Raw genomic sequence first — 72089 nt, 5'->3', positions numbered from 1 at the left:
GGATCTTAATGATTTAATTCTTCTTAATGAAAAATAATAAAATGGTATTATTATTAATGAAAATTACAGAATAGATAAAATAGCATAGAATAGACTATATACAAGCTTATTTCACCTAATAAGGTATTCATTGTGTGTCTGTATGAACTTTTGTTTATGCATATACATATAATTCATACATATATGCTGCATCATGATGTAAAATATATTTTTTCTTCTTTCTCAGTCAAAAAGATTGAAAGACACCATCGTTTTAAGGAACAATGGAGAATATTTACTCAGAAACAAGAGTCTACAAAAATTAACATTCAAGTACTTTATGTTACCTTATGGAATATTTTGAAAATTAGCACCTTAGAGAGTAACCAGTGATCTGACATGATGAAATTTTCCCTGCTGTAGTCTAAAAAATTTTTATTACATTATTTTTACCTACCTTAATAATCTGGCATCAAAAATAGAAATTAAAAAATCACTTTCTTGTTTTACATTTGTTTTTATAATTAATAATAACAGATATTTGTTATTTCCTATAGAAACAATCCTAATCAACCAATCATTCTTGCTTTTAGCCTCCTTCCAAAAAGCCGAGGACAAGTTATTACAGATGGAATAGCTTAAAGAAATCAATGAAAGAAAAATTTTCTCTATTTCAAAGCTCCCAATTCACACTATTTTTTCATACCCGTGATCTGGCATTTGAGCCATTTCTGATTAAAATTCTTCTACTGATCCAGGTTGGCCTTAAAGCTTGATGGCTTGCATATTTGTTTACAAACTGGCAGCATTTCTCTAATGAGCTGTGAGTCTTGGGACAATAATATATTTATTGGGGCCAGTATTCACATAGTCACATCATGAAAAGTATTTATTACATGTTGTTTATAGCACCATAAACTTTTTTGCTTTTGAAGTAGAAAATAAAAGTCTGCAGCAGGACTTTGAAGTAATATTGCTTTCCTATAGGACACGCTGGCTGTATTATGTACATTAATTCACTACATGCAAAAAAATCCAGCATTTTAAACAAATCTGTCTTATATCACAAACAATAGAATTCATGACATTCAAGGGAAACCTTAGCAAAATAAATTACACTACAACATAGTCATGATATTAAACTCACTGAAAGAGAGAGATGGAACTGCAACAGTCTGATTTTTTGGTCTAAACAGAAATGATTGAAAATGGCATTTCACATAAAAAGACTTAGTTAAACATTTACTAAATTAATTAGTCTGAAGCTTTTTATTTGTTTGTTTGTTTGTTTATTTGTTTTTTTTTGCGGTACGCGGGCCTCTCACTGCTGTGACCTCTCCCGTTGCGGAGCACAGGCTCCGGACGCGCAGGCTCAGCAGCCATGGCTCACGGGCCCAGCCGCTCCGCGGCATGTGGGATCCTCCCGGACCAGGGCACGAACCCGCGTCCCCTGCATCGGCAGGCGGACTCCCAACCACTGCGCCACCAGGGAAGCCCCTATTTGTGTGTTTTTAAGTAAACAATTTCATATATATATATATATATATATATATATATATATATATATATTTATTTATTTATTTATTTATTTATTTATTATATATGTAATATTTAACGTAACTTGTCAAATTAACAATGGCTTTAAAAGTATCATCTTAAAATGGACCTTTAACCTGGACTCCCTCATCTCTGGAGTGATCAGGTGTGGTTTTGCATACTGTACATTGCACAAGACACCCATCTTATGGGGGGGGTAGTGTGGGGTGACAGAGAGTAGGATGAAGCCAAACTTCCCTTTGTTAAAAGGAGTGGTTTCTTTTAAATTTTCAAAAACAACAACAAAAAATTATTACCTATAGGCTGACAGTAGCTTTACATAACTTCTTTTCACTAGTCCATGCTCTCTTCAGCCCCTGATCTTGTGCAACCTACTGCCAGAATCAATAGAGTTGAGTGGAAAAATATTACCCTCAGCATGACACATTTGCAGGAGGGCTACAGAAAATGCCTTAGGATAGATTATAACACAAGTCAAAAAAGGCTTGTTTTTTAAAAAATTATTTACATTATCAATATAGAAAACACTTTAAAATTTTGCTTTAGGTTATATGGCTATGTTTTTAAGAAAAAAACCTCATTTTAATAAACATTTTTAAATACAAGTGTTTTTGGTGTGTCCCAGAATATAATAAAACCAGTTTTCCAATCCAGAAATTGTTTTAAAAAGTATTTCAATTTTTGCTCATTTTAGCCTCTCTTAGTCAAAATTATATGATGAAGACGATTAAAGCCTAGGTAATCACTAATGATTATAATTGTGTTATTGGGTTACAAATGCTAATAAAATTTACATTTTATATCATATTCACTCACAAAATATAGATCTTCCCTATCTGTAGCCTAGCAAACAAATTTTAAATAAAATTAGATTTGTCTTCTAGCTTTTCTGTATTGGTGAAACAACCTGATCTTCACAGTGTAATTTATTTCCACAGGCATCTTCCCAAGTCCATTCTGTCTTTACCAATTAGAGGTGCCGTTCATCCCTTTTCTGTTATGCATTCCACTCTAGATAGTCATTTGATCCATTGATCCGCAGGAAACTCCCTTGCTTTTGTCTCATATGACTCTACAACCAGCAAAACCTGTAAAAACAACCAGTAAAAACAGCCTTCCCTCTTGAGCCTCCCTCCCACCCTCCCTATCCCACCCCTCTAGGTCATCGCAAAGCACCGAGCTGATCTCCCTGTGCTATGCTGCTGCTTCCCACCAGCCAACTATTTTACATTTGGTAGTGTATATAAGTCGATGCTACAGAAACTAACACGGTATTGTGAAGCAATTATACTCCAATAAAGAGGTTTTTTTTTTTTAAAAAGCCTTATACTATACAGTAAGGACAACTACAGAAGGTATTGGAGAGTACATGTGCACCGTTAGTATATAGTGGCCTGTTTTGATACTTTGTTTATTGTTGATGCTTCTTGGAGAGAAAAAACACAGCAGGAATGTAGAAAATACAACTAACAGTCATCTCTCTCCATCCAAAACTACAAATGCTAATTTTTGCCACTTAAACTTTTAAGCTAATTCTTGAAAAAAAGTAAAACAACACAGATATACTGAATTCCATTTTAATCAGCTCTTAACATTTTCAGTTTGTATTTGCTAGTTTTTTAAACATGTATTTCTTAAATTGAGATACATAATACATATATAGAAAAGGGTGTAAAACAAAACTTGCAGTTAAACAAGTTATTACAAAGTGAACACTATGTATCTATCTCCCAGGTCAGAATACATAACATTGTTAAAATCTCAGAAATTGTTCCCAATTGTCTCTTCCTCACAACATCTTATTCCCTATAAAATACAGCTGCTCTGAACCCTGTGGCAATCAGTACATTGTTTTGTTGAGTTTAACTTCCACCTGTGCATTACAAATAGTTTAGTTTTGTCTAATTTTGAAATTTATATCAAAACACACTATATGTTTTATGTGTCTGGCTTTGATGTGACATTATATTTTTCAGATTTAAATATATAGTTTGTCCATTTCCTTCCTATGTTGTATGCCATTTCATGAATATACAATTTAATTCTTTATGTTATTATTGACAGAGATTTAGGTTGTTTCCAGTTTTTCTCAATGTGAGCGAAATCTGTATCCTAGGGTAGTTGAGCATGCATTTGTCTAAAGTTTATGGTTGCAGTGGAATCACATTTAAAAGGATATGTGAATTTCTAACTTGATCAAACTCACTTCCATAGTCCATGTACTAGTTTACACTCTTATGAGCAGTATATAAGAATTCCATTGCTCTATACTTTTGGAATAGAAATTGTTGATGATTTTAATGTATTGCCAAGTCATTACAGCAAGTGTGTGTGATGGCATCTATTATAGTTTTATTTTGTATTTACTTTACTGCTATTGAGATAAATTGCATTTTCATATATTTCCCCTATAAAACACTTTGGGAATATTTCTTTGCAAAGTATCTAAGATATGTACTCATTTTTTTTCTGTTGGATTATTTTTCTTTTATCTTTGCTTTGTACAATTTCTTTTTCTAATTTATTTTATTCAAGCTTAGTTGATTTACAATGTTGTGTTAATTTCTGCTGTAAAGCAAAGTGATTCAGTTATACATATATATAATTTTTCATATTCTTTTCTATTATGGTTTATCATAGGATATTGAATATAGTTCCTTGTGCTATACATTAGGATCTTGTTGTTTATCCATTCTATATATAATAGTTTGCATCTGCTAATCCCAACCTCCCAATTCATCCCTCTCCCACTCCCCACCCTTGGCAACTGCAAGTCTGTTCTTTATGTCTGTGAATCTGTTTTGTTGACCAGTTCATTTGTGTCATATTTTAGATTCCATGTGTAAGTGGTATCATATGGTATGTCTTTCTCTTTCTGACTTACTTCCCTTAGTATGATAATCTCTAGGTTCATCTATGTTGCTGCAAATGGCATTATTTTATTCTTTTCTATGGCTGAGTAGTATTTCATTGTATATATATATATATATATATATATATATATATATATATATATATATATATATATATATATATATATATATATATATATATATGTACATCTTCATCTATTCATCTATCAGTGGACATTTAGGTTGCTTCCATGTCTTGGCTATTGTGAATAGTGCTGCTATGAATATAGGGGTGCATATATCTTTTTGACTTATAGTTTTATCTGGATATATGCCCAGGAGTGAGATGCTGGATCATATGGCAACTCTACTTTTAGCTTTTGTTTTTTAAATCTTTTGACCACACTGCACAGCATGTGTAACCTTATTCCCCCACTGGGGATTGAACCTATGCCCACTGCATTGGAACTGCAGATTCTTAACCCCTGGACTGCCAGGGAAGTTCCTTTATTTTCAGTTTTTTGAGGAACCTCTGTACTGTTTTTCATAGTGGCTGTACCAATTTACACTCGCACCAACTGTGTAGGAGGGTTCCCTTTTCTCCACACCCTCTCCAGCATTTGTTATTTGTAGACTTTTTATGATGGCCATTCTGACTGGTGTGAGGTGGTACCTCACTGTTGTTTTAATTTGTATTTCTCTAATAATTAGTGATGTTGAGCATCTTTTCACATGCCTGTTGGCTATCTGTATGTCTTCTTTGGAGAAATGCCTATTTAGGTCTTCTGCCCATTTTTTGAGTGGTTTGTCTGATTGTTTGTTATTGAGCTGTATAAACTGTTTGTATATTTTGGAAATTAAGCCCTTGTCACTCACATCATCTGCAAATATTTTCTCCCAGTCTGTAGGTTGTCTTTTTTTGTTGTTTATGGTTGTAGAATTTCTGTATATATTCTAGATATTAATCCTATATTTGTGTTATGGATTATAAATATCTTCTGCTACGTAGCACCTTTGCTTTTAAAAGTGTCTGTAGATTTATTTTTCATACATTTGCTTCCCTTGGTTTTTCTATTGATGACAGATACCCCTAATTCCCAAACTGTGTCTTAAGGTACTTCAGGATACCACACTGAATTCACAGAGATGCTGTAGGACATTTTAAATTTTCAAAAGATATTCATCAATACTGAATATCTTTTGAACAATGTGTAAAATACTAGCTTGAAGAAATTAACAGTTTCAGCATTATATTGTACTACATTCTTTTGAATGACAACGTATTTTTGCAAAGCTAGATTTCTAGTGTTTTTTGTGATCCAAAGCAATTACCAATCTAGTTCCAGACCTTACACTGTTCACAGACATTAACTCAAATTTGATCACAGATATAAACATAAAACTCAAAACTATAAAACTCCTAGAAGGTAAATAGGAGAAAACCTAGACGACCTTGGATATGGTGATAACTTTTTCCATATAACACCAAATGCCATATCCATGGAAAAAAGAAAGAGTTGATAAGCTGGACCTCATTAAAATTAAAAACTTATACTCTGTGCAAGACAATATCAAGATAATTAGAAGACAAGACACAGTTTGGGAGAAAGTATGTGCAAAAGACATCTGATGAAGAATTGTTATCCAAAACACACAAAGAACTCTTACAACTTAGCAGTAATAAAACAATCTGATTTTTGAAATTCCAAAGAGCTTAACACACTCCTCACCAAAGAAGATATACAGATGGTGAATAAGCATATAAAAAGATGTTCCATGTCATAGATCATCAGGGAAATGCAAATTAAAACAACAATGAAATACCACTACACACCTATTAGAATACCCCAAATCTAGGCACTGACAACACCAAATTCTGGCCAAGATATGGAGCAACAGGAACTCTCATTCATTGCTGGTAAGAATGAAAAATGCTACTGCCACAGTTTGGCAGTTTCTTACAAATTTAACTTACTCTTACCATGTGATATGGCAGTCATGCTCCTTAGTATTCACCCAAAAGAGTTGAAAACGTCTGTCAACACAAAAACCTGCAAATGGATGTCTACAGGAATTTAATTCATAACTGCCAAAACTTGGAAGCAGCCAAGATGTTCCTGGTTGGTACATCCAGACAATGGAATATTATTCAGCACTAAAAAGAAATGAGCTATCGGGCTTCTCTGGTGGCTCAGTGGTTGAGAGTCCACCTGCTGATGCAGGGAACACGGGTTCGTGTCCCGGTCTGGGAAGATCCCACATGCCGTGGAGCTGCTGGGCCTGTGAGCCATGGCTGCTGAGCCTGCACGTCCGGAGCCTGTGCTCCACAATGGGAGAGGCCACAACAGTGAGAGGCCCATGTACCGCAAAAAAAAAAAAAAAAAAAAAAGAAAGAAAGAAAGGAAACAGAGAGTGGCTTATGAATTAGCATATATATTCACACATTTTCTCTGATGCTAGCTTTGAATAGATGTCTTACCACATAACATACTATGTTTGCATAAAAAGTGCTTTAGAGTATACTTGGAAAGATTCCAAAGAAGGCAGCTCATCATTTAGTTATTTAGTTTATCTAAGCTCACCTACTTCACAAGGAAGCCCTGGCATGAAAAGAGCAGTGCTCTGATTTTTCTTAATTTATGTCTGCATCTAACCTTCGACAACTAAATGTTACTTTCTGATATTCCTATAGTCGGTACTTCTATAATTTAATCATATGCTGTTTATCGTGTTAATTATTTGCCAATAAATTTGTTTAAAAAAATGAACTTCCCTGGTGGTGCAGTGTTTAAGAATCTGCCTGCCTATGCAGGGGATGAGGGTTCGATTCCTGGTGCAGGAAGATCCCACATGCCGTGGAACAACTAAGCCCGTGTGCCCCAACTACTGAGCCTGCACTCTAGAGCCCATGAGCCACAACTACTGAGCCTGCGTGCCACAACTACTGAAGGTCATGCACCTAGAGCCCATGCTCCACAACAAGAGAAGCCACTGCAATGAGAAGCCTGCACACAGCAACGAAGAGTAGACCCCGCTCACTGCAGCTAGAGAAAGCCTGTGCACAGCAACAAAGACCCAATGCAGCCAAAAATAAAATAAAATAAATTAAATTAATTAATTTAAAAAAAACTAACAGGCAAATGAAGGTAGAGATTATCTTTTAGTGTCACTGAATTTTAAGAGATTATTTGTGACATCACTTAGATGAATCACTTATTGTGTATAGCTCTAATTAATGTTATAGCAAAAATCTGTGCATTGCTATTTTCAAACCTATCCTATTGGTCTAGAAGCAAAATATATTACATAAATATATTTAATTTGTCAAAGCAATTTTCAAAGGAAAATGCCATCAGAATGCAGGTGCAGAGATGAGTACTTTTATATTCTTTGGGACTAATATAAAACAAACAAATATGACTTCTCCAATCAATGCCATCTTACCTCTCACCTGAGGTCTTATGATTCTAGAGTTCTTTTTTTAATCAAATTAAGTAATTTTCTCTTTAGTTCTGAACCTAATTCTTTCCATGATTTTTAAATGAGAAGTAATACCTTTCAAAATTAAATGACTCTATAAAATTAAATTCTGTAAAATACTAATGTTTGAAAATTTACATTAATCATAATTTGTTAAAAGTTTTCCTGTAAATGAGTCAACAAATCATCAAATACGCTGAAGGGAAAACTTCCATTTTGAAATGGATGTTATTGGGACAATTATTAGATGGATATCAAATATCAATGATGATAAAATATAAAACATATTTAGGAAATGCTCATAAAGTCTACAACATTTATATAAATTGAATTCCAAAAGAAAAAAATTCATAAAAATTCCAAATTCTGGAAAGAAGTAGACATGTAAATATTTAGTCACTATATTTTAATTTAAAATTTTATTTTATTATAATTAAATTTCACCTCAGTAAAAAGAAATGACAAAAAATGAAAAACAAAATACTATGTAAAACAACACCCAGGACTTGAGAAGTTCAATAAAATAGTCAAATATAAGAAATACCATGCATATATATACCACAACCAAACTATCTAGTGGTTAATGATTAAATAATGGTAAATTTTATATTATGTTTTTTACTATAATTAAATACAATTTTAATGTGAAAAAAGAAATACTACTACAAAAAGATCAAAAATAAAATAAAATGTGAAATAATACATCATTTTGAGTGAAAAAGATCACAGCCTTTCATGTATATAATATATATTTAAATTAAAAGAGACCACTATCTACATTTTATAAGGTTCCATGCTAACAATTTTAATGCCTCTTTTAACTATGATATTCTGGGTAAACATAACATGTTTCAGAAAATGTGGAAAACTTGAAGTAGTGAAACACTAGCCAGTTGACTTCATTATCATGTTAAAAGCACTCAAGAACTGAGATATACTAAGTGCTGATATGACTACCACATTGCTCTAAGATGATTTAAACAACTTTAGAACACTAGAAAATAGATGGTAAACCTCCTGTATTAGTATTCTAGGACTGCCACAACAAAGTACCACAAACTGGGTGGTTTATCACAGAAATTGATTGTCTCACCGTTCTGGAGGCTGGAAGTCCAAACTCAAGCTGTTGGCAGAGACAAGCTCCCTCTGAAGCCTGTAGGAGAGAATCAGTCCTTGCCTCTTCCAGCTTCCAGTAGCACCAGGCATTCCTTGGTTTGAGATAACATACATCCAATCTCTGCCTCCATCTTCACGTGACTCTCTTCCCTTTGTCTCTTCTTTTCTTATAAGGACACCAGTCATATTGAATTATTAAGGTCCACCCTACTCCAGTATGACCTCATCTTAACTACTTAGATCTGAAACGATCCTATTACCAAATTAGGTCATATTCTGAGGTACTTGTGGTTAGGGCTTCATTGTATCCTTTTGGAGGACAAAACTCAACCCAAAACACCTCCCCAAAACCAAAATGTATTCATCAGTGGCCAGAAAAGGAAAAGGCATTGGTTACTGCTATCCCATAAAATAAGCTACTCAAGTTATTTTTGCTTCCCATTTGGTGATCTCGAATTTGGTGAATTGTATGCCTTATGCCCAAGAAAGAATTGTAACCCCCTCCATGAGGTAGACTCTGATATTATTTCTAATTTAAAGTGGGGGAAACAGAGGCAAAGATACCTTAAGTGAATTGGCCAAGCCACAGAGTTAGGAAGTGGTAGGGCCAGGATTCTAACCCAAATCAAAAGTTGCTTCATGGATCAATTTCTGGGACCCAGAGAATAATAATTCTCAGAACACTCTATTAAAAATAGTGCTAGTTAATAAGTATATCAAAACTGGATTTACCTGACACCCTTTTTCAGTTCACTATATTCTTATTGTCACAGAACAAAAATGTCCTATGATCTGGGCTGAAATAGCAATAGATATTGTTATTGCACGTCCCAGGGAGAATTCTCTGTGTTGCATGCACACCTTAAGCTGCCTTTGTAGAACTATTATTACTTATCTGTGAGACCCTTTTTCTCGTCTGCATATACACCATAGAAATTAGCCCAGGGCTCCCATGTACATAGAAATATGCTAAACAAGAGAGGGGTAGAATACAGAACAAGGAATGAGCTTTGTCAGTAAAACTTTAAGTTACTTAAACATTCATCTCTTCTCCAAGCTATTTTTCAGATAGTCTGAGATTTTTTTGCCAGTGTAAATTTTAAGGCCCTGTTCAGCACATATTTGTATACACACATACACATACCCCATACACTTTATAGCTCTGATCTGGTAACCAAGCTGAAGCTCCTTTCAAAACTGCATTCCTTCCTGAATCACCCTGTGACAGGTTAATGCCTCTGTTCCACTGCTGTTGCTGTGCCAGGATGATGGATGATATAATGTGCGGGCATCCAACTGAAAAAAGCCACTGAGCCTTGGTGTGAATTTAGGTGTTGATGAAAGATGAGCTCTTGCTTAAAAGAACATATGTTTTTTATGAAATCTCTGGAGAAATTATTAAAAATGCACTATTCATTTTTAAGAGCAATTTAATTACTGGTTAGACAGCAGATAACAGTATTCCTACAATCTTCTCTTTGCAGTCATTGGCAAGAATGCTCAGACTGTGAAATATTCTGTATATGATTGCAGAAAACTGGAAGTTAAGGGGGATAACAGCCTCATTAATATGTCATCAGAGAAACTATTGGGAGGCCTGGTGTAGTGCGAAGGCTACTCTGCTTCATGCTGCTGTTTGACATTTAAGAAAGTCACTAGTATCATTTTGGGCACCTAACATTCTTTTTTGAAACAAAAGACACTGTAATCATATAGTAAATAAGAAAAATGGAACATTTTAACTTCTTATGAAATAAAGTGTCAGGTGAGCTATTTAAATATGATTTTGCTGGTCAGAGCTATAGAATTAGCATTGTGGTCAATAGAATGCCAGTCAAGCTGAAATAAAATGTAGCTGATCTAGACAAGATAAAACTGGCCAAGAAATAACACTTCTTTGACGCTGCTTCTTACAACACTAGACACCAATAAAATATAGTAAAAGAGTCTGTCTAGTTCAGTGAGTGGAAATTGTGCTGGAGGAATTATTTAACTTTAGGGATACAATCCAAGAATTGGTTGAGAATTACTAGCAAAAAATAACTCCTATATTTCTTTGCCCCTAAACCATCGTCAGTTTTAAGACACACCATTCACTTAATCATTAATTGCAAGAAAAATTAATTTAACATATTTATATATTGCTTTTTAATGAATAATAAAATTCATTTATTCTTACAATATCATGTTTCTACCTTTATAGTGTCAATTTGAATGTTTGAATCTAATTATTCTTTTGGCTCAGATATTAAAGATTATTTTATATTACCCATGGCCACTTGAACTTGTATGCAGTATCACACTGGCATGTTGTTTTGTAACATCTATGCAGGTGATTTTGACCTCTACTATCTTTAGGATTGACACAATAATTTAGAAGATATTGAACACTCAAAGTTTTGTTTGCATTTCATGTTTGAAACTGTCTACTTGACTCACATGATTTTTTTCTATGCTCCTTTATGGAAATCTGGAAGGGTTGTATTATTAATAGAAAGACTATTCTATCAATATATTCCTGACAGATATAGATGCTAAAACTGATTCTTTTGTGGACATAAATATGAAGAAAACCAATTAATATATTCCTGGGATACTCAGTTTAGTTATTATTTTAGTGGTGTTATTTCATATTGATCTTTGAGTCAGTTATATATTTTGGATTTGAAATACTTTCAGACTGGCTGACATACTTCCATCAGAACATTAAGGCACTGAAAAGGAAAACCCAGTTTTAATTGTTGGTTTTAATTTAGGTAAAAATTTGACTGCTGTACTGAATTGTGTCCATTCTGATCTCTCTGAAGGGACTGCTATTAGCCAGCCTGAAATATCGTTTTTATCCAAAGCTTAATGAGTGATTCTGCTACAAATTCATTGTTTGAGGTTTTGAAGCTTTTTAGTGTAAATATTTCTTGCAAAGTTAAGACTGTAAGCTTATATCAACCATTTGTATTGTCTGATATTGATTTTTAGATCTTGAATTGAGAATATGGTTGGGCAAGAAGAAGAGAAGGACAGATTTAAACCACAATGCAAGTTGCTTAGGGATAAAGCAGGTATTACTAATGGATAGGAGAGGGCTATAAATAAGAAGCTAGAGACTTGTAAGAAAACCCTTTTTTTAATGATTATGCTCAGGGCTGTCCCAGTTTAAGACTCTAAAGATGACTCATAGGAACATCTGAAAGAAACAGCCTCACAGATTTTCAAACAGAGAAAACACAGGTATTATTGTTTTTCGTTTTGTTTTAATTTTTGTTTTTTGGCACCATGGAGATCTACTAGCATATCCTTGGCTGCTCATTTATGAAAGATAGAGAGTGGGTTTTGAAATTAGTTCTGAATTCCATTTTTGCCATTTACTATCTTTGTGACCTTGGTTGAATAACTGAAGCCTTGGTTTCCATCTAAGACTGGTAGAATAACACCTGTATAATAGAATTGTATTGTGAGCTTAATGATAGAATGTATGGAAAAGCCTGAATTGCTGCCTGCAGAAAACAAGCCTAGAGGAAAGTGGAAGCAGGTGGCAAAGCACAGATTCATTAAAAAAAATTTTTTTAAATTGAAGCATAGTTGATTTACAATGTTGTGTTATTTTCTAGTGTGCAGCACAGTGATTCAGTTATACATACATATTCTTTTTCATGTTCTTTTCCATTATGGTTTATTACAGGATACTGAATATAATTCCCTGTGTTATACAGTAGGACCTTGTTGTTTATCTATTTTATATATAGTAGTTTGTATTTGCTAGTTCCAAACTCCTAATTTATCCCTCCTCCACCCCATTTTCCCTTTGGTAACCATAAGTTTGTTTTCTACATCTGTGAGTCCTTTTCTGTTTCATAACTAAGTTCATTTATGTCATACTTTAGATTCCATGTATCAGTGATATCGTATGGTATTTGTCTTTCTCTGTCTGACTTCACTTAGTATGATAATCTCTAGGTACATCCATGTTGCTGCAAAAGGCCTTATTTCATTCTTTTTTATGGTTGAGTAGTGTTCCATTGTATATATGTACACCACATCTTCTTTATCTATTCATCTGTCGATGAACATTTAGGTTGCTTCCATGTCTTGACTATGGTAAATAGCCAGACACAGATTCTTTTCCCCATCTTTGAGGTTTGATATTCTAGAATGAAGAGCTGCTTAGTAGAACAGCAGAAGGAGCACATGTTTCCTGTTGCATACGTATATATCATATCCCTACATGGGTCACTAGCCTGACAAAATAGATTCCCCTGCCAAATACTGGTTCTAGGACAAGATATCTGCCTCTTCTCACTTTATTTTCAGAAGAACTCTTTGGAGACACGTCTAGACTTTCTTTTATATCAACAATGGATCTCTTTCTATATAACAATTTCTTCATCATATTTGCCTTTCTAGGAGTGTTTAGAAATCCAAGCGCTACTTTCCAAAACGCCATTAATATATTATGGTATTTCCTACAGACTTATGAAAACCAAGTTTAAAAATATTACATAAAATTCAATTTATATATTTTCAAAAGCTAAGTTGATTCCACTTGCAACTTTTTATTTAAGATTTATCTAGGTATAAACATATAAAGTTTTAATATAAAAAGTATACACCGTAATGATTTTTAAAGTATGAGTGTGGGATTCAATTCACGAACTAAAGTTTAATCTTATGAAATTACCACTTTTTTTAATCTTCTTTCCTATTGTTAAATTTCAAAACTGGTTTTAGCTGCTGTTTTATTATATCATTAGTTTCTATTAGGATAATATTTAAGTCCTCTTTTCATTATTTTTTGTTTGTTTTTATTGGGATATAGTTGCTTTACAATGTTGTGTTAGTTTCTGCCTCTTTTTAATATTTTTGAATTCCAAGTTTAATTCTTTTTAAATATTACTGTCCAGTACAATGTCTGGTATAATATTCATACACACATGTTGAGAATTTAGCTGAACTGCTCCATAATATTGCTGCCTCGTCATCCATTTTGTGTGGACAAGTGGCCTGTAGAGGCCTTGAAATGACACTAGCCCTTTGCTCTAGTAGATAACAGCCATAGAGTCACAAGTAAATGTATGTTCCTGATATGACTCCCCAGTGGCCCTTGTGATAAGTAGTCTCCCCTGCCTCCCAGGGCCTTCCCCTTCTGTGCCCCTTAGATAAGACCCCCATGAAGCTCAAACCAAAACCCCACCCTTTTGGTTTGAATTGATTAATCTGGCCTTTGCCTGGGAACCTCAAAGCAGTCCACCTGCGGACCTCGATAAAGGCAAGTGCCCCAGGTCCTGCCATGCTGTCTGTGCCCACAACCTGCCTTGACCTACCTGCTTTGTCCCTCAAGGTCTGCCAAGGTCTGCTGTAACTCCTCTTGGGTCTCTGAGTCATAAATTTCTCTATTTCAATTGTTTGTGGTCTTTTGTTGAATCAGGTCTCACCATCTAACACCCTAGGGCTCTACTTAACAAATGTTAATTTAACAAATTCACAAAAATACAGATTTAGTAAATAATTTTTTAAAAGTTAGGTGCAATCTAAGGATATGCTACCAAAATCATTAAGTAAACAGATTTAAATATGTTTTTTAAAGTATTTTTAAAAATTAATAGTATTGTTAATACCTACATTTTCTCTTTTCTGATTTTTTTTTTTTTTTTTTTAATATGTTGCTCAAACCAAAAGCCTGAATGCACGGTCTCAGCTCCCATGGTTCTGGAGCAGTGAGGTAACCTACTGCCCTGACCCTAAATTCCCCAGATTAACTCATAACCATTGCTAAGCTGCAAGTGAGCTTGAAAATCCACTTTTAAACATGTAAGAATGAATTGACATCTTGCTCTTATTGAGAGCCAATTTTGTTCAAACATGGCCCTCCACAAACTTGCCACTACTGCCAATTCTTTTTGCTTTGGGAAATCTCCTATGTTTCTCTTCGCAGTAGGACAAGAAGGTAAAGTTTATACCATTATACAAGTAGGTTTGTATTTGTATGGAAGCCTCAGTTTCCTCCCACGTAACATGTGAACTTGATGATTTCTCAAAATTATAGTAAAAAAGTTATAAAAATTGTTTATGAGGAAGCATATTGTAAACAGTTGTCTAATCTTTTGGGGCTGCCATAACAAAATATCATAGACTGGGGTAGCTTAAACACAGAAATTTGTTTTCTCACAGTCACTCCATAACTACATTTAGTCCATAACAACAGTTTACAAATGTCAGTTAATAGTAGTAGCCATGATATTTGCAATGTAATTTTCCATCAATAATATAGTTGGCATATAGGGAGCTTTTTGTAGAAATTGATTTATTGGCACACTGAGAATTAATTTTAAGTAAATAGAAGTTTGCATGACATTCTTGTAAAATATGTATAGATAGAGTCCAGGGTGTTCTACTTATTTCAAAACAAAGTTTATGAATTTGTTACATTTACATACTTCCTCTATTAATATGCCTTATATTTTCTTTATATCAACTTTAATTGAAGTAAGTTTGACTTAGATTCATCCTAAATGATAATGTCAATGATATCAAAAATTGGTTTTGATGTATGTATATATATTTTGTACTTTATAAACTTTACAAATACTAAAATTAAAAAAAAAATAGTCTCTTTATGTATGAATCAGTCAGGGTCCAGGCAGGAGAAAGAAATTGCACCAGTAATCTGAACTGAAAATAATTTATCATAAAGAATTATAAGCTAGTACATGTGGTCAACTACTAAAAGAGGTAAAAGAGAACTCTAAGATATACAGAAATAGTGAATGCAGAAATCAGGCCACGGAGAAGTGGATAAAAACAGAAGTAAGAACTTAGAAGAGGAATTTCTACTAAGGCTGATATTTAGACTCTATTAAAGAGGGTATGGCTGCACAGAAACAGGCAGTGTACTATTATCAAAGAAACTTGACCAAGGCCAGGGCCATATGCAGAAGGCAGGAGTGCCTCACTGGGTAACCAAAAAGCTCAAAAAGAGGTTGCAAGCAGGCCAATTCACTGGCAGCTCTGCCAAAGAAATAAAAGCACAAAAGCATGACAAAACTAGGAAATTAAGTCCTTTCTTCTTGGTATGGCCTTACAGTGTCATTCTATCACCTGTTATGGACAGCACCTAACATTGGATCAACTGACAGAAGAGAGATACAAATATAGTATGAACACAAATATAAATATATGAGGTTTGTGCGCATTAGCACAACTCCTTAATACATCTCTTACATACAACTCTAGGTTACCACAAGGTGACTTTATTATCCTTTTTTCTCCTGTTACAATTCTGGATTCCTATAGTGAGGTTTGTTGCTGATTCCTGTGGATGCCAAAATCCACCATAAAGTTGCTTTTTTTTTTTGCTACAGATAATGGATTAGGCTCTAGCACCAGATCCTCTGCATTTATATCATTTTACTAGCTCAGTTACTAACATTGGTAGTGCTGACAATGAGTTGTTCTACAGACCTCTCTGATCAGGTGGGGACAATCCACGTACTCCATCCTTGTGTTATATCCTAGTGTATATCCTGGTGTATGAAGTGCATATAGACTGTTAAATATGTACTTATAGCTCATTTTTCTTGCCATCATGCAAGAACCTTGGTCCTGGACAGACAGCTGAATTGTTTGGTGCAAATTCAATATATGCTCTAGTGATTGGAGCTTAGTTTTTAGATAAATTTCATTTTCTTCAGCCCTTTCATGTCTCACAGTAAATAAGAAGCCAGGAATCATTTTTTTCTGCACTAGAATAAACTCCAAGCTTGGAAGATATTTACATGAACTTATGCACACCTACTATATGCTAAGCACCAAAGTTGCAAAGATTCATCAGACAATGCCTCATTTCTGAGGTCTTATGGTCCAGTAATGAAGAAGTCATATAAATAAATACATACGAAAAAATGGCATGTGATTTGATTGAGTTACTATAGAGTATACATCAAGGTTTTTAGAAATAGGGATATGCACAAATTAATTTTATTCCAAAAATTTTTATAACTAAAAATTGAAGGTATTGTAACTGAAAAATTACTAGTCTCTATATAGCAAAATATTTGGTAAACAATGTAATTTATATTTTTTAAAAATTATATGGCACTTTTTTACTCTGATAAATATTATTTACAGAAACTAAATATTTATGCTTTATGTATGCCATACTGTTTCTTAGTGTTCTATATGCCTAAGACTGTAAAACATTGATGGGTTTATCTACTAGAATGGAACATTTTTGATGTTAGTCTACAAATATTCATTGAATCTGGTGTTTTCAGTATAACCTTAGGCTTCATAATGACCTCAATAGCAGTGAAATATATGATTCTTACACTTGTACTTAAAGTAAGGAGGCTTACTTCTTCTATTTTCTCAAACTAAATTTTTGGCCAATAATTATTTAAATAAATGTGATGTTTTATTTTAGAAACTATGAGAATGTTCTTCTCTCTATTTTTCTCCTCATAAATATGAGAAAGACATAGAGAAACTACATTGTCTTCCAAGTAGAAGACACTGTGATTTTTGACTTATCTAAAAAGTAGAAATTATAGATTATGTCTATTTATGGTATTCATGTCTGAGCACATCTGGAAAACCAATAGGGTGATCACACAGAAACCTATTGTTATTTATGGGGGAATGGGTGGGGAGGATAATGTGAAGTCCCTTCTATATGACAATATTAAGATAACAAGCTGTATTGAGTTTGAAAACACATAAGAAATCATCAAAAGATATGAATAATTCTGAGTAATATATGACTCCATCCCCTCGACTAGTGTTTTTATCTAGCTTTAATTTTAGAGTTCAGTTGGGAGCTCTATGACTAAAATTTAAACGGAAAAAATTTAAGAAGCTAGTTCAGTGGAGAATTCTGCAATAATTTAGGGCAAAACGACCACTGCTTGGGAAACCCTGTGGTATGAAATTAATATTCTTCTCCAACAGTGTTTTTTCCTTCTGAAACGAATAGAACTGAAACTTTTTTTCCCCTTTATTTCTGTTTTGGGGCTTCTTTCATTTTCTTAAAAAAATTATGCAACAACCAAATATTTTCTCTTTTTTTTTTTTTCTCTAATATTTTTCCATTTTCTATTTTCTGATACTTTTTTAAACAAAGCTTTTCTAACACCTGGGAGCAATATATAAAACAGCATATTATATTACAATTTGTAACATTTTAACTCAATACATAATAAGCCTTTAAATTATAAAAAATGAGTGCATTCACTTACAAAAATCCAACAAAAATTAAACAATTGATGTGGTATAATTAACAGATAGTAACATGAAAATCTCAGTTTCTATTTTTTTAAATTATCCATGGTAAATGACTATCATCTACTGTATTTTTTATGTGTGTGTGCTCTAAACTTCTGGCACATTTAAAATAAGAAGTAAAACATATTATTTTGGTAAACAAACATCAAAACAAAATAAATTACAAATATGATATGACAAAATAATTCAGTACACTAATAGACTCAGTGACGTGCACACTTAGAAAAGTAGCTCCTTGCTTATTTTATTTTAGATTTTGATTAATCAATATAGGAATTGTGACTATTAAATTCATTTTTCCAATGACTCTAAAATAACACCTTTCTGTTTCAGAAAACTATTTTAATATATTAATATTATTAACACAAAACAGTTTATTCCCACCTGCTGAAAAGTTCTTGTTATAAATTTACAAATTGCTCATGTCTAGAGATAATTTTACATTAAGGCATAAGGCTATTTTATCAATACAAATCTATACAATGAGAGCTATGTCCTTTTTGATACAGCACTCCTTGCAGTACACAGGCTGATCATCTGTAGTATCTTTACATATATTATTTAATCATTACAAAACTCCATTTAAATAATTATGAAATAGAGGCACAGAATATTTCCCTCAGCTTAGAATTAATAAGAAACAAGTTTAAAGGTCTTTTTTTTTTCTTTTCTTTTTTTTTTTTTTTTGCGGTACGTGGACCTCTCACCGTCGTGGCCTCTCCCGCTGCGGAGCACAGGCTCCGGACGCGCAGACTCAACGGCCATGGCTCATGGGCCCAGCCGCTCTGTGGCATGTGGGATCTTCCCGGATCGGGGTGCGAACCCGTGTCCCCTGCATCGGCAGGCGGACTCTAAACGACTGCGCCACCAGGGAAGCCCAGATTGAGTGGATTTTATTGCTCAAAGAGAGAATACATCGTTCAGGGAAATGATAAATGAATAATATATAATAGAAATAGGAGAATCCAATTAATAAATTTAAAAGCAACTGTGAAGGAGTAAGAGAGAGCTCCTTTGAATGGAAAGAAACAACACAAAAGTAGTAAACATAGCTGTGGATTTGTTTGAATTATATAAACCTCAAGAGTGATGGTAGTCAAGAGCACAGAATGTCAAAACCATATGCTAAATATTCCACTCCTATTGATTTAGCAATAGTATTTTCTTATGGAGATAAGGACATTAAAATAAAAATTCTATATGTAAATAAAACTTTATATAGTCTAAGTAGGTCTACTTGTGGAAGTGTCTATTGAAGTATTTAAGACAGGCTTATGTCATAGACAGAGAATGAGGTAACAAAGAGGAATATGATATATATAAAAGGATGAATTTGAAGTTTTGGGTATTTCTGGTATGCGTATTCTCCCAAGTATTTGCTTAAATTCAGTAATAAATACTAAAGTGTGTATTAGTATAGGTATACTAAATTGCCTGGTCTTAAACTCTCATTGATCTTTGGAAGGAAACACCATATACTAAGATATACAATTTCGGAGGGAAAAAAAGTTCATTCTCCAAATGTCTTTTGTAAGAATGTATGATTCATGGTCATCGAAGTACCCTGCACTTACTATCACCTCCGAATTTGGGGTTTTCCAGACACAGTTTGGAAGAATAGAAGAGGGAGTTAATATTACATCTTAAAGAGCAATAATTTTATAATGACACAGCATAATAGTTATATGTATTGGACTCATGAAGTTTTCCATTCCAAAGAAGGAGGATAAAATTACTTCTATTATACAGATATTTTAAAAGTAAATAAAAGAATTCTGGAGGGATGGCTGTGGGGATAGCATTGTTTACCAATCTCTCCAGATCTCCACATAAAAGTGGATAGAGAAGATAGAAAACAAAAATAAAATTCCATGGAATATATTTAAAATAAAACTAAGTGACAAGTTATCCCCATAACCCCATAAATATAAGCAGGTAGAAACAGACTTCCAACAACCACAAAATTACATGATATCATTCTCTATATGGGGGGATAAGAGAAGCAATGTGGTAGCATATGTTGGGCCAGAGAAAAGGAAATCTTCAAAATAGTATAGTATGTTAATATGAAAACATTGTTAAGTCCAGCTGACCATTTTCAAGGGACACAAAGGATGTTTCAACATGTTTAATTTCACAGTGAGTATGCTATCAGCCAAACTCAGATTAATTTTCCATAGGTAAAGTGTAAGGAAAAGAAAGGAAGGAGGAATAAACTAGATTCCAGAAGACATAAAAGACATATACTTCTTAATGGCCAAGAATAAGCGATAGTATCTAGTGATGTACATTGGGATAATAAAACCATAAAAATTGCAATTACATTCATATTTGAAAAGACAAGATGATACGTATAGGAAAGGAAAGGGATTTTGATTGGGATGGACTTAAAACTAAACAAAATGACATGAGACAAGTTCATGATAAATAGTAAGAATATAATAAATATTTATTTTTAACCTCTGTACAGGCAAGGGAAATTAGCTAGGAAAAGAACATATATGAGACAAAATACAATGAGTGAGGAGAACAATTTTTTGAAAAGTGTTTTCAGTTTTATATCATTAGTTCTATACTTGAGCCAATAAATGAATAAGAAAAATATGGGACAATTCAAATAAACTAGTTTTTGGACATTCAAATAAACTAGCATTGTACTAAGCACAGTAACATTAGGTGGTAGATATTATTGAAGCCATAAAATACTTGGAGGTTATTATGAAGTTATTTCAATAGATTTCTAGATAAGCCACCAAGAGAAAATATTTCAGACAGTACCATAAAGCTAGAAAACATGATATTGATAGATATTCAACAACTAGGAGCATTGAGAAAGCCAATTTAGAAAACTTCCTTCTCAAGCATCCATTTTTTTATAATTAGGTAATTTTAGATATGGTAGTATAAGCCTGAAACTAAGTAAAAATAGTATTTATGTTTGAAAGTTTAGCTGACATTGTAAGTGTTAATGATCACCATGAAATGGCTTTGTTGTGGCTATTGAATTGATTTTGAAATGAAGCACTCCTGAGATCGGGAAACACCCAGAAAAGACTTTCCCAGGTAAAAAGTAAAAATGAAATATCCATAAAACTATCTACTATGGATTATATGTTTTATTTAGCATACTATATTAAATCACACAACTCAGATATTTTTAAGTCCCCCAGAGCTGGTGACTTTGTCATATTTAATAATGGTTTCAATAATTATAATTCTCAGTGAAGGTGTGGGTAGTTCCTCCTTCAGGATCTGATGGGATTTTTAGAAGGGACGTATATGTCTTCCATTCTACTAGACTACAGCTGAATGAAGTCCACAAAACAACAAAAAAAAGACTATGAAAATTACACCAAAAAAAATCTGAAATGTATTTATTATCTAATCAATTGTGAAACTATTGATTCCATACAGAGATTTCTGTGTATAAAACAACCATTAGGGGCTTCCCTGGTGGTGCAGTGGTTGAGAGTCTGCCTGCCGATGCAGGGGACACGGGTTCCTGCCCCGGTCCGGGAAGATCCCACATGCCGCGGAGCGGCTGGGCCCGTGAGCCATGGCCACTGAGCCTGTGCGTCTGGAGCCTGTGCTCCACAACGGGAGAGGCCACAACAGTGAGAGGCCCATGTACCGCAAAAATAAAACAACCATGAGGCTGCTTTGAAATAAATATATATATATTTTCACTTTATACCTACAATTTTTAATAGCAGTTTGAAAAGGCTAAAGTTGTCAGAGTGAAGAGGCTCTAATGATAAATAATATTTCCATTAACTAACTAATTGTGCAAAATGGCCAAAAGTAGTGGACAGTACAAATTACACAAGCATTGGCTTCCTATTTTTTGTGTATGAGGAATTTTATGTTCTCAAAGTAATTGCTTGATGTCATTAAAATATATGATATGGAAGAATAAATGGTCTCTACTGTGAATTAGTTAACTCTTCATGAGAATAGACCAAACTATTTATTTTATTCTATTTGAGTTGATTAAATTATTTGGATAGTGTATAGAAAGCAACTTGTACAAAACAATGACATAAAGAAGTTGTCTGCAAAGCTAGCTTCTAATTTAACTCTAGATGAAAACAAAATCCTTAAATAGTATCTTCAAATTAACAGACACAAAATAGTGCCAAATAAGACCTCAAAATCAAATGCATGCATAAATCATGCTATATTAAATTAGACTATAATTTGTGTGTACCAAGAGAGTTAAGAAACTCCCACTCTGTAACCTCCCAAGACAGAACAACAATTCAATGACCAATATGCTATTTTACCATGTATAGTTGACCCAAATGGTTCAGCAAAGCATCAAAGTATATTAACCAGCATGCTAAAGAAAACCTCACTCACTCTTCTGAGCCACTCTAAAGTCACAGACCAAAACACTTTCTCATTTTTTGATAATTCTCCTGATGGAAGACTTACAACCACAAAGAAAATAAAAGAGGATTATGCTATCATAATATTTGCCCCTGTTTCTTATTTCTCCTCTCCTTATAACCCACACATGGTTTGGATTGGTGTTAGTGCTGGAGAAGGCATGATCTGGAGATAACTGAAAATTTCTTATAACTTCCATGCTTTCTTTAAAAATGTGATAAAAATATTTTATTTTGGCCAGAAGTAGCCAATATGCTATGACCTCCTGGAATGTCTTCTCTCAAGTCATATATCTTAAAGAATCTATAAAAGGTAATGAGCTTTGATGAATAAATGAAAATATGAGGTAGATGTTATCACTGATAAGAAATTGGAATATAGTCAATAAGAGAAGTGTTGAAACAATAGTTAATCAGAAATATACATTAAATGTAAGCCAGATATATAAGAAAGGCAAATGAAGTTCGATGTTAAAATATGAAAATATAAAGCAAACAGTATACAAAGTAGAAAAACTGGATAATGAAGTGGCTTAAAAAGCATTAACCTAACATTTATTTATGTCAAGCACTATTCTAAACGCAGAAGATACAGTGGTAAACAAGAAATCTCTGTCCTTTTAGAGCTTACATTCAATTGCATGAGATAGTATAAAACTATATATGTAGAATGGAGAAAAAGTCTCTGAATAGTGACCTTTGACCTGAATCTTGAATAAAATAAAGGGGTAAGTCTTACAAATACTTGGAGAAAGAGCATTTTAGGCAGAGGAAACATAACAGCAAATTATTCGAATCAGTTTCATGACTGGCATTTCCCAGTTTTTGGAAGGAGGCCGGTGTGATGGGAGCATAGTAAGCAAAGGAAAACAATGCTAGAAGAAGCCAGATCACATAGGGCCTGGTAAGCTGGTAAGCTTTCTTTTTTTTTTTTTTTTTTTTGCGGTACGCGGGCCTCTCACTGTTGTGGCCTCTCCCGTTGTGGAGCACAGGCTCCGGACGCGCAGGCTCAGCGGCCATGGCTCACGGGCCCAGCCGCTCCGCAGCATGTGGGATCCTCCCGGACCGGGGCACAAACCCGTGTCCCCTGCATCGGCAGGTGGACTCTCAACCACTGCGCCACCAGGGAAACCCGGGCCTGGTAAGCTTTAGTTAAAAACTCTGGATTATATTCTTAAAAGCCATTTAAGCAGGGGACAATTAACATTTAAGCAAGGAGTAACACAACCTGGTTTATATTTTTTTAATTTTTATTTTTTAATTTTTTGCTTTGTAAAAAATTAACGTTGTGAGGAAAGGCAAGTTTGGAAACAAAGGAACCTTTAAGTGGATTACTGCAATGGTCCAGAAGAAAGATGGTGGTTTAAACTAGGCTGATTAAGTGGAGGTAGTGAAAAGTAGTCAGATTCTGTGTTTATTTTGAAAGCAGAATCTACAGCATTTGCTGTTGAATTGACTGCATAGGAGAGAAAGAAAAGCCAAGGATAATTCTGAAGACTCGCCCTGAGTAAGTCTGTAAATGGCGATATAACTTACCGAGTTGAAAAACACTAGAGTAAGAGCACAGTGTGGGGGGGAAATTAAAATTCCAGTTTAGGATAGATATTCTTTGAGGTACCTGTTTGGCATTCAAGTGGAATATGTGAAGGGTGTTAAAAATTCATAAACAGAAACCTCAATTAAATAGAATTGGGAGACCATAACGGGGAACTCTCATGCCCTGTGATGACAGCAGAGCCCTATAGGAAGAAGAAAGACTCCTGTCCTGGCAAGGACTCAGCCAATGATTAAATTTTGGATTCTTTATTTATTATAGCCCTCCCAATGTCCTTTCTCTCTCCGTTAGTGTTCTCCTCCTCTTGCCCTGAGGGAACTTGCATGTGGCTCACCATGGTTGCAGATCTGGAATTGCAATTCTCTGCTAAAAACAAATAAACCCATCTGTGCAGAGAAATATCCTGTAGTCTACTTATTTTAGGTCAACAAGGGCATATTTGGTTCTATAAGACTAAAATTCAGAAATAAATGATTGTTGTGAATATATACTTTAAGGAATCATCAGTGTATTTAGAGAAGTGAAGAAGCTGAGGATTAAGATGGTGGCACAAGGACATGTAAGGTCCTGAAAAAGAGCCAGCAAAAGAGACTTCATTTATTTGCTTGTTTTTTTGTTTGTTTTCCCTTCATTGACTTTCATTTCCTTGACTTCTAAATATAAGAGGGTGTCAGGATTCTGTCTCTGGACTTCTCTAACTTACATCCTTGGTCAATTTATGTAATCTCATGATCTTAAATATCATCCATAATATGAACTCTAGTTTTATATATGCTAGTGACTATGCAGAATCTACACGTGGATAGTTAACATGCTTGAATGCAAATGTCTCAGTAGTAACTTATCATATTCTCAGAAGCCTGCTTCTTCCCCAGGCTTTCTCACCTCAATCAAGGACAATTCCATCTTTCCAGTTTCACAGATCAAAATAATTTTTCTCTTTCTTTCACACTTTGATTCCAGCTTTTAAACACATGTTGATTGTACCATTAAAATATATTCAGAATCTGACTACTTAACACTGATTGAACCATAGTTGATTCTTATTACTTACAGTAGTTATGTACTATACAGTCACTGTGAACACTGAATCAAAGAATACTGACCCGTTTCTCCTAGGGAAAATACAGGGTTAGGTCCCTTAGAACCTCTTGTGACAATGTATTCATCAATTGATCAATATATAATTTTGTTTTATTTGTGCTTCTGTTTAAAGACACTTCGTTTAAGATGTAGTATTGATTCATTAACACTGAATGAATAGTCAATAGCATTATAACACATGCCTGAATGAAGCTTATCTAAGATTCATATTACCTCCATAAGTTACATCCCAGCCTTCTTGTGCTTAGGAACACTACACAGTACTTCAATACCACACTTGGACACCATTTTAAGCAGTGAAATCACAAAAATGCACAAAAATGTGAAAAATATGGCACTAAATAAACCATGAAAAGACACTCATTCAGAAGTATGAAAACTGAAATAAGAAGGTAGGGCACTGCCTTACTTGACTTCAACTGGGAATGTACATATCAAGTGTGTCCAGTGTTTTGCTGCTCTGCACATGCCTGTGAATGACCTTGAAATCATTGTGAGTATTGATTCTGGAGTTACAAATAAATTTTAGCAAGTAGGCAAATTTGCAAACACAGAATCTTCAAATAATGAGGATCGATTTACTATCATTTTCTGTCCTATTCCTCTATTTTATTTCTCTCCATAGCAATTATTGTGACCAGGCATGCTATATATTTTCCTTAATTTTGTTTATTGCTTGTCTCACCATAAGGACATAGAGTTTTACAACTTCTGTTCATGCTTAATCCTGATCCCTTATATTAGGACTTAGCAATAATAAGCACTTAATAAATACTTATGAGACAAAAAGATTCAGAGACAGATATAGACAGACAGTTATAAAAGTGAGACAGTGAAATGCATATATATTTAAATTTAGTTTATTTTTGATGCATTAGTATGTTCATACAGTTTAAAATTTTAAAAGTACAAAGAGGTATACCATGAAGTCTCCTTGTACTGTAAATAAAATGCCAAATTTATCATATTTTGCATTTCTAATGTAAATATCAAAATCTACAAAAAGCAGGTTAAGAACATATGACGAAAAAGGAATTAATCTGAGGAAACCATAAGAATTTGAAAATCAAAATTCCTTGTTAAAAATGACCCCAACAAAAAAATGCAAACTATCAAAAAAATTAGAAGTATGAATGTCTTTGCAGTACTCAAGAAAGAGGTGAAAGAGAAAAATAAAATAATTGCAAAAACAAAAAGCAGCACTGTTCTGGAGGTGACTAGTAAGAGCAGATGTTTAGATTTTCAGGAATAACGTAAGCCAGTTTTTAAACACAGACATTATTAAAAATTAAACTATGTACTTACAACTAGGTGAATTCTGTTAAAATTCTATAAAAACAAAGAGGGATACCTAAAATTTATCACTTTCTAATTATTTTACTGCATTTTACTATTTCTGTGATCTTGAGGTTCTTTATGTCTATTACATTTGCATGGAAATACCATACAATGATTGTGATACCACTTGTCTCTCCCAAGCTCCATTTTCAATGACATCAAGTAATGGCTTGAAATAGGCCCTGGTGAAAGTATTTACATCACAAAATTGGCAAATATAATAAATCAAAGCTTAATTTATTATCTTGTTCATTGTCTTGTCTAAATTTAAGAAATAATAGAGAAAATGTTAATAATGCAATTAAACTTATAAGTATATCATGTGTATACCCATTATATTATGAATAGCACCAAAAAAAATTCTCCCAGTATTTGAAAATTATTATCTGATTCAGCAAAGAACTGCTCGTGTCATTGACAAACAAGTGATGTTCCAAAGTACAGTTTTGTTTTTCACTTTGTTTTTCTTATTAGCAAAACTAAAATATCTTCCAACATTCATGTCAGAACTGCATTTACAGAGCCATCTGTTGAACTTTTATCCACACGTCACCAAATAAAACCCACATTATTTAAAATAAAAGTCGAATAAACATGGCTGAAAACAGCAAGAGATGTAAGTTCTAGATTGACAAAGTCACACTACATTAAATGGAATAATTCAACAATATAAAAGTGATTAGAGGGAAGGGATATTTATGGAAGGCAGGAAATAAAGATCCAGTAGATGAGGAACATTAACAGTGTTCCTCAAGAAGGGAACAAATAAAACAAAAAAGTAAAAATGTTATCTTTCCCCAGGCATGGCATTTGAGATATTTGACATCATTTTAATTCACAGACAATCATTACCTCTCCTAACAATGTTCCTAAGATCCCACCTGGACTAGCTGTTAACCATGGAAGTTCCAGGATCTGGTAGACTAGAACACAGGGGCCAAGGTCAGGGGCAGGGGCAGGGGACACTCTAAGGCTATAGTTTAGTAATGCTGTTCCAGCATTACAAGTACATGCACACTGGCCTTGTCTTTGTCTAGTACATCTTACAAAGTCTCAGATTTTAACTTCTCTGTCATTTCCTTGACCATCAGAATAAGATCAAATTCTCTTAGCATACACCTGTGTAATTTTACATTTATCCACATGATTAGGAAATGGGTTGTATCTCTTGCTGAGGAAGAGTGAAGGCAAATGAAATGTGATCTTCAAAGACATCAAATCACAATTGTTGTCTCAAATAGCTTTTTGTATTTTCTAAGTTGGGGCAACTTTTATGTCAGGTTTTATTGTTACTTTCTGGGGAAAAGATGATTAATATACTGTACAATGGAGCCCATTAAGGCAAAATTACTCGTTCTGATAATCTGGTGATTACCTCTTTATCTTTCTATGTTCATGTGTCTTATTTCAGAATTTCCTACTAGGGGAGAACTGGCCAATATTTTAAAAAAATGGAGCATTTTGTATTATTTATTAAGATCCTGGGCAGGAAAGACTTAACTCAGCAGACCTAGGTTGCACAAACCCTGCACATTCCAAAGAAATGTCTGTCTTCAGGATTGGCCCTTGGAAGACCTCTGGGGTAAAATCTCTGAATCCTTGGAATATTCTACCTAATAAGAGTCTTTTTGTATGCCTGAAGTCTTGGAATGGAAGATACTACACTAATTTGGACTGCTGAGTTTCCTTTCTTCAGTCAAAGGAACACATTTTACAGATGACAGTGTCCAACACTGGGCAAAGAGTTATCACATCAAATGGACATATCATGATTCATATCATCCTCACAGTAGTGGTTTGATAGAAAATTAGAATGAGCAATGAAGCACTTTTTCATGTAAGATGGAGGGAGATAAAAGCATGAAGGGCTGACTTACACACTTCCATGAATATATGCTGACACTCATTTCAGAAGGGTGAAGGGAGGGTGTCCACTAAATAGATTCTTCTGCTTTTGGAGAAGGATCTGTGTAAGAAGGTGTGATGGTTAATTTTATGTACCAACTTGGCTAGGCCACAATACCTATATATTTGGTAAAAAACTATTCTAGATGTTTTTGTGAAGGTACATTTTTAGCTGAGATGAACATTTAATTCAGTAGACTTCCAGTAAAGCAGATTACCCTCCATAATGTGGGTGGGCCCAATGAAAGCAGTTGAAGGCCTTGATTAAAAAACAACTGACCTCCCCCTGAGGAAAAGGGAGTTCTGCCAGCAAAAGGAATTCTGCTTTTAGATTCAAACTGCATCTCTTCCCTGAGGTGCATCTCTTCCCACCCTGCCAGTCTACTACCTTGCAGAATTTGAACTTGCCAACCTCCACAATAAGATGAGTGAATGCCTTAAAAAAAATCTCTCTTGCTGTCTCTCTGTCTCTCTATTTTCATACATATATCATATGTGTGTATGTATATGTATATACATATGTGTGTGTGTGTATATTGGTTCTGTTTTTCTGGAGAACCCTGACTAATACAGAGCGAATAAGAAAGGATGTTGGTACAACTGTACAAGTCTTCCTCACATCAATTTTCTTTTTTTCTATTTGATGCAGTGATCCTGGGACCAGGCCACCAGAAGCAGGGACGATCCCTAAGCAAGTACATTAACTGTAAGTATTTCTTCAATCCTTTGTAGCAGAATGACTAAGAACCTATCACCCACCTGGCAAAATTTGTGTTGATAGTGAATAGTGAAAGCAGCCATATTACCTAGTGGTAGAGATAACCCTCTAGCTCTAACCTATATAACCATTACCTCTATGAAAGGGAATGGACTGAGTGGGAAGCACTTGCTAGACCAGTATTGCTACCAGAAATCTAGACCAGCACAACGTCTGAAACTGTGGAGAATTGGGGGTTAAAATCAATAACAAATGGTAAGAAGGAGAAATAACAGCTAAGACTAAAGGAATGAATAATTGGCTTATGCAACAAAGGAAATCATTATTACATTAATATCTTAAGAGAGGCTCAGAGAAAGAAAATGACATTGTCTCTTAACACAATTATATCATATGCTCAAAAGGGTAAGGACATACATTTGCCAAGAACAACCCTGCTTTTGGAAACGCAGTGGTCCAATGGAAGCCTGCAAACCAGAGTGGCCGTGATCTGGGTGACATTGTTGCCATACAATGTGATAAAGAACTGGACCAATTATTAATAACTGAGTGAAACTCTGGTAATGTGCTAGTATCTTTTGTTTCTTATTTTTCAGTTATATTTACTGCAAAGGATATCATTTAGTAAGGAGTTTCTGGAACTACCCTCTACAGGTCTATTTGACCATGCAGTATTTGGCTCCCAGCTGACTGATTACTGTGTAACCATAAACCTTGATGACCAAATGCTTAGAAAGATCCCTGGTTATAAAGGATGAAATATAGTAGTGACATCTCCTACATACCACAATATGCTGTGTACAAATACACACTGTCCCTGCTTTTGTGGATAAAAAGCTTTTTAAAAGATTAGAAAAAAATAAAAACAATGGGTTTCTCATGGGAAGAAGCAGTAGGCATCACAGGCACATTCAGTGGATCTGAATTCCCCTGGGGAACATCCCTACCCTGAGATGAGGTAAGCTATGGGAGGTATTATGGCACACTCATACTAAATTACATTTAGGTGTGTTTGCAATTCATCTAACTCTGGGATGGGAGACCCAATATTTTGGGGTATAAAATACATATTTTAACTGCACTCAGGCCACTAGTGCAAAATGACCACAACATGTGTGGTAGGATTATACATTATCCCACAAGACAAAAATGGTTTTAGGGGAGACAAGTGCTAGTGTAGGCACTGTGGATGTGCTGACTTTGTTTTTAATGAGGAATGACATTCAGAGGAAAAAGATTTACTAGCAGAATTAGAGTGAATTAGAGGATTAGAGTGAATTCTCTTCTAAGAGAATTCCCAGGCAAGAGATGGGAGTTGTCCTGGAAAGATAATGGGGCTTTAGTAAAGTGGGTCAAGCCAACTAAACAAATACTGATGGGTAATGCTAGGATGGAGCTTTGGGAAAGGCCATCTACCCTGGTCCTTCAGAACTACTCAATTATTTTAATACAAGAAGCCATGGGGCAATGACTCTCCATCTTAGCTGCTGAGGATCAAGGGGCACACCATGGAAATCTTATGGACTTCCAAACTTATGGAAGTTCTCTGGGTACACTTGTAATTAAAATTGATGAACTATGATTGTCGTTTCCTGGAGAATAGATCAGAATAAGACATATTCTATAGTATAGTTAGCAGGGACAGTTAGCTGCTATATAGCAACACCCAATGAAAACCAGTCTCAGCACTAGCCCATGAATTAAGACAAGGTGACTGGCTTTATCCTCAACTTACTTAGAACCCAGAAATAACCAAATCATGATCAACTGTAAAATTTTATGATATATCGACAGGGACCAGTTCTGTGGGAAGACATAGCAAATACCTCTGTGATTCTTACTGATTTGTTCTGTAATGAAACTGATTGTGCCATGACAATACTGCATTATAGTATAACACTGGCATTGTTGGTAAGGTTCAACTACCTTATAGAAGTAAGTCTATTGATAATACTGATACTGTGATGAAATGCATTGGGAGATCAAGTTAAAGCCTCTTCAGGATATACTGCCAATGGAAAATGACTGGCCTGAGGAAAAACTGGATTTAGCTTGCTGTCAACTAAATTCTATGTTAAATGGTTCTGTGAAATTTATCACACAGTAAAAACAACACTAGATCGAGTGAAGAAATGAGTAGTCAAACTAGTATGAAAATATGAAAATGTATTTAACACCTTTTGAGGATGCATTAGTTCTTTCTTCAAATCTACCTTGTACTGACTAGTCCTAATTTTTGGCAGATTTGTGCAGATACTATTGCTATATCTGCTATATAAGTGCTAAACTAAATTACATGCTCAGAAAAATATGATCATTTTTCTGTAAGAGCCTAGGCCAAGGGTCAGGGCTGTGGACTGAGCAGGAAAGGGTTAACTCAGCAGGCCAGGGTTGCTCAAATCCTATACATTCCCAAGAAAAGTCTGCCTTTAGGACTGGCTTTTGGCGGACTCCTGGGAAGTAGCTTCTGAACCCTTGGAATATTCTGCCTGAAAGAGTGTTTTTGTATGCCTGAGGTCTTGGGCCATGCCAAGTTTGACCCGTTTGACCAGATAAATATATCCTAACAATATAATTTATGTGACCAGCTTTCCTGGTTGGCAACATTTTGCAAGTGCTGTTACACATCATTGTTAGGAGAATTAAGCATGTCCTCATGCATCTCAACAAGGCAGGGGAACCCTGAGCCAGTTTTCTCCTGAACTTCACACCATGTGCTCTTTTCCTTTGCTAATTTTGATCTGTATCCACTTGCTCTAATACACTGTGAGTATGACAGCTTTTTTGAGTCCTTCAAGTCCTTCTAGCAAATCATCAAGCCTCAGGGTGATCTTGGGGATCCCGGAAACAGTTCCATTTCCTGCTTTTTTTACCCTCAACAAGTGAACCTTTAAAGAGATTTAACATCTTTCCATGCCTGGTTCCACTCCCCAGACATCTATAATTAAAAGGTAGTTCCTTTAGGACTACTAAAATTAAACAAGTAGTTACTAAAACTACTTGTATAGAAGTCTGTATCTTTTGAGGTGATACCTATATCGTTATCTGTATCCATAATCTATTAATCCTATCTCTATATCTATCCTCCCAAAAAGGGAAAAACTGAATGTAGATAGGTAGACAGATAGACAGGTAGATACATAGATAGAGACATAGATATACATTTAGATACAGTGATAGATATATAGATATAGATTCATTCAGTTTTCTGGTTCAGATTTTGTGCTTTTTAAAGATAGTATTGGTTAATTTTTGTTTTCAGCTTTAAGTCCTTTTCTTGTTTCACTGAAGACTAAATTTTTTTGTGTATTTTTACTTCTACTGCAATTCACTTCTGTTTTTCATTCTTTTTGTTGTTTTCAGTGGATTGCAATAGAGATAATAAATGCCTTTATTCCTGGATTCTTAGCTAGTTATCCTTGATTCATTTGTAATATAGAAGAGTGTAAAATGCATTGGACTGAATCACTTTCAAAGAACAGTACCAGACATCAATCAGGCCCTAAGTAAACTGCAGCTATTACTGTTATTTCCATTTATTTATTCAGTTATATATATTCTTATATAAAATATTTCTGAATTCTTTCAGGAAGACACTAAATAATTCAAACAAAAAAATGACATATGAATCATTATTTGCCTGATTTGGTAGGTAGAACACCTCTGAGAGCTGTTACTAAAAACACATCATGAGACAGTATTCTATAAATTATAAAATTAACCTGATTAGTGACAAAAATAATCATGTATTTTTATAGTATTATATCTAATTTTAGGATGAAGGGAAATTAGAGATACTGTCAGACATGAACTACCTGTTCAAAAAGTGCTATTAAATTAACAGGTATTATTTTGAATGATAACCCAGAGAATTCTTAAAGAACTGATTAAAGTACTGAATTATTAGCTTTACTGTCAACCTGAAACAAATTAATTCTATTTTGAACAGAAGTAATCTAACAGAAACAAAAATAACAAAAATGTACAGATTCTCTTAAACATATTATAGAAATCAGAAGTATTAACTGAGGTCTGTAGGGGAACAAAATATCTCTTTACCATGCTGCTTTTTTTCCAGCAGAAAACAAGGCCCAAAGGTCTCATGAAGAACCTTCACCTTCTCCCTAACTGCCTAAAACATGTAGATAGAGGACCTATTCTAGGAAGCGAACTATCACCATAGATAACTATAGCATGAACTAGGTGTGTAGACAGGGAGGAACCCAGGAAAGTCTGTTTGTTAAAATTCCACTCTGTGTCCCATTGTCTCTGCAGAATCCAGCAAACATTTATTTACCAAACATTTGCTCTTCCATCTCCATGTCAATTTCCCCTTTAAAGTCCCAAATCCCTACCCCCAACATCCTTTTTTGTCTTTAGCTGCAGATGGTATTTAACGTGAGGGTTTCGGCCATTTTGGCAAATTACACAGTTTTCCAGGGTCTGTTCCATGTGTACATGTTATTAAACTTTGATTTTTTCCTGTTAATCTGTCATGTCAATTTAATTCTTAAACCAGCCAGAAGAACCTAGAAGGATAGAAAGAATCTTTCTCCTCTACAGTTCCTTTGGAAAAGTTATTGTAACTGAAAACTTATTTTCTCTATACTTAAAATAAAAATTCTAATACCAAATTCTCAAGTATGCTGTTGAAAATGTATTTAATGAAAGTCCAACACTTAAAAGGTGATTGTTTTTTTTTCTAGAGATTTTGCTTTAAATTAGAGCACACTTGAATCAATGGGACAACTGGTAACTTGGTTATGACCTCCTGCTCTGAATTGGTACTGTCTCTGTTTTAGTTCTCTGCATATTATGAATAAGAAAATATATAAGAAAATGATAATTCATATTCCTAGAGACTCAAATTTAGTAAGAAAATCTGTTTCTCTATTAAAATATATGCAACTATGTTATAAAATAGAAATTTAAAAATGGTTTAAGAGAAATTGTTATACATAATTACTTGACTTGAGGAACAGCATTTTTTCCCACTGCCCTAAGTTGGATTCCCCAGCAAGCAGACTCTGTGACAGAGATTAGTGTGTAGAAAATTTATTAGGGAGTGCTCAGTGAATCAACGCCTATGGGAAAGGAAGGGAGGGATAAACATCTGTGTTACTGAAAGTATAGCAAACAGGACAAGACACATGGTGAAGCTGAACTATAATAGAGCTTCCATGGTGGCCTCAGCTAACCTTACAGGGGTTCTGAAGTTAGGATGACTCTTCTTCAGAGGTTTCCCAGTTGGGGTGAAGGGACCAAGACTTTATATTCCCATGTCATTTAGTCATTGGATTTGGACTTTGGCAAGTCCTTAGGGGACTGGCTGTTGAGTGATTCCCATGACAATTTGAACTTTACCTGAGCCCTGTGCTCCTATAAAAGTCATTTCTGCCTGACCCTTTGGAACACTTACAGAACTTATGGTTGAAACATTCTCTCTGCCATAATAGTCCCCCTTCCTCATTACAATAGTCTTTTCCAATCAAGTTGAGAATTGAAAGAGGGAAGTATTTTTTTCTCACAAGTTTCTTGTTTCCATGCTGAGGAATGTGAGATGATTTAACATTAACTCAAGTCAGAATTTGATTCGAATTTTTGACTAGATGCTCTACTTACTGATGCAAGGCTGTATTTGTACATTCAAGTAAGCACCCAAAAGTGGGTTGAAAAGTCATTTTTCCTAGTAGGGGTAATCCAGGGAAGGGAAAGGTGTGTGGGTTGAGGGGAGGTACCCACTCTGAATAAAGTGTAAAGGAATGATGAGAGATGAACATAGAATACATTTCTAGGATGAGTTTTGATGCTTTCTGTATTTTGGATTTGTTATTACAAGAGAGCAAAAATTGCAAACAATCCAAATGAATGATGAATAAATAAACTGTAGCACATTTATACAATTGTAATATTATAAAACAATGAAAATGGATGAACCATAATTATAGGTATGAACATAATAATATTGAGGAGAAAATGCTAAGAGCAGAAGAATATATTAATATGTTACAATTTATCAAATACTCAAGACTGTGGAAGATCAAACAACGTGTTGTTTGGGAGTGCATAGTACATATGAGGTAAACCTTTAGAGGAAATAAGTGAAATTTCCCGATAGTGATGCTGAAAACTCGGCTTCTGTGCACCAGAGCCAAATTGAATCTCAGAGACAGAGTTTTGGGTGAAGTAGAAAAGAATAGCTTTATTGATTTGCCAAGTAAAGGGGGACACAGAGGGCTCCTGCCCCGAAAAACTATGTGTCCAAACCCAGGAGGATGTGATAAGGAATTTTATAGAAAGGGTTCAAGGGTGAGGTTGCTGATAAGATTAGGGTGTGTGCAGGGCCTGCACTCCTTTAATCCGGCCTCAGACGGTCTCCAGATAAACTTCTCTCGTTCTCAAGGCTATCAAACTGTGAGCTTCCCTCTGGAATGAGGATTGCTTCATCTTCCATTTATTGGGGGTTTTAGTTCTATAATATAAAGAGCTCAAAAGATATTGTTCTGTGTATCCCTTGAGGCAGAAGCAGGACTCTCCCCCAAGGCTGTGCTATTTTTTCTTGGCTGCTCCTCCCTTGTCTCTGCACCCGCTCCCTTTCCTGATTAGCAACTGTTTGAACCTGCCCCTTGGAACTCAGGGGAAGTCATGGAGGCTAAACAGAAAGACTCCCGTGCCGAGAAAGCCCACAGGATCCTGCTCGGTTTCAATAATGGCTACATATGGTTGGAATAAAGAGTGATACAAAGAAGAAAAACAGGGTTTTCAAGAGTGTGAGCATTATTCAAACTCTTAAAATGGGTGGTATGTAATGTACACTAATGTACACAATAGTGTTAATCAGTTTTTACCATATAAAAATGCTTATTTTATAATATATAAATATTCCATTAAAATAAGAAAAAAATAGCAAGAATTAGAATGGAGAATTTGGCTGTGTCATCAATGGCATAGTTTCAAATAGGTCCAAAAAATTTGTTTTTAAAAATTGGAGAGATGAAGAATCCCATTAGTTCTTGACTGTTCATTTCTGAAATACTATATTTATTACTTAAGCACATTTAATGTTTTGAACTTAGAATGTATTACAAAGGAAAAGCTTTCTTATATTTATTTGGAAAACTGGTTCAGTTAAAGAAAAACTCTTTTTTGAAAAGATAACATTTCACAATTGAGAAAACATACATTACAACGATCTTCAATTAATCTAGGTTATAGATTACGTAGTCATTTTGCCTCTCATTATATCCCATAGTGTTGCTATTTTCTTATTTCATCGTTCTGTATAACTGTTCCCAGGAATATGTGGAAAAGAAGTCAAGGAAGGCAAAATCCAGAATTTATTTTTTTAATTCAGATTTTAAAATTAATAATGAATTTATCATCAGTGCCTAATTCCAAACCAGAAAATGATTTAGACTATTTTCTTATCTGGAAAGAGAAAAAAGAAAACTTTATTTCTGGACTATTGCCAGACTTCTATTTGTAACTACATAACATTTCCAATGATGGCTATGCCACTGCAGTTTTGAAAATTATTCCCACAGTTGTTGATTCCTGCTTTTACAGACATTTAAACCAAACTATGTCTTCCTAATTTGCATATGCTGTCAACAAGCTGCGCTCTGGTGTAATCCCTGCCAGAGCTTTCCCTCCTGTAAATGGAACAATTAAGATGGGGTTTTATTTCAAGTGACTGTGTAACCCAAGAGCTTAACTAATTACACTACAGTTTAAAATAAATCTTTGGTGCACTATCTTAAAGAATTAATATAGTATGAAGAAAAATCACTTTAAGGAAGATGGCTTCATTTCATTCTATAAGTCTCAGAAATCTGATGTGCAATAAACTGGCCAACAGACCATTAGAGAGCAAGCAGGAATGACATTCAAAGCAAGCATTTCCACAGCCTCATCAAAAATGTGCTGAAATGACAACAGTGAATATGTATTAGAAATTTAATTTAGTCTCCTAAGTGACCTTGATCATTTGATTAGGCTGTATCTAAGATAGTGTTTTCAAGTGTATTTATAAATGCCTAAAGCAGGAAATGGGAAAAAATATCCTTCAAACAGCTACCCTGAAGATTTCTTGGATTAGGAAAGAAAATGAAAAAGACCAGTTTGGCTCATTAATAATTCAACATCTTTCTGATTTTAAAATCCCCTTCAGTCAAAATCTTGACTTTCTTTTTTTCAGAAGATTCTTGTTAGTGAGAGCTCTAAGGCATTAGTGAAATGTTTTTAGACTGTTTCTCATATTTGTGTTAAAGTTGTGCCCTTCCATTATGCCCCTCCTAATTTGTCTAGAAAATCCAGATTGCCTGGCACCTGCATGTCATAGGTCCTTCTGTTATGGGTGTTTTTCTCACTTGCTGCTACATTGCTGTTTTTCTGATGTACATTAAGTGGCTCAGATAAAAACCACATGTATATAACCTGTAGAGAAATTGTGTAGTTTCAAAATAAATTTTTCTGTTAGTAAAACTGTCACATAAAATATTTAAAATAAATTTTTAGTTCCCTAAACTTGTAAGAAGGATAAGCCCCTATATTAAAACCATCTCACAATACCACAGATTTTGTTAGATTGAAAATCATGATTACATCTCTTTCATTTATACTCTGACTCTCTGAACATGAGTGTTATCCTTATTTTAATATACATATAATTCATATCACATAATATAGTTATTCAAATATTTGAATAGTCAGGTGTTCATGTATATTGCACATATGTCCTTACAAACAGTTGGAAAAAGTCCTTTCATTCAGCAATTATTTTTTGAGCACTTATGTGCCAGAAATGGTGCTATGCATTAAATATTCTTTAATGAACAGAAAACAATCTCTGCCTATCTACTGGTATTTCATAGACAAATAAGCAACTATGGTAAGGGTAAGTGTTATTAAATGGACAAATATAGGGTGTTATGTAAACATAGGTGGAAATTTAATCCACTCTTCTAAGCACAGACCTCTCAGAAGATGCAATATCTACATTGAGTTCTGCAAAGTAATTGGAATCAGATCCAGAAGTATTATGTGGATTTAGGCTTGTGCACAGGGTGAGTTTATCATGGGTATAGACTTCAGAAAAGAAAGAACATTTATGTTTAGGAATGCTAAAGTGATAAAAGATTATTTTGCATATGAGGAACTTCCTAACATTGCATAATATACAATTTATTTTTGTCTAAATACACAAGCCTAAAATGATATATAATGTATTGCCAAATTCAGTAATTAAACAAGTATGTAGTTCAATATATAGTAAGAGAGGACACTAAGGAGGTGGCTTTTAACCTGAAGCTCGTATAAGCAGCTATAAATCTCACACAAGGAAATTCATCTAAAACTCATTGGTAATTCTCTTCTCTTTCATCTTGTGCTGTGATACCTTGCTTGGTTATACCTCCCCTCTCAGATCACAAGCCTTCTGAGGGTACAATCTGTATTTACTTATTTTTTGCTGGTCTGCCTGTCAAGTCCAGTGTAGTATATACAGCATAGGGATAAATTTGAATAAGGAAGTGATTGCATATGGGCAAGTATTTTTGACATGTGTATAAATTAGATATTTTATATTTTTAAAGAAAGAAAAGCTATTGTGAAATATATTTTCCAATGAAGCTGCCATTTTTGCTTTAATTTCCAAAAGTTTCAGTAATAGGTATATAAGCTAATCTTTCAATTTATTATGTATTTTTTTACTTTTTTTATCAATTCCAAGTTCCACCTAATTCCAAAGGAGAAAGCAAACATCAGTAGCATGTCAGTGATAACCTTTTCTAATTCAGTTTCCCTCCACATTGGACATTATAATCTCTTTTACAGATATTCATTTCAGTGCAATCCTCAGACAAGTCCAGGCTCACAGCAGTGGCAGTTTCCGGTTTGTTTTCCTGAGCCAACTGGTCCTCCATCTGTGTTTATTTTAAGGCATAGAGATTATATCTGAGAGGAAGTAATCTAATTCTTTTGAAATGCTCTCTTTATCTATCAGCACTCAGGTGTATATACAAATGAAAAACCACAAATAATCACATATATCACAAAGTGATACATAAACTAACAGTTCTGTAAAAATTGGTATTTAAACAACCTTCAAATGGGTATCTTGATGATTCCATAATATTTCTAGATCAGTATACACTGTTGAACTACCTGAAGAGGTGCTATTTTTTTTTCTTGTAAATACTTGATTATGCAAAATGAGAGCTACAATTTCTTTAGATGGAAGGTATTTGGCCCTTTTAAAGAAATCTTAAGATGTTTTGAAATATTTTAATATTAGAGTTTTCAAATCTAAAAGCTTTCAGAAAAAAAAAAAGTCCTCTGACTTCAGAAACGTTTATAGAAAAATCCCATGTGCACACAGCCATAGCTAGGGAATTTTCTGCCTGTTACACATATTGTACAAAAATGTAGCAGAAAACTATGGAAGAGTTTGTGAATCATAAACATAAATTAATTACATTAGGGAAAATTACACTTCCAAAATTGGGCATTGTTATAGTTTTTTCCTTTACGACTTGCTTATTTCTGTTCTAAATGTTATGTTCTTTCTTTCAGATCAATTTCCAAAAGTTTTTTTTTAATTTTCTGTAAGACAACTTAGTGCATAGTAGAGGTATTATCTAAGTAAAATTTGGATATGACACCCTCCCCTCCAAAAAATTCTAGTTACATTGCAGAGGTGGATGTTTTTAAAGTTAGAATATTTTTAAGTGCTTTTATTTCAATATTACTTGATAACACAAATAACTACAATTTTAAGTTGCCTAGAGTTTCCTACATTTTACAATCCATATGAAGACAAATATTTTTCTCATAATCGTTTATTCATTCCTTCAACAAATATTTTCTAGCACTTATTATGTGCCAGACACTCATTTGGGCACTTGAGATGCATCAGTAAACAAAATAGAAAACTTTACCACCCACATGTAGCTACACCTCTGGCAACTACAAAAATAAATACAAATGGTAAGTAAATTATGAAGTGAGTTAGAAAATGCCATAGAAAAAACTAAAGCAGAGAGTCTGTCCAATGGGATGAAGGAAAGGAACCTCCCTACAGGCTTATAAAGGCCCAAGCGGCCAGATTCTGACCCCAGTAGTGAACAGAGATGGTGGGCTGTGTTGTGTGCTCTGACCTGGATCAAGGAAGACCTTCTGCTCTGTGAGGAAGGGAGGAGCCCAGAGTCCTGGTGAGGGGAGTCGAGGGCACCCATAGGACTTGAGGACACAGAGAAGCTCCCTCATCACAGAGCCAAGACTGAAAAGTGTGGTCAGGAACCTGGTGAGCTGTGCCATAGAGTTGCCCACGTCTGGATTTTGCTGATTGTGTCCCTGTGCTGTTGACTTTCATCACTACCTGGAGCTGTGGCTCTCTGTGAAGAAGAGGACTACCTAGTAAGCTATGATTTGGGGCCATTGAGTAAAAGGGACAAAAGTGCCAAAGGAAGCAGAGACTGACTGGGCCTCTCAGTCCTCCTGGCGGCTGCTGTAGAGTTGAAGGGAAGGGATAGAATTAGGCCTGAGTGGCCACAACTCCCTGCAGATCCTGGCAAACCTACTAGGAGCCTTGAAAGAACAGGGAGAAAACTGAAGAGTCAGAAGCTTCTCACTTGTCCCCGCCCGTGGAGAGCCAGGTTTCTCTGAAGAGAGTCTCCTCATACAGAAACCCTCCATGAACAATGGCCCTGGTGTCCTCCCTGGCACAGCTCCAAGCAGAGGCCAGCTGCCCCATCTGCCTGGATTACCTGAGAGGCGCAGTGACCACTGAGAGTGGACACAGCTTCTGTCACTCCCGCATCCAGCAGTGCTGGGAGGATCTCCAGGACATCTTCCCCTGTCCTGTCTGCCTCCAGCCCTGCCCCGACAAGAGCTTTAGGAGGAACAGCCAGTCATGTCTCATGACTGATTTTGTGAAGAATCTTCCCAGCACAGAGGACATGAGGAAATGACAGAAAGAGAAACCTCTGTGTGAGAAGCACAAGCAGGTTCTGAGCCTGTTCTGTGAGAAGGACCTGGAGCTGCTGTGTCCCCAGTGCAGGGTCTCCTCGGAACACCACAATGACCCCCTGGCACACATGGAGCCAGCTGCCCCTCTCACAGGAGAAAGCTCAAAAGCTACATTCAGCCCCTGAAAAAACAGCTGGAAGATGCTGAAAAGGTGTTAGAAATGCAAGTCTCAAAATCATTTGAGTTGGTGTGGAAGGTGGAGAATCAAAGGAGCGAATTGCACTCCGAAGTTGAACACTTTAAGGGTTTCTGGGGGATGGAACATGATGAAATTCATGTTAAGTTACTCAATGAAGAGAATGATGTTCAAGATAAAATAATTGAAAAAAGAACTCAAATATCAGACAAAGGCTACACATTAAAAAGTCTGCTTGATGAAATAACCAAGAAGTGTTTGCAGAGTGACCTTGACTTGCTGACAGGCATTGAAAGGATCCACAGCATGTATGGCAAGTTAGAGAGCTCAGCAGCCTTTTTCTACAAATTAAAGAAGGAGGTTTTCACTCTCCCCCCACAATATTTTGCCCTTCACAAAAAGGTTGAAACTGCTCACCACAGTCTCATCATTTCACAAGACAGGAAAATTGCAACTTTTCAAAGGATGGAACCTCACTGTGTTCATAATCCTGAGGCATTTACTTCTCACCCATCCCCAGTTCTGAGGGATTTGATGCTGGCATGCATTTTTGGCAGGTAGAAGGAAGAGGAATGGTTGAATGGTCCTCTGGTGTGTATAAAGAATCTTTCCCCAGAAATGCTTCTATATCACCATCCCCAAGCAATAGCTGCCGGTGAATTCAACTATCACCTACTATACCTGGCACTGGAGATTCAGGAAACCCATGTTGGATTGGCGTTTTTCTGGACTATGAGTTGGGAGAAATTTCTTTTTACAGTTTGAATAATAGATCTCCTTTATATTTATTCAGTGAAATTTTTACAGAAAAACTTGTATCCTATTTCTCTATTGTAATTTCTTCCAAATCACTTACAATAAGTCTAGTTGAAGATGAGTGCTGAGCCCCCTTGGAAGACATTCTGTGTGTTCTACTTTCTTCCTGTGTTCAGGAAAAGTCCTTGTAATAAAGAGTCTAAGTCCATCTTTGAGATATTCCTGATGAATCTTTTTAATCTTCCCCCTCTGTCTTCACCTCTGCCCTATACCTGGACAAACTGTCAGGACAGTTTATGTGCCCCTTGACTGGTCTTATGAGGGCAGTTCTACCCCAGAAAAGCCCTACCTGTAAAGGAGCTCTCCCCAAACACCAAAACCTCCAAACTAGTGGCTTTTTGCCCTTCTCTCAGCCATTTTTTGGACCGGTGGGAACCCTGACTCCACAAGAAGCCTCAGTGAGTGAAAATAAATGATTTCATACCCTAAAAAAAAAAGAAATAAAAAACTAAAGCAGTTAGAAAGAGCATAAGAGATTAGGGAAGGAGATTGAATTTTAAATATGGTAATCACAGAAGGCACAACTGAGAAGTCTACTTTTGAAAATAACTTTGAAGGAAGTGATCGAATGAGTCCCAGAGAAACAATAGAAGTTGAAGAAGAAGAATTGTGAAGAAACAGAATAAAGGTCAGTGTGGCTAAATAGAGGGGACTTGGTAGATTTTAATGAAAACAGAATACAGTAAGACAAGGGCGAGAGCAAGGAGGCCAGGTAGGAGGCTATCAAAATTATCCAAGTGAGAAATTATGTTGGTTTAAGCCAGAGGGAAAGCAGTGACAGTGGGGAGAACTAATTAAATTCTGCATATATTTTGAAAATATAGCCAGCATATTTATTGACATTAAAAATAGAGTATGAGAGAATGAGAAACATCAAAGATCAGCCTAAGATTTTGTCCCAAGTAACTGGGAAGATGGAATTGCCTAAATTAAATTAGGGAAGGTTAGAAAAGGAGCAAATTTAGGGGAAAAGATCAGATCTTCAATTAATATGTTTCCCATTAAGTATTCACACATATATTTAGGTATGTAGATGACTAGATCAACTGGAAGATAAGGAGAAGTCCAAGGCTTCAAATTAAAATGTAAGCATTTTCAGCATGGATGAGATGAGCAGAATTCTCCAAGGAAGTAGGATGGATGGGGAAGAGATGTCCAGGTATTGAGCCCAGCAGCCCACCCATGTTGGGAGATGGGGATATTTTTTTTCTTTAGTAGAGGTTTTGTTGTGAAGGAATGGGGTAGATGCTATTCGAAAATGTCAGTCAAAGGCTTTTGTTTGTTTGTTTGTATTTTTTTAAAACTTTTGAGAAAAAAACTTCTTTTTTATAAAACTTTTGAGTAGGAAAAATATTGTCTTCTTACATTCTTATGGAAATGATGCAGTAAAGAGGGAAAAATGATGATCTAGGAAAATAAGGTGAAAATCACTAGGTGGATTGACTTTGAATAATAAACAAGAAGGCATCTGGTGCACAAGGGGAGAGCCTGGCCTTTAACAACCACAAGGACAGTTCATCTTTGCTGACAGAGGTGAATATAGGAGGATAGGAATGCTGGTAGGTGAGCTGATATAGTGAATGGGATTATAGAGATTTTCTTCTGATTGCTTTTTTTTTTTAAAGGTGAATTTCATATAACAGATAATTAACCATTTTAAAATGAGACATCCAGTGGCATTTAGTGCATTCACAATTTTGCGCAAATACCATTACTCTGAAAGGAAACTCCAACCTCATTAAGCCGTTGCTTCCCATACCCCACTCCCCTCAGCCTCTGGAAACTAACAATCTGTGTTCTGTCCCTAGGTATGTCTATTCTGTATACTTCATATAAACGGATTTATACAATATGTAACCATTGGTTTCTGGCTTCTTTCACTTAGCATAATGTTTTTCAGGGTCATCCATGTTGTAGCATAGATCAGTACTTTGTTCTTTTTTATTGATGAATGATATTTGGTTGTATATATATATGCCTCAATTTGTTTATCTATTCATCCATTGGTGGATATTTGCACTGTGTCTACAATATCCATAGACAATATTTGTCTATTTTTAATAGTGCTGCTATGAACATGGGTGTACATGCATCTGTTTGAGTACTTGTTTTCAATTCTTTTTAGTAAATATGGAATAGAAATGCTGGGTCATATGTTAATTTCATATTTAAAATTTTAAAGAACCAAAAATTGTTTTCCACATGAGATGAGCCATGTTACATCCTTACCAGCGATGTATGGGAGAGTTCTAATTTTTCCACATCCTTGCGAATATTTGTTATTATCTATTTTTTTATTATAGCCATATTCTTAGGTGTGAAGTAGTGCTTCATTGTGGTTTTGATTTGCATTTTCCTAGTGACTAATGATATTGAGTACCTTTTGATATGCCTGTTGGTCATTTATATATCTTCTTAGGAAAAATGTGTATTCAAGTTCTTTGCCCATGTTTTAATTGAGTTGCTTATCTTTCTGTTTTTGAGTTGTAAGAGTTCTTTTCATATTATGAATGCTAGATCCTTATCAGATATATGAATCACAAATATTTTCCCCCACTGTGTAGGTTGTCTTTTCACTTTCTTATTAATGGCCTTTGATACACAAAAGTTTTTAGTCTTGGCGAAAGCCAATTTACTTATTATTTTCTTTTATTGCTCATGCTTTTGGTATCATTTCTAGAAACTCACTGCCAAATTCAAGGATATGACAATTTGTGACTATGAAGAAGAGCAGGAAGCTCTGCTGTCTAAATCTTTACCTTAGCCTTCTCTTTCTACTTACACAGAGCCTAGAGATCAGCCAGAGGTGAAAGCTTGGGGTATTCTTAGATCTCTTCTGTGTACGTATTCTGTTCTGGGCATATGTGTGGCTTTCTCAATTCCTCAGTATATGCTATTCATGGCTACTTTGGAATGCCCTTATTTCCTAAACTCTCTCTCAAGCCTTTCCTCCCAGGCTTTCAGTGCTTTGTTGTATGCCTCAATCACAATCCTTTGTCCCTGGTTACTGGGTGTTTTTTGTCCACCTTACAACATTTTCAAGGAATGTCTTTTGCATTTCTTCCATGAATGTGTTCTGACTTAGGTGAAACAAAGACCACAGACAGTATAGAACAGACATAGAAAAATATCTACTCTTCCCCCTCCAGAGCAAGGGCCAGAGCCCAACACTGAGAACATAGGCTACCCTCCTCAAGACCACCACTGATATTGGGAGGGGGTGGAGAAAAGGCATGTAAAAATGTCACAAAAGTTTCCTACCATTTTAAAGTTGCCTTTTTCTTCACTCAACATATGCTTTATTTTTTGCCATTTCTGTGGAGAGATGAGCCCATGGAGCTGCCAGCTCTGCCATTTTCCCAACCATTCATCTGCTTCTATTTTTTTTTTTTTTTTAGTTAGACAAGAGTAATGTCATCAGCTGAAAAAAAAGATGTGAGATGAAGTTTTGGAGGTTTGGGACCAGGTATAAAGTGTGAAATGGAATCTTGAATACTGAGAGAGTTAGTATAATGGAAAACCGTATGATTGTTTGAAATCATTAGAGCCCTGTTAGGTTCACTGTTACATGTTTAGAGTGAAACCAGTTAGTATAATAGCATAGTGTTCTTTAGTTACACATATCACGCATACTATAGACAGAGAGATAGATATGAACTAGGATTTGGGTTTTGATAAAAAGTGAGAGACAAGGAATTTGAAGTTACATACAAAGAGGTAGCTGTAATGAAATATTAATCATTGAGTTTAAGTTGGGTAAGGAAGAAAATGAATACATGAGTGACCAAAGACAATGAAAATGTTGAGGATCAATGAACTTTACATTCCAGTTGAGTCATAGGATTGTTGGATTCAGGCTTTAAGAGAGAAAAACCTGGGAATACTCGAATGTAGTTGGAAAGTGTGATATTTGAAACAGAGATTACAAAGTTGAGGGCACCATCCCTTGTTATTTGAGCAGTAGGTCAGAGCCTCCAAACTGCGTATACACACTATTTCAACTTCATCATGTATCACAGGGGCCCCCAATCCCCGAGCCGTGGACTGCTACTGGTCCGCGGCCTGTTAGGAACCAGGCCACACAGCAGGAGGTGAGTGGCGGGCCAGCAAGTGAAACTTCATCTGCCGCTCCTCATCGCTCCCATTGCCGCCTGAACCATCCCCCTACCTGTCCGTGGAAAAATTGTCTTCCACGAAACCAGTCCCTGGTGCCAAAAAGTGAGGGACTGCTGATGTATCACTCTTCCTCCCATCTGTTTACTATGCTTCAGCCCTATTGGCCAATCTGTGATTTTTGTTTTTTCTTTCCTGAATATACCTCATTCTTTTCTCTCATAAGGCCTTGACCTTACTTTCTTTTCAACATGGAGCACCCTCTGTCCAAATCTTTAAATGACTAACTCTAAAGAAAATCACAGACAAGTTTTCTCTGACCATCCAACTTAAAGTCCTCTCCCCTCAATACTCCTCCTTACACGTGTGTGTGCATGCACGCATACACATACACACACATTTTTTTTCATGTCACTCTGTTTTACTTTATTTGAATCACTTATAATGATCAAAAATTGGGGAGGGGGCTTCCCTGGTGGCGCAGTGGTTGAGAGTCCACCTGCCGATGCAGGGGACATGGGTTCGTGCCCCGGTCCAGGAAGATCCTACATGCCATGGAGCGGCTGGGCCCGTGAGCCATGGCCGCTGAGCCTGCGCATCCGGAGCCTGTGCTCCTCAGTGGGAGAGGCCACAACAGTGAGAGGCCCGTGTACCGCAAAAAAAAAAAAAAAAAAAAAAAAAAATGGGAGAGGGTTATTTATTTACTTATAATTTTCTGTCTTTTTTCTTATATATTTCTCTAAACAAAATGTTAACCCTTGATTAGCAAAAGTCCTGTCAATTTGAATTTTCTCTGCATGACAAATAGAACAGGTAGGAGTGAAAAAAGAAATTAAAGAATGCAAAAGTCTGAAAAAATGTACACTCCCGTGCACAGTGGATGGGTATACCATTTCATCATATACTTGATATAATTTTCCAATTTTTATTTTAAAAATTGTGGCTAATTTAGTAAATGATAAATGCTATCATGTTGTTTATACATTTAATTTTTTTATGTTTGCAGAAATGTGAGCCATCACCAAAAATCTGGTTGCAATCTAAATTACATGAAATATTCTTCTATATATGCATACATATTTATTATATTTCATTCAGTCAGTGAGAAATTAAGCTTATTATATGATTCTTCTAAAAATATTTTGTATTACTTATAGAATTCCTGTCTTTCAAATGTGCTGTTATATAATTGAGCTAATACCTGGGATACATTTGTAGCTTTTTTTTTTTTCTTAAAGCAGAAGTATTATGAATCTGGTAGAATTCATAGACTTCCTTTTCTCTAAAGAAGGAAAACATTTATTATTTCTGAATAACACCTTGCTTATTGCCTTTTGATGCATTTGTTTTAGAAAAAAGAGAGTCTTTTATAGTCATTATTCACAAGGATAGATGAGTTTGAAAGTAGGTTTTTATTGCCCACTTGAACTTAATGGATTCTAGCACATAGAATGAAATAGAGTTTACTCTGTGTCACTGGCATTAAATTGGTAAGACTCACAGGACTCTCATCTGATGGCTTTGCTTGCCAATTTAAAATACGATCTTTGGATTACATCTGGCCCTTTACTGATCATGCCTAGATGAAAACTCAGCCTTTCAAACTAATAAAACCTCATGGTCTGGACATTAATGTCTCATGTCAAACTGATAATTAGGGCTATGAAGTGCCTTCTGAAAAATCCTTATTTTTCATTCAGATCTGGTAAATCTTGGGTCAGATTGTTTACTACTCAAAGTTATTTTAGTTGTTTTCTGTTTCAGACTCTTATTTGCTATAATTTGGGTCAAATGACTGCAAGCTAATCAACTATATTTATATGATAAACCCTCAAATTAAAATGTATCTATTTTATCAATATAGAAATCACTTTACAATACTACCATAATTATCAATACCAGTCTGTAACCACATAATTTCAGATTAAGTATGTAAAAAAAAGTTTTGTTCAATAAAGTTTACAGGATCATAAAATCTTAGAAATAGAGAATATTTGGGGGAAGATCTCTAAAATCATATCAAGTGCATGAAGTGATAAATCATTGTAAAGCAGTTCAATTTATCATCATAAACTTATTTCACAAATTTGTTGAACATATTTGAAAAGTAACCTTAACACTATAGCTTCTATAATAGACCCTTGTTTATGATTTTTTTTGTTGCTATACATTGACTATTATAGAAATAAACTATTTCAGGAGGAAATGTGGCTGAAGAGAATTTCTTTTAATGTTCATGAGGTTACATAAAGAATGACAATGACAGATTTTTCATGAACCACAGGTAGGAGGCTACATAAGATACAAAAATAAAGTTGAAGAAGCCACACATTTCAAATGTGTGAATGGATTGGAGAAAAAATTAGTACACTGTACATTAAAAAATAATCAAAATTTATTAAAGTCATAGGCATTGAGCAGTCACTGTTAATATGAAAATAAATTAGATTTGCTCTCTTACAGAACTCAGTCTAGTAGGAGAGAAAGGAACATGAATGGATAATTAAAATGCAATGTTAGACTTTTGGTACAAGATGGCAGACTGGCCATGTGAAAGTATTTACTCAATCTCCTGAATTCACATTCAAATGATAGCAAAAGTATTATGTTTTAAAGCGAATCTGAGGAAAATAAAGGGGAAGCACCATGGGATGAACTATGTCTACACAACTTAGGGAAAGAAAAAGAAAAGCAATATAATTCTATAAAAAACTTAACAGACAAAATTCACATGTTACTATTATGGAAATATTATCCATCTGATTTATATACCTTTATATGTTTATTGCTAATATTTTAATTGCTCTAATAAATCTTTCAATAAAAACCTATGTTGCTCCAAATACCCAACCAAATTTGGCAATTGTCTTTTAAGGTTTCATGGAGATCTCCTTTCCATTGCCCCACCGCCACCTCCACCCTGTTTAATTTGGAGTAGTGTTTCCTTAGGTCTAGTCCAAACACAAAAACAGTATGAGTATAATCTAAAAAAGCAAAATAATGTAGGGAACTAAGGTAAATATATAAATACTATAATTAATATCCTGGAGAAACAAGAATATATTGCATCTATGAAATAATGAAATACCTTTGAGGAATAATAGATTATAATAAAGAGCTCTTATAAATTATATATATAAAATAATGTATAATTACATAAGCATATATATATATATATATATAATTGACTAGTAGAGAAATCAATCAATGGTTTGGAAGAAAAAGACATGTTTTAGAAAGTTGAAAACCCAAGGATATGAAAATGTGATGAGAAAAAAAAAAAAGACAGAAGAGAGCATCAATTCCCAAAGTAAATACCAAATAGAATTTAGCAATATAGATAGGAGAGGAAATAGGGAGGAGAAGTTAACAGAGATATATTACAAGAGAAATTTCCAGAAATGAAAAGGCTCACAAAATTTTCACTTGGTGAAGACCACACCACTTGATGCATTGCAGAAATTTTTCAAAATATCAAAGATGAGAGAACATCCTAAAAACTTACAGAGGGGAAAAGAAACAGATCAGTTACAAACAAGAATGAAATCATCATCATACTTATAATAAGAATAACTAGTAGGAAACAAAGAATTAAGGCCACTTAAAGACATGGGGAACATTGCTTCATTGTTGTATTCTCAGACAAGCAGGAAAATTAAATCAATCTTGTAAGAGAAACAAATAAATGTATTTTAGGTAATCCAAACTCTAAAATTTTAACTTATTTATGTCCTTTTTTAAAGTCATTTGAGCATACATATCAGCAATTTTTTTAAAAAAAGGAGGTAACCAAGGAAGATAAAGACATGGCATTCAGAAAACATCCAGATTCATCTATGAATCTGCTTAGTTGAAAATTAACTTCCTATTCCAAGATAGCATTTTTGTGGAGGCTTAAAATGTAATCAATCAGTTCAGATTATAAGGTAGAGACAAAGGATGTTCACAAATGAAATCTTACATATGTACCACATAAATGGGATGATTAATTCCTTTGAAAAATATGAGGATATGGTAAAGAGAAAGTGGTGGAATGAATAGAAGAAAATTCATTCAGCTATGACTCTGATAACATTGAATTATATGAGCTCCTGATATTTTCTCTATAGTGAAGGAAACATAAAAATAGTATACTACCTTAATGTTCATTGAAAAAAGGTGTAGAGTGAATCAATTTATGTATATGAATTATAAGGACTAACAACGGTTAAAACATGAAATGTGAATTTAGTCAACATTGGCAAAATACAAGTTGCAGGTATAATTCAAAGAGGTCGAGTGATATGGTTGATTAAGGAGGATGAAGAGGACATGTAGAAGCACTAGTGTCCTCATCTCAAAAACTGAGAAGATAGATATGATCTATCGTTGACAGAATAGTAAACAATTCTAGCATGGTATTTGAATTTGCTGGGAAAATCAGTGTAGTTGCTAAGATTAATATTATAAATAGATTTGTGCAAAACAGTACGATCCAGTTATCATGCTCTTTCACTCTCAAAAGTGTACAGATTTTTTTTTTTTTTTTCTGTACCCGGGCCTCTCACTGCTGTGGCCTCTCCCGTTGCGGAGCACAGGCTCCGGACACACAGGCTCCACGGCCATGGCTCGCGGGCCCAGCCGCTCCGCGGCATGTGGGATCTTCCGGGATCGGGGCACGAACCCGTGTCCCCTGCATCAGCAGGCGGACTCTCAACCACTGCGCCACCAGGGAAGCCCAAAAGTGTACAGATTTAAACAATAATGTGACACTTTAGTTTTAAGTAAACCGAGATAGAGGAATAAATGGAGCAATTTGATATAAATGTTATTAGTGATCGCAAAAATTTAAGTAGCCACCAGAAAACTGAATTTAAACATAAATATGAACATGAACATGGAAATCATAGATAGTGTAACTGTTAGAATGGGATGCTTTTTATTTCATTATAAAAATATAACTTTTGCTATTTATTTTGCTATTTTTGCTTTTTGCTATTCACTTTGTATCCAGTGTAATTTTTAGTTTGATTTTAACAAAATGTATTATGGTAATTGTAAAAGATATAGAAAATGGAACTCTCAGGCACTGTTGATAGAAATGTAAAATGGTACAACCAGTTTGTACCATTGGTTACAAATTCTTGGTTAGTTTCTGCTGAAGCAGAATATAATTAGGTCTTATTTCCCAGAAATATCACTCCTGTATATGGAACACAGTTGAAATGGTATGAGACATGGACAAAAATATTTATGGGAGCATTTTTGTAATAGCACAAAACTTTTAACAATCAAAACTCCATCGACTTCAGAATAGAAAATAAATTGGGACTTACCCATTTTATCACACAATATAGAGCAAGAGAAGGACCAAGCTAGAACTACAGTTAACAGTATGGATGACTATCAAAAGCATAATGTCAAGTGAAAGAAGCTAGACATAAGAGATTACATAATTTATTATCCCATTTCATAGGTCACCTAGGCAAAACTAATATGTAGTGTTAGACATCAGGATATGGTTCCTTTCAGAGGGAAGGTAATAATGACTGGAAAGGGACACAAAAGGTGCTCTTGCAGTGCTGATAACATTGTATTTCTTTATTTGGATAGAATTTATATGGATGTTTTCATAATGTGGTAATGATACACTGATGATTTGCATACTTTTATGTATATATGTTAAATGTCAATAAAATATTTAAAAATATTAACAATAGTAGTATATTAAAATAATATACTAATTTATACATAGAAAGACAAACAAAGTTTTGAGACAGAATAATAAATAACTGCCTAGGAGTATGCTTGAGTGAATGACAGGTACAAGTGTTCCATGAGGACAAGAGAGGGAAGGATGAGAAACTAAACAGAGGGAATCATGTGCAAGGTGAAATCATTGAGAAGAAACTACTTTTTAAAAAATTTTTTTTCCACTTTCATTTATTTTTTATTGATGTGTAGCTGATGTACAATATTATATGTTATAGGTATATAATATAGAGATTCACAATTTTTAAAAGTTATATTCCATTTATAGTTGTTATAAAGTATTGGCTATATTCCCTGTTTGTACAATATGTCCTTATAGCTTATTTTATACCTAATAGTATGTACCTCTTAATCCACTACCCCTACATTGCCTCTCCCCCTTCCATCTCCCCACTGATAACCACTAGTTTGTTCCCTATATCTGTGAGTCTGCTCTTTTTTGTTATATTCACTAGTTTGTTGTATTTTTTAGATTCCACATTTAAGTGATATCATACAGTATTTGTCTTTTTCTATCTGACATTTCACTTAGCATAATGCCCTCCAAGTCCATCCATGTTGCTGCAAAAGGCAAAATTTCATTCTTTCTTATGGCTGAGTAATATTCCATTGTATGTATATATACCACACGTTTATCCATTCGTCTGTTGATGGACACTTAGGTTGCTTCCATATCTTGGCAATTATAAATAGTGCTACTATGAAGACTGGAGTGCCTGTATCTTTTCAAATTAGCACCTCACACCTGTCAGAATGACTATGATCAAAAAGATCACAAATAACAAATGTTGGCAAGGATGTGGAGAAAAGGGAACCCTCATACCCTATTAGTGGAAATGTAAATTGGTGCAGCCACTGTGGAAAACAGTATGGAAGTTTCTCAAAAAACGAAAAATAGAACTACCATATGAACCAGTAATTCTATTTCTGGGTATATATCTGAGAAGAAACTATTTTTAAGTCCATCAGGGTATCAGTAGCTAAATTCTGATCAGAAAACAGATGGCCTGCAAAAAACCTAAAAAATATCTTATTGGGAATTTTTCCAGAAAACATCTGAGTCAGTAATTTGATATGTTTTCTTTTTTAACTTTTTATTTTACTTTTTTTTTTGGATATAAAGACACACCAGAAACTTGGGCCTTCAAACACTTCCACAATTGATCATACCTAGTTTGAAATGTGTTTCCATCAAATCAGTTAGTGTTCTTCACTATTAGCTCTTCAATGGGTCAGAAGGTTGTGAGAAAAGAAGTTGAGAGTCTTGGCTCCATTTTTCACTGGCCTAATGAGGTGAGTGATAGACTCTGAAAAAGACCAGTGGATGGATTTCTTGGCAAGCAGCCATTACCATCTCCTTGTTAGGGCGTCTCACACAAATCTCTCCTAGAGTGAGATGAACTGAATTTTCAGTCTGACCACTTATAAGTAATCTAGTCATGGGTTACTCTCAACTAATATATCTTTATTTCCTCTCTTCTTGTGAGTTACTATAATTATGAGGTGCATATATTTGTATTTCCTAAAAGGGACAGTTCTCTCTCAATTAAGTTGAATATGCAATATTCGTATCAGCAAAATAAACACTCAAGAGCATTCTCGTCACAGATCATTTCTGAATTTTTAGATGTTAGAAAAAAATCCTGTAATGAGGCATATGAACTAAGAAATTGGAAAGGTGTAATTCTTACCTCCTATTAATCAGTTAGTAGTATTTAGCTTTATTTTGTCCCCTATGTGGTGCTGCAGTCCTATTCATTCTGACAAGTAGGACTTAAAGAAACAAAAAAGTGTTTTTAGTGATCATTTCTTATGGAGCTTATGTGTTACACGAGGTTTTCTTTTTGTTTGTTTTTAGATTTTTTTGCCACGCTGCGCAGCATGTGGGATCTTAGTTCCCTGGCCAGGGATCAATCCGTGCCCCCTTCAGTGGAAACACAGATTCCTAACCACGGGACCACCAGGGAATTCCCAAGATTTTTATCATGTAAAGCCATCTGAACAGTGCCTTCTTACTAGTGGTTAAATCTGGTGACGATAAACTCTTTCATATTCTTGTTGCAATAATAGCAAAATTATTTTTTGTGTGATTTCCTATTTTTCTGATAGAATAATCCCCTTTATCAACCTTCCCCCTGTTCCAAATAGCTAACATTTGCCATGGGAAAGAAGGAGGTCCAGATGCATTAACTCAAGGGATGGACATTTGCATTTTACTGGCCTGGTTGCTGTATATCTACTTCCTTGTTACTGAGAGAATGGAATAATTTTTTTTTTTTCAATACCATCTCCTCTCTCAAATAATGCAGATTCACTTTGGTTGGGACCAATTCTTCCCCAAGATTCATTAGTCCTGTGATAACTTCTCCTAGACGTTTTAATGAGGTTTGACCTTCTCTTTTATTTTCTGTTCTGTAGTGCTGCCAGAGGCAGTTTAATAACAGGTGAGTTTCACCCCTAGGCTGAGTGTGTTTCAGTAGAGGTTGAAGTGATCTCTGTATGTCAGGTTGTTAAATCTGTAAAAAGCTTTGTGATTTTTCAAAATGAAAGTCAGTACATCAAGGTGCTATAGTTCTCTTTTCTCTTTTTATGGACCTCTATATATTTTGTTCTGGACAGTTCTGAAATACTAAAAGTGACCGCTTTCGCCCCCCACTCATGTATGGCCGTCAAATATGCAAATACAAAAATTGTCAAAGTAAAATATTCTTGTCTTAAGCTTTGCAACCTTTCCAAGGAACTTCATAATTTAGTACCTCCATATGGACCTATGGGGAATTATTAAACTGCAATTTCACTGTTTTAAAATATATTCACAGTTAGCAATGTTCTAGAGGTCTCATGCTGATTTGTTTCCTCAACATCAACTACAATTCAAAATACTTTTATTATGTGATAGAAGATATATATATATATATATATATATATATATATATATATATGTATATTATCCAAATTCTTTTCCTAAATCTGAATCATTTCAGACTTCCTACCCTCCTCAGAAACCTACTTAATACAACTCAACATTTCAAGAAAGTTTGTACTTATTTGGTTACATTTTATATTTAAATGTGTAATATCATTTTGCTCACTTATTTGATATTTATTAAATCCAAATATGTGCCTACTATGTAATCAGCTAAAGAATAGAAAAATGAACTATAAAGTTACCTTGACATGGTAACACTTTCTGTTTTGTTGAATTGTTTTTCTACTTTCTAATTGCAACATTCCTGGAATGTATGACATCAATACATTATTATATCATATATTTGATAAAGACACCAATCCCTAAAGCCAATTTTATGAATATCAATTGATTGTCTGACTTTGTATATTATGATTCTGTACTTCAGAATAGTTTAAAAAAACTTCAATATTATTAAAAGTTACATTTGGTTTCCAGACTGTCTAGCTCCTCATCATATCACAGGTTAGTACTTTATTATCTTATAACTGAATTATTGAAGTAGTTCCCTAAAATATCTACCTAATCCCATTCTTTGAACCATGGTGCAGTGGACAACATTAAGGTTGTTTGACCAGATATTTTATTCTGAAAACTACCTCCCTCACTGGCAGGGCTGGATGCTGAGGAGCCATGTATCTGCTCAATGGCCCTGACTGTGATTGGTCCAACAGTAGACACAAGACAACACTGGCCTATCAGATTCTCTTTCCAAAGCATTTTAAATGTTGAATGTAGAGACTTAGTACCTCAATCATTTTAATGACAGTGTATTAGAAAGTCATATCCATTAACTCTAACAGTTGAGTTCTTCACAAATATATTAATTTACATACTTCACAAGGCTTAGTTTTTCATATCATCCTTGGGTTACATAATATACCTCAAAACTTGGCCAATGTGTCCTTTTGTTGTCCTAAGAGGAGTTGATTTTTTCATTTTAAAAATAAAATTAAAATAAAACTCTCGACTCAAATGTATTGCCATCAGAGTAATCTATTTAGGAGAGTATTTCTCAACCAAGGCTGTGCTTCAAATTTGCTTGGGTAACTTTTTTCAAAATACGTATTCCTTGATTCTATCTTTAGAGATTCTGATTTAGTAGATAAGGAGACACCATTATTCTAACCTGTGCTTGAGGCTGTTGAAGACAAACTAAAGTATGATTCTGATCATGTCATTCACTGCTTGTGGTTGACTTTAATAATGGCCACAAATCTTTGCAGCCCTCTCTTCAAGAGGCGGATCCCTCTTTGCACCCACAGAGCCATGGCTTGTCTATCACTGAGACTTGTTTTGACCAATAGGTGACAGTGTGCCAATATACATACATCGTACACCGTGCTAAAAATTAGTATAAAATGAAGACTACTTATTATTTGCCTTCTGATTTTTTTCTTTAACTCCATTGCCCATTATTGCTTGATGCTTACTTTATTTCCTAGTAATATCAGATGGCTTGTAATATAGCAAGATATTTGTACCTTATGCTATTTCCTTTAAACTAACTTTCTTTCAAACATTCAGTAGCCAAATGTTACACATTCTTTAGACTTCTTGTTATTTCATCCAGAATGACTACCTTGAAACATGAAATTAGATGGTATGCCCCATATCAGTTCTCACATATCACATTGGTCTATTTCCATGTTAACACTTAATGCGCTACATTATAATTATTTTTAAGGATTAGAATCTACAGTTAGATTGTAGCTCCTTAAGGACAGGGGCCATGTTTATTCATTTTTGTGCCTGGCACAAAATGAAATATGGTAAGTATTTGTTAAATGATACTATTATGGAATTTGGTAACCTGTAATCTAAGGTGTGAAGACAATGAAAATGGAGGAATGCAGTTATATTTACTGAGCCACTTCTACAATCCAGGAAGTATCATAAGAATTTAGCATGATACCACATGTAGGATGAATATTCAAGGAGTTCTCTGTATGCTATATGGCAGAACTGCTTAGCTTCTATTCCCCCTACACGTTTCATATGCAAGTACACTATTATTTCCCACAACCCTGCTGACTGGTGGTCTAGCATGAATCTCATGGGTCAAAGCATGTTAAAGTATAATTGATTAACATATCAAGAAGCTGGCAAGAGCAAAATAATGAATCCTTCTCTATCATACTAGAGTCCTGGAGGACTTAGCTCTCTCTGCTACTTGAGTCACAGCAAACTTCATCAAGGACCTACATGCTATCCTTTAAAGGATGGTGAAAGTTACCTTGAAATTGGAAAGGATGGAGAAAAGACAAACCATCTTTTTTATTTTTTCTTTTTTCAATTTTGGCCCCAAAGCTTCCAGGATCTCAGTTCCCCAACCAGGGATTGAACCAGGGCCACGGCAGTGAAAGTGCCAAATCCTAACCACTGGACCACCAGGGAACTCCCCAAACCATCTATTGATTGTCATTCAGCCACATGTTAAACTGAGAATTATATTTTCTGCACATTTGTCACACACACCAATAGATGAGACCATGGTAAGAGCAGAAAACACCAGTTAGAAATCTATGAGGCTGCTGGGGGTGACAGGCTCATTTATGAGCAGGACCTGGCCTGGCTGCAACAGGCAGACATGGTCATGGCAACCATCCTTGTGTGTAGGCTATGAGCTGGGTCGGAGTGTGGCCCTCGATAAACAAATCTTGTGCCTGTTCCACCTGCAGTCTGGCCAAGGGCTTTCAGCCATGATCCAGGGGACAGCAAATGCCTGGTGGTTCCAGGTGTGGGACTACGAAGAGGGAGGTGGTGGAGGTCATGCTGGATCCGTGCTGTGAGGCTGGTCCTTCCATGCAGGTGGTTGCCTCCCTGACCCAACATTTGCCTCAACCCCACTTTATTAAATTTTTCTGATCGCAGAAACAACAACAAAAACAAAACAAAAAGCCCTTTTTGGCTTATTTTACTACTTCTACTATTACTACTACTCCTAATGATAATAATAAATCATAAAGCTGGAATAAAAGCTAAACTAAATGATATGCGAGGGAAAAGAAGCTCTATGCTAGGGCTACTCCAGGCACATTTTATGTATGGTCAAGGTACATGAGGGTTAAAACATTTAAAAAATCAGTTTCTAACAAACAATATTAGTAAAATAGAGGAAATAGTTTAAAATGTAAAACTGATTGATTTATTCTTCAAAATCATATATAGCCCATCATACATTCTGAAAGTGTAAAATTCCCTAGAAAAGGTATTTCAAATAAGTACATTGGCATCAATTACTTTAGGAATAAATTAATTTACTCTCTAGGGCTGAGATTATGGACAAGACATTAAACTGGTTGAAGGGCAATATTAACACTAATCTCATAAATATGTGGTACTATAAATTGCAATTCTATAAACATTTAATAAAAGTTCACCATCAAAATATTATTTTATTCATAATTCACATATTATTTTTTGCTCAACTACTAAATTACAAAATCTTATATTCTTTGAGGGATGAAACTTGAGAATATTTTTCCTAAAAAGTCGAAAGTTAATCTGCCATTTAAACAATACATGTATTCTCAATGGTTATTTGGTGTATAATCTTCAAAGATTTACAGTCTCTTCTCTTGAATTAAATGCTGTTATTGAATGTTTTGCATTTAAATGCTCATGTTTGCTTTAGTTTAAATGAGTGTGTTGTCTCTGCAAGCAGTGTTTTCACATAAGCATCAACATTTTGTTCCTGACCAGTCAATGAGAATTTAATAATGTGTAACACACTGAATCTTATTTTATCCATCTCTAAAATTAAAAGAAAAAGAATTATCCCTACAATTCAATATGTGAATTGTACATCTAATGACAATCTAAATGTATGTATTTCTCAGATTATAATCGAGAATGTGCATTGTTTATATACTTCAATTAATATTTAAATTGATGTATCTATAATTTTTGGTCTTCTGAAATGAAATATCACAAATTCTACCAATAAGTTAAAGTAAGTTTAAACTTGTTCTATCAAGGATAATCTTTTAGTTACTTATGGAAGATTTTCCACTATGGTTGGGGCACAGTATGTCCCAGCAGGATCATTAGTGTATTAATCCGTACAAATAGAGATGATGGGTTTTGAAAGTAAATCTTTTTAGGTGGTTTTATAACTTATAAAAGCCTAACTACATATGCAACCATCCTTTGGAGAGAGGCTAATTGAGAATTCATGAACAATCTTTGTCAGCCAGAGTCCCTACATCTCTTCCCTCTCTTATTGCAGACAAAAGGTCAGGGGTTGTATTTTTCAAACTGAAAAACAAAAATGATAAAAACAACTCTCTAATAGCCAGTAAGTTTGAAAATATGGAGCTATTTCCTCTTGAAAGGACATATTTGCAACTAGCCTAAATATATTAATACTACGTAAATTGCTTTTAAATTCTGTATGTGTGATTTAAGTAATCAGGCTTCATGTTCTAGAGCATAAACTTGCTTGGAAATTTATTTATAAGGCACTGGAGGAGGATACTACAAAAGTTTAACTTGAAAGATTGGAAGGGAAGCCTGTTGGTCAAGGAACCAAATCCAAGACAGATCTTGGGAAGAAAGGGGGAAGGAAGTTGGGGAACATGTTTTGCAAGAGTTTAAGGGAGAATAATTCATCACATATCTAATGAAAATAGGCCAATGTGGGGAAATGCAAGCAGATAATAAATGGAATCTAAAGTCAAGTACTGGCTCCTCAGCTAATTGACTATGTGACTTTCAGTATGTATATATTGATTCCAGAACTGTCTCCTAATATCCTCTGTGTCAAATGAAGAAGTGGCTCTTGATTTATATTTAAACTCCCTTCTAGCAATAATATCATCAGATTCTGTGAAACAAACATCAGTTCTTACTACATAATCTTTGAAATTTTCTACACTTTAAGTTTGAATTTATTGACTGCCCTGTTTGTTAACTTATATGAACAAATTCATAATGATGGTGAATATCTAAGGGTTAGATTAGATACACATTTCAACCAAACACTATGAGAACATTTTAACTCTTCCCTCCTAGTTTTATAAAAAAGAAAGATTCCATCAAATATTTATACCATGAAGTCTTTTGTTAAGTAAAAAGTTTTGGCTATCTCCGTAAAAAGGCTTCTTATGTTCTGTGCTCTCTAGTATGGTTCCCTCTCTTTAGCTTCCAGACCCAGGGCAACTTGTCTCAGGAGCAGCAAAGAGGAGTCTAGTGGGGGAACCATATTACCATTTATCTGAATTCATGATCTCCTTTTCATGCTCTATGTCCTCCTCTCAGCCTTCATTTCTCAGTGTCCCTGCAACCCTCCCAGGATCTGTGCTATTTCTATTCCTTGACTGGACTTAAAGGAAAACAAGTCAGAGACAATATAACTTGAGTACCTAAACTACCAAGATAAGAATAAAATGCTAATTATTAAAATAAATGAGATGGGATTTAAAAAAAGCATACAATAAAGGATTCAAGTTCTTAAGATTTTTATTCTCAAATAACATAGTTTTCCAAATAATTCTTTTTTTCAAAACACATTTGTAACTAGATGGAAAACTATTATTCTTTTTTTATTATCTGGTGATTCCATTTCCACTATAAGAATTCAATGCCCATTGAGGCTGGATCCTAATTTAATTGGTTATATAGTTAATGAATTATTTATTAATGGTAAATAACACAGCTTCCAACAAAATACACTACCACCATATTCCTCCTGAGACTAAAGTATTTTATTTTTTAATTGGTAGAGTTTGAGTTAAGGAATGCAAGACCTTGAAAAATTTTGTGCAGAGAATAAAAGTGAGGATAGTGATTTGGCATAGCTAAACTTCTTTTGTCGAACACATGCTTAGAAACAGATACTTGAAATATAAAGCCATCAGTGCTCTCTTAGGGGTGTGGGTGAGAAGAGTGCTGATGTGAAGAAGCCTTCACCATAGGGTTGAAGTATATAAACATTTGGACTGAATTTCAAAGCATGACATTATCGAGTCTTCTTTAGGATGAAGTGTGGGTGAAACCTTTTTGGAAGGCTATTTCAAAAAAAAAAAAAAAAGAAATAGAAATATCCAAAGGCACAGTGGCATCCCAGAGCATGACAATTTAGAACACTCTTATATTGCCTATGTTTAAAATAATGAATATAAACAACCAAGTGGTAAATGCAGCTGGGATATAAAGGGCCTAAGCTATCACAATAAGAAATTTAGACTAGATCCAGACATCTGAAAGTTGTTGGATGTTTTTAAGCTAAGTTACTACATAATTTAATCTTCACTTTAGAAATAAAACTCTAGTAGTATGGAAGATGGACTGATTACAGAAGAGAATAGAGAGCACGGGAGCCAACTAAAAAGTGTTGACAATAACCCAGGTGAGAGATGTTGGTAGTCTCAGGGGCTAATGAGAAGAAAGATTAGGGAGGCATTTTACAAACGAAAATTTAGGGACTAATTTGATTCAGTACTGGGACGTTGGGTGTTTCATAATTTAATATTACCTACAATTTTGAGTTTTGCTATGAGAGATGGATACCATTACCTAGGATCAAAAAAATGGAAAGAAGGGAAAGTCAGAACTCTAGTCAAGGTTTTCACATACTGATTTCCATAATGAAGATTAAAATGTGCTATTTAAGCAAGAAAATAATTTTATTTTATCATCAAACTATAGCTGTAGCTTTAATTCACTAATATAAAGATTCCTCTCTGTTTTTCAATATAGTCTGTTGTTACAGGTATGCATATGCTAAATAAGAATAGAACTCATCAAGCCCTATTAGGCATTATTGGAGAATAAACAATAGCAATCATGTCTTTAAAAAAGAGTGTTTTCTTTGATTTTTTAAGAACAGCTGAATGTACATCAAGTGTCACAGTGCATTAATAGAAGCTCTAAATCTACCATCTCCCTGGGACGGGAGAAACTTTGTTTACATTTTCTACCTAAGTGCCCTGCTGGGCACCCAGATTCTTTTCAATAATGTTCCCAAAAGAAAAGGGAGAGAGGGAGACAATTAGAAAGGAAAAGAATGAGGGAGGGCAGGAGGGAGGGAAGAAGGAACTGATTAGGGGAGAAGAGACAGATGGAGGTTATAATTTAGACATGTTAGCCCCTAGTAATGAAGAATAATTGTTAAACAAGGTACACTTTCTATCTGCTTCAATTTCTCATACGTCGTTATAAGCTGTACTTTTGTATATAGCTCCATTTGAGCATCTACTTCAATTTGGTAATTTTTGAAGAGTAAGCTTAATTCAGTAGATTTTGAAAGCATTCACTTATTAATATCTGCAAATCTTATTAAAAAGTTTTATTCTACAGCATTTTAAATTCTTCTGTCATAATAAATGCAAAAAAGTAATAATCTATTTCAATTATTTCCTTAGGATATATTTGTTAAATAGTAAAATAAGGCTAATTTTCATATGGGAGTTGGTTAAGTGGAATTGAAACAAAGCTAAAGAGTGTCATTATGATCTTGCAATTCTGGCTAATTCTCACTGCTCAGAAAATGCATATCCTTCATTGACTTCAGACTGAAATTTCTCTTAAATTTTCTGTATACTAAAACTGAAAGGCAAAGTGGCAGAGTAAGTTGGCATATCTACATTCACCAAGTGACCTCCAGAGTATCCTCAATGAGGTCATCATACAGAAAAGATTCACTTAGATCTGTCTTACAAAAGACATTCAAATAGAATAGCAGTTTATGATTGAGGAGCATTAGAGGGGGAAGTTCTGATCACAGCGTGGGGTTTGCTCTGCTTCACCTAAGGAAGTCCAAACATGGATTTATCTAGATGGTTGAGAAAAAATGTAAGCAGCTTTAATTTGCTGGAAGAAACCAACAACTGTATTTTGGTCAACATCAAACCCTGAGACATTAAAGTTCCTGTTCCAGCCATTCATCTAATGGACTATAGTTCACAAAGCTATGCTTTTTATGCCACTACCTTTAAAGTTTCTAAAATGATAGCTTTAGCAAGAGGTGTATACTAAGGGTGCAGTGTAGGTGTTTTGCCTGACATGGACAGTCTTGTTTGGAATCAGTTTCCTTTGATGTAATTCCAAAAGAAGATTTATCTTTAATGGGAATGCTGGATCTATTCTTTAGTGCACAGCTATTTTTTTTTACTCTTATAAGAAGAACAATAATGTGTAAAGAATTGAAATTTGAAGCATATTACTTTATTGTAACAAGGAGGCTGATTTACAGCTAAGATATTTTGGAGAGCTTTTAAAACTAATTTCAGGAATTATTTTAGGCAACTGAGTGGATGTTCATTATGGTGGGATAGTTTATATGTGCCTTGCCTGTTCTCATATAAACATAAGCAGTGCTTTTAATGTAGAGAATGATTTATTATATATCTCAAGTATGTATACATATATATGGCATTATATATAATACATTATGCTGTGTAATTATATCATATGTATTGCATTACTACATATATATGCATGCACGTGTGTATAGTCCAGTATACTGTATACAGCTAAGGCTATTTTCCTCTAATACTTCCTGATATTCTTTCCCTAAGCTAAGGATGTTTCCTACACTCTTCCTATGTCTCTTAATAATAGCCCCTATGACCTCCAGGATCTTTACTTATTTTTATGTAGAGTGGCTTTAAGAACCAAGGCCTGATTTCTTTACCACTGCGATCTCAGAGCCTCTCACAATGCTTTGTCATTTACTGAATCATTAATAATAGATACTTCAGTATATCAATACGTAAAGAATGGATAAATGGGTAAATACATGGTATTTGAGTAGTTTTATATTTTATGTGCATGTGTCAGGTGAAATTGATTCTTGTACCACCTATAGGCAAATATATAGAAATACATGAAAAAGAACAGAAATAAAGTTAAGTGTAAAAATAGTTTACATTGGCTCATAAAATGTCTGTAACCAGGGACTAAAAATTATTATTTAATTAATTTTTGTAGTTATCAAAAGTTTAAAAATCCATTAAGGGTTATCAAGAAAAAAATCTCTTTATATAAAGGTGACCTAAAACAGATCACCTTATTCTACAATCAAATTTAAGCTATCTAAAGAGAATACAGTATAATCAAATGATTTTCAACAAGTGTGCCAAAAACTATCCAGTGAAGAGAGAAGAAGCCTTTTCAAGAAATGATGCTCAGTAAACTGGCTATCCACATGCAAAAGAATGAATTTAGACCCTTACTTAATACTGTATACAAAAAGTAATTGAAAATGGATTCAAGACCTAAATGTAAGAGCTAAAACTATAAAGATTTTATAAGGAAACATAGGACAAAAACTTCACAACACTGAAATGGGCAATGATTTCTTAGATATGACACCAAGAACATATGAAACAAAAGACAAATTGGGCTTCATAAAAATTAAAGCCTTTTGTACCTCTAAAGGCACTATTAATGGAATAATAAGACAATTCACAGAATGAGAGAAAACAGTTGCAAATTGTATATCTGATAAATGATTAATATCTAGAATGTATAGAAACTCCTAAAATTAAAAAACAAACAACTTTATTTTAAAATGGTCAATGGACTTGAATAGACATTTCTCCAAAGGTATACAAATGGCCAATAAGCACATGAACAGATGTATAATATCACTAATCATTAGGAAAATGCAAATCAAAAATCACAAAGAGGTATCACCTCGCACCCACTAGGATGACAACTATTAAAAAAAAAACACACACCCAGAAAATAACAAGTCTTGGCAAGGATGTGGAGAAATTGGAACACTTGTACACTCTTAGTGGGAATGTAAAATGGTGTAGCCACTGTGGAAAACAGTATGGTGGTTCTTCAAAAATTTTAAAATAGAATTACCATATGATCCAGCAATTCCACTCTGGGTACATACCCAAAAGAATTGAAAGCAGAATCTTGAAGATTAATTTGTACAACCATGTTGATAGCAGCATTATTCATAATAGCTAAAATGTGGAAACAACCCAAGTGTCCATCGACAGATGAATGGATAAGCAAAATATGGTATATACATACAATAGAATATTATTCATCATTAAAAATGAAGGAAATTCGGGGCTTCTCTGGTGGCGTAGTGGTTGAGAGTCCGCCTGCCAATGCAGGGGACGCAGGTTCGTGCCCCAGTCCGGGAAGATCCCACATGCCGCAGAGCAGCTAGACCCATGAGCCATGGTCGCTGAGCCTGCGCGTCTGGAGCCTGTGCTCTGCAACGGGAGAGGCCACAGCAGTGAGAGGCCCGCATACCACAAAAAAAACAAAAAACAGAAAGAAAGAAGGACGTTCTAATGCATGTTACAACATAGATGAACCTTGAGGACATAAGGCTTAGTGTAATAAGCCACTCATAAAAAGACAAATTCTCTATAATTCCACTTATATGAGAACCCTAGAGTAGCCAAATTTGAGACAGAATATAGAATGGTGATTGCCAGGGGCTGGAGAGGGGCAGAATGCGCAGTTATTGTTTAATGGTATAGATATTCAGTTCTGCAAGATGAAAGATTTTTGGAGATGGATGGTGGTGAAGGTTACAGAGCAATAAGAATGTACTTAATACCATTGAACTATGAATTTAAAAATGGATAAGACAGCAAATGTTATGTGTATTTTGCCATAATAAAAATAATCGGGTAAAAAGCTGTACTGTGTCTTTATGAAATATTATTATGGATTTGAGACCTAGTTTTCATTTTTGGAATAAATTTATTTATTAGTCATACTTAAGTATGATTCTGTGCGATCACTTCCTTCATCAATATAATGAGGCATATAGTGTCTACCCATATGGCATGTTATGATGGGAAAGTACTGGAGTAGAAGTCACCAAATGTGTGTGTACCTTCTGAATGACTCTAGCTGGTCATTTAGTATCTCTGACTCCATTGATTGAATAATGATGAGTTTAGACTTGCATTAACTTCAGTATTCCTTTTCAGATCTATGTTACTAGGTCATATCTAACTTTTTGGTTGGACTAAGTTAAATCTGAGATGGTGAAAAAAACTTATTCAGAGAAAAATAAATCATAGCAACACAAATAGGAAAGAGATGAGCAGAAAGGTCACTTAATGCATATTTTCCATTCAATTCATTTGCAGGTTACATAGAAACCAATATACAAGATATATTCTCACATGTGAAGGTCTAGGTGTAATAAAAGGAAAGAGGACATGAATTCCCCTTGCACCTTTTAGCCCAGTTCTTCCCACCCTTAACTGTAATGTCTGCATACTGTAAATATTATTTTGCCCCAGTGCTCATACTAGTGAGCTGAAATCAACTAGACAGAGAAAGATAGAATTTTATCTTCAGATCTAACTAAACAGACTTTACTTGATGGGTATAACCACCTTAGCTTGGTAAATTAAAAGAAAAATTATCCTTAGGTTAACAGTATAATATGTTCATCTGGATTTCAGTGTACACCCACTCGTGCACTTTCTTTCATTAGTTTAACCATTACATTTTCTTTTCAGTAAATTAGCCTTTACATTCTCAAATTCACACATGAATACTCTTTAAAGAAGGTTTGTTAAGTTGGCTCATTGTATCTGTGATTTTGATAATCACTGCAAATTAAGACTTTGTACCATCTCTCTCTGACATTACCTTTCTCTCTGAAGCTAAAGAAAGGAACAGCCATAGTATGAACCACATGCAACTTTGTGCCTTTAGAAGATTTTTTTTTTCTGGAATATTAACCATTTTCCCAATTCCTTCTAACAAACTGTTGTTTGAAAACTGGGCATTTATCTAGAAATTGTATATATGTATATAATTTGTATAAACACACATTCATGTGTCTATGTAAATATACTATATTTATATATGCAGATATATTTTCCATGTATATGATAATATTGGCTTGTGATTAGATAGGAAGAGATAACATATTATTTCATTCTTATAGTACTTTTGGCTATTGTCTGATCATACAAGGCATTCTCCAGAGCTCTTGCCTCTATCACTTCTGCCCCATCCTAGTTTGCCATTCTCTATATACATCTATATTGTTATATATGAAACGCTATGTGTTCTATGTGTATTTTATAAATATTCAGTAAAAGTTAGTCAAAACATAGCACAGTATCATAAACATTTGTATTTACCTTATTAAAATACATTTTTTTTCTTTGAACAAGTCTTCAATTCAGTAAGATCTTATTATAGTAACCATTCACAGAACTAAGAACTGAGACAATTACATTGAAAAGGAACGTCAACAATGTAAATACTTATTTTTCAGTGTGATAAGTGCTGTAAAAGTATTATATAAGATATTCACAGAAAAGATAAAATAACAAACTGTGCTTGGGCAAATACAAAAAACGAATAAAATCCTTGAAAAAAGTCAGTTTTACTTTAAAAATGTTTAGAAAACAGCACATTAAATTGACTCCTAAAACAAAATAAGGAATTCCTTGAGGCTCTTCCCAAGGAGTACTGAGAAGGAGAAAAAAAATGAGAGAGAGAAGAAGAGAAAGAGGGCAAGCTGTAATAGCTTTAAAATATTCCAATGATTGTGCACAATGTTTTATACAAAGTTAATAAGAATATACAATTAAAATTTGCATTTATACTGTTTTTGTTATTATCCACAGATGATATTAGGAAAATAATAAGCATATGCTTATTATGCCTTCTATGATGTAATCAAATGTAAATTTATCTCTAAAATATTTAATAAGGAAAAATAAAATATTTTAATTATATAGTTTATCAAACTTTTCAACAATTTATACTATATTTTTCTTGTTTAATAGTAAATGAAATTTATCATTAGAATTTAGTACTAAATCATTCACAATGAGGTGATTATTTTAATTGCTTTTTTAAGACTCAATATTTTAAAATAAAGTAAAAAGTCTAAAATCTTTTGCATTTTATATTCTGTCAGAGGGAATGCTCTCAGATAGCATTTACTTCTGAAATGTAGTAATAATTCATCCTGATAATTATAACTTCAGATTTTTCAGTGTATAAAATTTCTTTTAAACTATCACAAATTGAATTATATTTGGTATGGTTTTAGTGTTAAGCACTTTTTCTTCTTTTGTAATTCTTGAGAACTTGTGATTACATACTCGAAAAATCTTTATCAGTGTATTAGTTTTCTAGGGCTGCCATAACAAAATATGACAGACTGGGTGGCTAAAAAATAAACGTTTATTTCTCACAGTTCTGGAGGCTAAACGTCTAAGATTTCATTCTGAGGTCTCTCTCCTTGACTTGTAAATGGCCACCTGTATCTTCACATGCTTTTTCCTCTGTGCGTGCACATCCCTAGCGTGTTTTCACATATCCTAATCTCTTCTTATTAGGATACCAGTGAGATTGCATTAGGCCTGCCCCCAAAGACCTCATTTTTTAATTTAATTACCTCTTTAAAGACACTATCTTCAAATACAATCACATTCTGAGGTACTGGGTGTTAGGGCTTCAACATATGAATTTGAGGGCAACACAATTCTTCCCTTAACAACTAGGTGGAATATTTTATTTACTAGATCATTCAGTTCCATTATTAAGATAGATAGAACTAGTTTTCTTCTTGTGCTATAGCCATAGTTTGAGGCATTTAAGAAATGTGTCTATCATTAGATGCTAAGCCTATTGGGTTTTTTTTGTTTGTTTGTTTGTTTTGTGGTATGCGGGCCTCTCACTGTCGCGGCCTCTCCCGTTGTGGAGCACAGGCTCCGGACGCGCAGGCTCAGCGGCCATGGCTCATGGGCCTAGCCACTCCGGGGCATGTGGGATCTTCCTGGACCAGGGCACGAACCCGTGTCCCCTGCATCGGCAGGAGGACTCTCAACCACTGCGCTACCAGGGAAGCCCCAGCCTATTGTTTTTGATTCAAATAATAGAACTATTTGGTTTCTAATATGCATCATTAACCCTTAATTCTGTGTTTACAAATTACATGAACCAAATATAAAATATAAACAAAAATAATCTGGTCATATACTATTGCTTTTTCCAGTGTCAATATTTTTGTATCATTACAGAAGTTTAAGCTGTGGTAACATTTTCAAGTCAGGTAAAAGAGGTTTAGATTTTTATTGACTGAATTGAAATATTACTATACTACTATACATGGGGTGTATATATACATCCATACAGTTTTCAATATAAACGTGTTGTCTTCAGGCCTTGCTGGTAATGTTCAGTCATGTACTACCTTGAATGAGCTCCATATGAGATGTTTGACATAAGAAATTTCATGTCTCAGCAAGCTTTTTTTATAATGATGTATCACTGGACACTCAAATGATCTAGAATATCTTGCCATGGACTTTTAGATAAGATTAAAAATAATTCAGCAATATTTTAGGCTTCATTTTTTAAAAGACTATAACTAAGAATAGATTTAGAGCAACTGATCCCTATTGTTGGTCAGAATAATATTTTTAATGAAAAAATTTATTTTAAAAAATGTACAGTTGTCCGTTGAACAACATGGGTTTGACCTGCATGGGTCCACTTATATGTGGATTTTTTTCAATAAATATGTTGGAAAATTTTGTGGAGATTTGTGACAATTTGAAAAAAATTGCAGAAAAACCACGTAGTCTAGAAATAAAAAAAAAATAAGACAAAACTAGATGTATCATGAATTCATAAACTGTATGTAGGTACTGTATGTTTTATTATTTACTACTATAAGACATGCATAAATCTATTATAAAAAGTTAAAATTTATCAAAATTATGCACACACTTATAGACCGTACAGGGTGCCATTCTAGGCAAGAGAAATATAAACAAACATAAAGATGCAGTATTAAACATAACAGCACAAATTAACTACAGTGCACATTGTTCTACTGTAATAATTTTGCAGCCACCTCCTATTGCTATTGTGGTGAGCTCAAGTGTTGCAAGTATTTACTTAAAATGCCGTGTGACCCTAATCATTTCCATGTGAGCAGTTTGTCTCTTCAGTAAATTGCATATCAAAGTAAAAAAGTGATCTCCTGCAGTTCTTGTGTATTTTTCATTGTGTTTAGTGCAATACTGTAAACCTTGAATAATAATATGGGCCCTATACAAAGTACCACTAATGATGTTAGAAGTGCTCCCAAGAAGAAGAGAAAAGTCATGATGTTACAAGAAAAGTTGAATTGTTTGATTTGTACTGTAGAGTCAGGTCTGCAGCTGCAGTTGCCCACCACTTCAAGACAAATGAGTCCAGCCTAAGAACCACGGTAAAAAAAGAAAAGTTGAGAGGCTGTCCCTGCCACTACACCAGTAGTCACAGGTGCGAAAACCTTGCACTTTTTGTGAAATACCTTTTTATCGTGTACTGAAAATGCAGTTGCTGTGTGGGTGCAGGATAAGAAAGGCATACCTGTATATCCTAATATATTATAATTCAATAAAAATGAAGTGATTAAATGAAAACTTAAGACAAAAGGAAGGTGAAGGATCTAAGGCTGGAGAATTTAATGCCAGCAAAGGATGGTATCTCTTTCTAATTTTAGAGATTTGGCTTAAAAAATGTCAAGATAGCAAAAGAAGCAGCTTCTGCTGACCAAGAGGCAGCAGACGAGCTCCCAGACACCACTAAGAAAATCATTAAGGAGAAAAGATGTCTGCCTGAACAGAATCAATGCAGATGAAAGTGCCCTATTTTGGAGAAAAAAAAATACCACAAAAAACATTTATTAGTAAGGAGGAGAAGAGAACACCAGGATTTCAGGAAAGAAGGGATAGGCAAACTCTATTTTTATGCAAATGAAGTCAAGTTTATGATCAGACTGCCCTTATCTATAAAGCTTCTCCCCCCAGACTTTTGAAAAAATAAATACCAGTCAGCAGTATTTTGGTTGTAGAAGAAGGGTTTTTCTGGATTGGTTCCATCAGTACTTTTTCCCTGAAGTCAGGAAGTACCTTGCCAGTAAGGGACTGTCTTTTAAAGTTCTTTTGATATTAGACAATGCCCCTGCCACCCAGAACCTCGTACATTAAACACTGAAGGTGTTGAAGTGATCTACTTGCTCCCAAACACAACGTCTCTAATTCAGCCTCTAGATCAGGGGGTCATAACGACCTAAATGACTCATTCCACATGGTACTCTATGGAAAGGATTGCCAGTGCTATGGAAGAGATCCCTGATAGAACATCAAACCCAGTCCTCTCCTTGGGATCTGACCTCTGAAGCCCGATCCTCAGCTTCCAGCCCCCACCCATCCCGGCGGGTGAGCAAACAAGCCTCTCAGGCTGGTGAGTGCTGGTTGGCACCCATCCTCTGTGAGGGAATCTCTCTGCTTTGCCCTCTGCACCCTTACTGCTTCACTCTCCTCCGTGGCTCTGAAGCTTCCGCCCCCCGCTCATCCCCCATTTCCACCAGTGAAGGGGCTTCCTAGTGTGTGGAAACTTTTCCTCCTTCACAGCTCCCTCCCAGAGGTGCAGGTCCTGTCCCTATTCTTTCGTCTCTGTTTTTTTCTTTTTTCTTTTGCCCTACCCAGGTATGTGGGGAGTTTCTTGCCTTTTGGGAGGTCTGAGGTCCTCTGCAAGTGTTCAGTAGGTGTTCTGTAGGAGCTGTTCCACACGTTGATGTATTTTTGATGTATTTGTGGGGAGGAAGGTGATCTCCGCATCTTACTCTTCCACCATATTGAAGCACCTCCCACCTGAGAAGTTTTGATAGAAGAAATGCTACAGTAATTAGAAGGCAAGCATTTCAAAGTCTGGATGACAACACAGAGATTTAGAAATTAATAGTAAGTTCAAGGTCGACTAAGAAAATTTTTTCTAGTGACAAACAATTTTTCTGACACTTTCAAAGTGTTACAGTAAATGCTGCCTGAACATTGATAGACAACAACAACAAAAAATCAGTTGTATAATATGCAGTTACCTGTTGTGGCAAAGTTAATAACATTTTTTAGTCTGTAGTATCAGAAAAAAAAATCACAAGATAGTTCAGTTTATACTGGACACAATCTTTGGAAAACTAGACTGGGCCTCAGATAATAACCCAACTTGAGAACAGAGGCTGCACAAGGCAAGAAGCCAGTTGCAATAGACTAG

General features: G+C 34.8%; 1 pseudogene across 1 annotated transcript; it reads left to right on the top strand.

The window, feature by feature from the left end:
* Positions 1 to 40964: 40964 nt before the first annotated feature.
* Positions 40965 to 57868, top strand: LOC308630240 (tripartite motif-containing protein 60-like; annotated as a pseudogene). The gene is made up of 4 exons: positions 40965 to 41324; positions 41426 to 41985; positions 54527 to 54552; positions 57696 to 57868. The product of its transcript is annotated as a tripartite motif-containing protein 60-like (transcript).
* Positions 57869 to 72089: the final 14221 nt, after the last annotated feature.

The sequence above is a fragment of the Mesoplodon bidens genome (assembly GCF_964165515.1).
Source record: "Mesoplodon bidens genome assembly, chromosome: 2".
In the NCBI taxonomy this organism is placed as follows: domain Eukaryota; kingdom Metazoa; phylum Chordata; class Mammalia; order Artiodactyla; family Ziphiidae; genus Mesoplodon; species Mesoplodon bidens.
This window is presented reverse-complemented; position numbering and strand designations above follow the sequence as displayed.